The following is a 72,089-nucleotide window of genomic DNA, read 5'->3' on the forward strand; positions in this document are numbered from 1 at the left end:
AATCCTATAGAAAATTTGTGGGCAGAACTGAAAAAGCATGTGTGAGCAAGGAGGCCTACAAACCTGACTCAGTTACACCAGCTCTGTCAGGAATGGGCCAAAATTCACCCAACTTATTGTGGGAAGCTTGTAGAAGGCTACCCGAAATGCTTGACCCAAGTTAAACGCAATGCTACCAAATGCTCATTGAGTGTATGTAAACTTCTGACCCACTGGGAATGTGATGAAATAAATAATTCTCTCTCCAATTATTCTGACATTTCACATTCTTAAAATAAAGTTGCGATTCTAAGACAGGGAATTTTTACTAGGATTAAATGTCAGGAATTGTGAAAATCTGAGTTAAAAGTATTTGGCTAAGGTGTATGTAAACTTCCGACTTCAACTAATATATATATAATGTAAAAAAAAAAAAAAATACAGGAATTCACAACTGCACTAGGCATTTAAACTCTAGACACAAACCAGACTAAAATATGACAAAAGCACGCTGAATACACGTTTGGTCTTCATTTGAAATGTTATTGAACATATCCCAATCTCCTTTGGTTGGAAAACATAATTGGCAAAAGAATGTATTGGGTCATAAGACAGAAGCATTTCAAATGTACATATGTAGACAAATGATTTTTCATACAGCAACATTTGATTCAATTGTCCTCAATCATACTACCTAATAGTAACAGAGCAAATATAATGCAATTTTAATGTATACTTTTAAAGTCTGAATACTTGTAACAAAAAGTTGTTTAATACAATAGAAAAATACAATTGGTCACTGTCCTTCATTGAAAGTAATCATTCTAAAATCACTAAGAGTGCACGAGGATGGCAGACTTAAACAAGGCTCCACTACAAGCAAATTCAATATGAATTCAGTAGCAAAGAACAAATTCTTTCATCCAACAAGATATGTAATATGATGCACACACAGTTCAGCAATGGGAACGGTAATATTCTACATGTAATCAGGGTAAGATGGTCTCTCAGTGTCCATTGAACAAGCCTGAAGGTCAAAGGTCCAATCAACAGTAACAATCAAGTTATGCCTATATCACATGTTTAGAACCTCCCATAATTGCAATTTGACCTTAAATGCACTATACCACCACAAGAACTGCAATATCTTAAAGCACGATGGGAAGAGCCATTTCAAAGTGCTTCAACATGGCTGTGTATAAAAGTATATTGCACTTTACTGAGGTGAGGTCTAAGACTGGGGTCTTAAGGCGGAAGCAGGGTTATGGCCTTCCTACATCATGTTCATCGCAGCATTGGCGGCTCAACAGAAGTACATGACAGTGTCTCACTGAAGCTTACGTAACGACTATTGCAGCGACCAAACATTTAATGTCATGATCACAAGGTTTTCACAAGAAATTTGAACAGCCAATGTGAATAACTTACAATGAAGTCTGTGTCTTGAGGGCAGCCCTTAATTCTTCAATCTGCAGGAAATGCATTGAGATGGCAACATTATCAGCAGCTCGCAAATGTTTTAAGGTGTAGTATTACTTTAAGTTGAACTTAAGGTCATCTATGCATTTTATCGTGGTTGAGGCTTGGATTGGGGGTAGGGCAAGATGAGAAGTCTTGCCCTATCAGGACAACTTCTACAAGTAGCCATTCGATTTAATCAGCTCCAGGAGAAGTTTAAGTCAAGAGGAAATTTTCCTCTTGAGTTTTCCAAGAACAATGCAAGATTGTCTCACCGTCCCTATGTGGATATTATGGACAAAATAAAAATACAGATTTCAGTGAGGACACAGAACTAATAATATAGGAAAGTAGACTTGAATGTAGCTAAACTATTTCTATTTGGTAGGACATGGGGTTTACATTGCCCAAACTACCTAAACAAATAAATGGTGGTCCATGCATAGAAAACAACAATAACTTGAACCGTGACTTCTTGAGATACTACAAATCAGTCTTACTAGTCATTAAAATGTGAGAATCAGGAGGAATGAGTCTGTCTTAGAGGCCTCTTAAAGGGTAGAATAATTGATGGCAATCCCTAGAAGCAGACATGCTGATTGGCTACAAAGTGTCCCCTGGATTTACAAACTGCCTGCGAGAACAACACCCAGGGCATCACTGATTGGCTGTGAGAACTACGAGGCGACCCCCTTGGCATCACTGACTGGCTGAGAGCAGGCCCTGTCTTTGAGCATGCTCCAGGATGGCGTTGTGGCAGAAGTAGTACTGGTCGGGGGTCTGGATCGTGAAGGCCCTCTGTGTTCTCATCCACCGCACTGTCTGACACACATTGAGTGTCCCCATGTCCTGCAACTGGGACAGACAAATGTCCAGGGCACAGAAGGTACCTGGGGAGAAGGAAGGTGGGAGACATCATTATCAACAGATATATTATGAACTGGGGAAGATGCAGGAATAACATTAGTTCACTATGGACTCCATACATTATAGCCAAGGTGATAGCCATTGAAATAGAATCCCTATTAGAGAAATGGGGTGACACCTATGACTATCACATCAGAGATTCTATTTAATTGTGTGCATTACATGTTATTGAGGTGATCTGGGGGGAATTAACTTGTTATAAGCATGCATGAGCCTTTATATTGTCTTATTAGGGCCCTGTGGTTTGTGCAATCATGTGACATGCCTGGATTTTTAACCTTTTATAGCTTTTTCATCAAACTGTCCCAGCAGATGGTCCAGCTGCATCCTCAGACAATTGCTTTCCTTTTTGGTGTAATTCTAATTTCTGGATAAGGCTTAAAATACAGGATAAAATCTTGCCATGTCACATGATTGTGCAAAATACAGAGCCTAAATAATAGATTTTGTGTGTCTTTATTTTGGTCTCAAGGACTGGAGTAAAGTCTGACACGCATAGACTAAAGGAGTGGTGGTCATCAGCGAGAATGAATAGTTCACCTGTTCTGCCTATGCCCGCACTGCAGTGAACCACCATGGGGGGTCCCAGGGGGTGGCCTCTCCACTGGGGCCCCATGCCCTTCACCGCCTGTCTCTGCTGCCTCTTGACGGCCCCCAGGAAGTCGATGAGCGTCAAGGCCGAAGTGGGGACGCCGTAGTCAGGCCAGCTCAGGTATTGGAAGTGGGTCACCTGCTTCTGCTCACAATTCTGGTAGGGACGGGATAGACACAGACAGACACACCATGATAAGTGTTAAATTGTGGTAAACAAACACTGATATGCACGAGTTCTAACATGTTCAAACTTGTTGGAAGTTTTGATGTTAGCCAACACCAACACTAAGATAGTGTTGCACAGTGAAAATTTTTCCAGCTAAAGTGAACAGCCATCCCTATGCAGCTAGCCTGTGTTACAGATAATCTCAGATTTTCATCCTTAAAAAACAACAAATCAGCAATTGGAAATGTGTTCTTCCTTGTGTAAAGGGAGCAGAGGTCACTTTAGACCTGTAGCTAGCTACTGTACCTCCATGTTGTGCAGCTCCAGTGTGGTCTGGCTATAGTGGGAGTGGTTGTCCACTCTCTGGTTGACCACAGCCATGTGACTGTACACCTCCTGGCCACCTTCCTCCAGAGGCCAGTACTGACCACATTTCTTCCGACCGCCCTCGTCCGTCCTGCAACACACAGATAAAAAAACATTCCAGGAGGGTAATGACAATCTCTCTAGAATTCAAGAAGTGCCCCATTGTAACATATATGGGTCTGGTTCACAACAGTCACCACATAACAGCATTTCCAAATGTCAGTGAATCATTTAACAACAATCCTCCACTTCATGCCATGACAAAGACTTGTTATAATTTCAACTCCCACTGGGTAAAGGAAAGGTGTAAGAAAAGTAACTACCTTGTTGTCATGACAATGACTAGCACATTTTGCTCCCAGACCATTCTCCAAAAATCACCATAAGTTTTCTCCAGTGGTCCTGTGGACAGTAGAGTAGAATGAAGGGAATGATCTACTTCTTACATCAAGGCTCATACACACTTACAAAATGTTGAGGTCTTTATGTAGAAAATGTTCAATTGTTATTTAGGCTGGATCATCAGGGGGTCATACACTGAGTGTACAAAACATAATGAACACCTGCTCTTTCCATGACAGACTGACCAGATGAATACAGGTGAAAACTATGATCCTTTATTGATGTCACTTGTTAAATCCACTTCAAGTCAGTGTAGATGAAGGGGAGGAGACAGGTTAAAGATTTTTTAAGCCTTGAGACAATTGAAACTTGGATTGTGTATGTGTCATTCAGAGGGTGAATGGGCAAGACAAAAGATTTAAGTGCCTTTGAACGGGGTATGGTAGTAGGTGCCAGGCGTACCGGTTTGTGTGAGTCAAGAACTGCAACAGTGCTGGATTTTTCACGCTCAACAGTTTCCCGTGTGTATCAGGAATGGTCCACCACCCAAAGGACATCCAACCAACTTGACAACTATGAGAAGCATTGGAGTCAACATGGGCCAGCATCCCTGTGGAACACTTTCGACACTTTGTATAGTCCATGCCCCTACAAATTGAGGCTGTTCTGAGGGCAAAAGGGGTGTGCAACTCAATATTAGGAAGGTGTTCCTAATGTTTTGTACACAGTGCGCATGCTTATGACAAGTCTTTCAATGCATCAAGCACATCATAATGCATTATACCTGTCGACTTTAGTGTTACCAAAATACCAATAGTTTGAGAACCAAAGGAACCTCTTACAAATGAATGAATATCCCATCAAAATGACTAGTGCAAAGTCTCTGATGGTGAAACTAGCAGATGTAATATCATAGAGGGACATCGTTGTACCTTGAGTACCGATGTATGCATTCTTCTGTTTGTAGCCATCCATGAAGCTGGCGTTGATGTAGTCCGATCTCTGTGGGAACAAACAGGCCTTTGTCACAGCGACCGAGAGAATAACATCAGAGCTGTACAGTAGCAATCCAGATAACATTATAGAGCCCTGTTAGATGAATGCCAAATAAATTGAGCAAATAAAAAGAGGGGGCTATCAAGGCGGTTTTAAGCCGTTTATCAGAGGCCTTTGGTGAGCCAGCTGAGTGTAAAAGTAGAGGCTTTCTCACAAACACATGAACCAAAGATGTCCTTTGACATTCTATGAGGCTGAAAGAGAGCATTCACGTATGGCAATATTGCGCAGTTCTTTTGTGGGTTTTTTTGTCCTCTTAACAGCCTATTCAAGATGAATATTTAAAAAAAAATGGAATTAATATTTGAAGTTCTAGGAACCACATGTAATGTGCAGGTATATGTGCATTTACAAATACTGTATGGAGCCATATTATGCTGTTGTGAATGGTGACAGCAAGTCTTCTAATGCACATTGTGCTTGATAAAAGGCAATATGTGTTTTGTGGTTCCTAGAAAGTGTTACTGATATCTCTTATGATACACTAATTGCATGATAACATTGCCATATGACTTTTGAGAAGTACACACCTCGTTTTGTCGAGTTTTCAGACGAACTCTTGTTTGGTCAAGACACAGGACATCCCCATAGCGATTCCTCTCCTGGTTGTATGCAGTACTGGAGAGATTGACAGACATAATCAACCATTGGTAATTTAAGAATATAATGAATCAAGTTACTGCTCCAAGGGACTGATGCAAAGTTTTGCCACCCAGTTTGATGCTTTCCTTGGTAGTTTAATGGACAAACCCAAAGTCTCATCCTTTTCAACCCAGTGAGGGCTGGGGGGCCCGTATTCACAAAGGGCCAGAGTAGAATTGCTGGTATATGATCAATTTAGCCATTTAGATAATAAAGAATAAGATTATAAATCGATAGGAGGGTTCTGATCCAAGAAAAGATCTGATCAGCTTCTACTCTGAGACACCTTGTGAATACAGGACCAGAACTCTCTAGGCTTCTCCCTATGCAGCTCAAATGCCTGGAAATGTAGATCAACCCTTTAACCCTTTAAAAGTGATTGTACTCATCTACTCACAGGGCACAGTGGAAGGTCCCTGGTGGTTTCTCCTTGCGGATTTCCACATACTCCAGGTGGATGCCAGAGCGCTGGAGCCTGCCCAGGTGGGCCATGAACTCCGGCAGGCACATGGCCTCCAGTCCGGGGGTGTGGACCGACGAGTCCGCCAGTGGGATGCCTACCAGCTCGTCAACGGGGTCCACGCGGCCGTTCTGCCCAGCCAGGAGCTGCTCGTTCCAGCCGTGAGCATCCAGGGGCAGCAGCCCCCCCAGGTGCTCTGGGAGACAATCCCGGGGGAGGTGCTGGCGGAGGTCGGACATTTTGACCATCTGGACCTGGGAGAGGAGAAGGAGGTAGGAGAGTGTGAGGGCTTCAACTTCCAAAGTCAAGTGATAACATCTGATCTTAAGTCCTTGCTCTGATTTAAAAAAAAGATATATATTGAAACTGGACCACATGTCAAAAATATAGAATCCTTTTTAGGACATCCTGATTTGTAAGCTGTAGGTTTCAGTCTTGACTAAGAATTGAGGATGTCCTAAAATGGATTCCATGCATTAATAGGGGTTTAGGTTGATTTCATTCCCATTCAATGAATCACTGGGACAGTCAATGAATCAACGTCAAGGAATCAAACAGTGTGCTTTTCAATTATGTTCCCTGCCCTGTTCAATAAATGGATTTCGATTTGATATTGCATATTAGAGCCATTTTACAAACGTCATATCATCAATGAATAATGTGATTGTGGTGATAACACCAAGCATTCAATCTCATGTTCATAAAAAAGTCAGTTAAACAAGATCATTAATGACTAAATTAACTTTGTAAAAAAATTTAAATCACTCTCCTACTGCCTTCTGCTTTAAGAGATGCAAGTCCATCAGAGCCACATGAATGATCTGTTACATCTACTATTTCTTGTGAAATCAACAGTGACTTGGGCTGAGTATAAATGGCACCTTATTCCCTATGTTGTGAACTACTTTTGACCAGGGCCCATAGGGGTAGAGTGTGGATCGAAATGATTTACACCCTTGATAAAGATGAGCAATAGTTAGTGACTGTATAAAATAAGTAATTCTAATTCTGAGCAAAATTTTTATGCACAAAATTATATTCTTACAATTGCTCAGAGAAAGATTTTGTTAAACAAGTAATACTTTTTTTCTCAAAAAGATAGGGGTCAAAATTGACACCCCTGAAGATTTTTACAGATAAAGTAGTCAAGTTAAGTATTTGGTCCCATATTCCTAGCACGCAATGACTACATCGAACTTGTGACTAGGGTTGCAAGGGGTCGGAAACTTTCTGGTAAATGTCCGTAATTTTCCATGGGAAGTTAAGCCTGGGAATTTTGCTTAAATTCATCAAAACGTAGCTTTTAACAGTAAATATTTTTTTGTGGGATACGTGTGGCATATTTTGGTTAAACTATCCCCAATTCAATGGAATCGCAACCCTCTGCATGCACAGTGCATTCTTCCATCACATGTACAGCTGATTCTCAAGATCTTGCACACTAATGAGATGCTATTGAGCCCACACTACTAGACAGTCTGAGCCAAGGACTACATTCTTTCTTGTAACTTTTGATTACAATACCGGGTTGGGGGAATATATTTTATATGACATACATAATTTGTTTGTTAACTAGTAGCCTACAGCAAACTGTGTTTCAATAATTTCTAATTTTCTACCATGTGGGTTTTAGCTTGCTTGAGCCCGCTAACTGAGGACTGTTAATTCACCTGTTTGCATACATGTTTAATTTTAAAACATTTATCTTACAAAGGAGTTGTTTAATCTAACTGCTTAACTATTTAACTGTACATGAAATTGTATTTTTTTTTTTTAACTCTTTTTCTCATCTTTACATGAAAATGCAACGGGCACTATTTGATGTGTGGAGATATTTCACTGCAGCTAATGTAGAAGGAAAAGCTGTGTACATTTGCAAATACTGTGCCAAATCATGTGTGAAGAACGCAACAAAGATAGAGAATCATCTGGCCAAGAGCATAAAGTTCCCTCAGCGCACCTTTGACAAAAGTTTCTCTTTGAGGTGAAAATGATGAATCAGACAGCCCCATCAAGAGGATCCTCCTGGATGATGTATTTTGGGACAGAGTGGTAAGCAGCCTGAAACTCCTGAAACCTATAGCAGTAGCCATTGCACAGATTGAGGGAGACAATGCCATCCTGTCTGATGTTCAGACTCGGCTCGCAGATATAAGAGAAGAAATCTGTACTGCCCTGCCCACTTCACTGTTGCTCCAAGCAGAGGAAACTACAGTTCTGAAATGCATCAAAAAGCGTGAAGACTTCTGCCTGAAGTCCATACACGCCGCAGAGCACATGTTGGACCCCAAGTATGCAGGCAAGAGCATCCTGCCTGGTGCAGAGATCAACAAGGCCTATGGTGTCATCACTACCGTGTCTCACCACCTTGGCCTGGACGAGGGCAAGGTTCTTGGCAGTCTGGCAAAATTTTAGGCTTTTTGAGCCTGACAACGAGCCAACCTCAACAAGGTTGGAAAGTGACAGTGAAGATGAGGCCTCAGAGTCTGATGTTCAAGAGGTGGACATTGAGGAGGTCCAGGGAGAAGACATAGAAGCCTGAGAGGAAGACAACCAAAGCTTTCGTTTCTAGACTATCATTTTACAGATGTATGTTAAGTTTTTAGGAGATGCGATGGATCATTCAATATTCCCTTTCTTTTGTTGTTCAGTGAAATCATCCCATTTAATTAAAGTTCAATTCATAACTAAATAGTTTTTTTTATTTCTATTGGAAGGATTTAATCATTTTCAATTATGTCTACTTATGATATGGTAAAAGGTTTAAGTTTGTCTCCATATGGTAAATATATCCAATGCAAAAAAAACATCTACATTTAAATGGTATTAATAATAATTTGCATATATTCCCATATGTTTCCACCTCCTGAATATTCCCCAAAATGTGCAACCCTACTTGTGACTGACTACAAACATGTTGGATGCATTTGCAGTTTGTTTTGGTTGTGTTTCAGATTATTTTGTGCCAAATAGAAATGGGTAAATAATGTATTGTGTCGAGTGAATAATGATGAGTGAGAAAGTTAGAGGGTCAAAGATCATAACCACAAGACATGTTAACCATTACCAATAACAGGGGTGGTTAGCATGTCTTGGGGATATGATCTTTGACCCTCTAACTTTCTCACTCATCATTATTCAGGATTATCCGTAATCATGTTAGCATCCACATTAATGTAGAAGTGTTTAGAAACATATTCTATTCTTATTTACAATAAAGGTGACTCCAAAATGGCATCAAATAATGTGAAACACAACCAAAACAAGCTGCAAACTTCATCCAACAAGTTTGTAGTCACATTCTTGATGTAGTCATTGCATACTAGGAATATGGGACCAAATAGTAAACTTTTGACCTCTTTATTTATAAGAATATTTAGGGGTGTTAATAAATTTTGACCCCTACCTTTTTGAGAAAAAAAAGTATTACTTGTTAAACAAAATCTCTTTCTCTGAGCAATTGTAATAGTATTAAAGAATAATTTCACAATTTTCTGGAGCATACAAATATAGCTCAGTATTTAAATTATTTATTTTATACAGTCATTATTGCTCATCTTTATCAATGGTGTCAATCATTTTACAATTTCAAACACAGCCGATGTGATTTATGGGAGGAGTTAGTTCCTGAGTAAAGGTCACAGTGGATACGCCTTGCATCCATCCATCAATCATTTATTTATTTAACTAGGCAAGTCAGTTAAGAACAAACTCCTATTTACAATGACGGCCTACCAAAAGGCAAAAGACCTCCTATGGGGACGGAGGTTGGGATTAAAAAATTAAAATCATCTGACAGCTGAGGAAGTGCCTTGTGTATCAATTACATTGCAGGGCTGGACGGCGGTTCACCCTCCAATGTCAGGTGTTATACACTGGAAGGGAGCATAACGATCATCCCCAGGTCCCAGGAGTGTTTATCTGCTTCTAATATTGTTGATGTTCCCAAACTAGGACAGGGAGTTACTGAAGCAATGTCTGAGAGATATAGGGGGCATGTTTGGCTCTACATTGTGAGGTCCTACTTCTGCACCATGCCAGAATATCTCTATCATGCTGCATCAGAAAAAAACATTGTCTCGATGGCTAAATTGCTTGGTCCAAGCAACACCAAGGAGGTGACTTTATTCCTACATGGGCCACATACAGTGCATTCAGAAAGTATTCAGACCCCTTGACTTTTTCACATTTCGTTATGTTACAGCTTTATTCTAAAATGGATTAAATAGTTGTTTTCCCTCAATCTACACACAATACCCCATAATGACAAAGCAAAAACAGGTTTTTAGAAATGTTTGCAAATGTATTATAAATAATAAACTTATATCACATTTACACAAGTATTCACACCCTTTACTTTGTTGAAGTACCTTTGGCAGCGATTAAAGCCTTCAGTCTTCTTGGGTATGATCGGGTTCAAATCCTGGCTCTAGATGGGCTACTCAAGGTCATTCAAAGACTTGTCCCGAAGCCACGCCTGCGTTGTCTTGGCCGTGTGCTTAGGATTGTTGACCTGTTGGAAGGTGAACCTTCACCCCAGTAGGAGGTCCTGAGCGCTCTGGAGCAGGTTTTCATCAAGGATCTCTCTGTACTTTGTTCCGTTCATCTTTCACTCTATCCCAACTAGTCTCCCAGTCCCTGCTGTTGAAAAACATCCCCACAGCATGATGCTGCCACCACCATGCTTCACCGTAGGGATGGTGCCAGGTTTCCTCCAGGTGTGACACTTGGCCAAAGATTTCAATCTTGGTTTCATCAGACCAAAGAATGTTGTTTCTCATTGTCTGAGAGTCTTTAGGTGCATTTTGGCAAACTCAAAGCAGGCTGTTATGTGCCTTTTACTGAGGAGTGGCTTTCATCTGGCCACTACCACGAAGGCCTGATTTGTGGAATGCTGCAGAGATGGTTGTCCTTCTGGAAGGTTCTCCCTTCTCCACAGGGTCTGAATAACAACATGTTTTTGCTTTGTCATTTTGGGGTATTGTGTGTAGATTGAGTTTAGAATAAGGCTGTAACGTAACAAAACGTGGAAAAAGTTAAGGGGTCTGAATACTTTCCGAATGCATTGAGTAAGTCGGTTTGGATGGAAGCTAAATGATCATAACTACAGTCACATTCTTGACAGTTCTTTATAGATGGAATTAGTGCTTGTTTTTGAAGATACAAGTCTACCCATAGTGAGGATAGTACCATTGCACTCACCCTCTCCCTGAGTTTCTCCTTAAGCAGCAGGCTCAGCAGGTTGTAGGGCACGCGGAACCAGACAGGGGCGCCCACTATCAACACCTTCTTCAGCCTGGCAGGAAAAGCCCCCTGGTGTAGAACAGAGCAGACCTGCAGTTTTGGAACACCACTTCGCAATCCTGGCCTCTCATTCATACACATGGAGTGTACATTTTTGTCTGTCATCAGTCAACATATTAAGCCTGGTGAACAGATATTGATAAAAATACTACAATATGCTGCCTCAGTACTTTCTAACCTTGAGTAAGTTGAGAATCTTCTTGCTGAGGTCCAGCTCAAAGTTGGTATAGTTGGAGCCCGCCATGTCATAAATGAACACCAGGCCATTTCTTTGAGTTTCAAAGCTGGGGGGGAGAGAGAAAATGTTTAACACTTTTTATGAACATTAAATGGGTATATTTATAGAATGAATGAGTTTGGAGGGGTAAAACTATTAAATATCAAGGCATAAACCTCTCAAAACTTATGTTATACTAAAACTGTATTAACAGTACAAGTCAAAAGTTGACACACCTCCTCATTCAAGGGTTTATCTTTATTTGTACTATTTTCTACATTGTAGAATAATAGTGAAGACATCAAAACTATGAAATAACACATATGGAATCATGAAGTAACTAGTGCTGTTGCAGTGACCGTATTACTGCCACACTGGCGGTCATGAGTCATGAAGGCAGTCAAATTCCACATGACCGTTTAGTCACAGTATTTAGGCTTCTCCAAGCACTCTATTGTCCGTCTTATCAATTTGACGCAAATGTATTTGAAAATCGAATGAAATACTACATGAGCTCATGTTGCACAACATTTCTGTGCAATTGCGGGAGAAAGAGTGATGGCTGCTAATAAAAAGAGGAGGGTCCCATCATCTTTCTATAGGCTAGACCTACTATATTTATTTCTCAACTTTCCTAATAAGCACATTGCTTATATTTACAACAGGAGTATAGCCTACCTGGCTGGCATGAAAATAAACCCCTGGGAAAAGCGTAATCCATTCGCTATTTAAGTGCATAGATGACATGTATTTTTTCCTCCTGCCCCTGTTTCGATACAGGTGCATGATAATGGTCCATTCTAAATAAAAACAAATGTCACACATATAGTATATGTAAAGACAATATTAAATCAAGAAAAGTCTGAAGGGTGACAATTTTAGACTAATCACTTGTGAATGAATGCCCAACATAAGAAACAATGCCTTTTGTTTGGGACTTTTTTAAATCATAGTCGCACACCTCATATGTTGCCTAGCCCATAGTGCTATATGTTTTAATAAAGTTTACCACAACTAATTTAGCACATTAATCCATTTTACAACGGGTGTAGAGCCTAACTGGAAAATATAAGCAGCCCGTGAGTTTCAAGTTTGGGGAAGTTCATTTTCAACATAAAAATGCACCTTTATAATAAAAGCATTACATGCATTTGCGGTCACTTTTGATGATGTTTTCCACTAATGGAACATTCAAGCTTATAGCCTACTACCATGTGCGCATTGCTGCGCTTATAAATGTGAAGAAATAGCCTAATAGTTTATCAACATTGTGAGCTAAACATTCTGATCGGTTACGTCAGTCCCATTGCATAAAAAAGGCATTTTGATGCTAGTGGTTGTATTAATTTGGGATCTATCGCATCCCACAACTATACCAGACTATGTTTGGAATATTTATTTCTCACACAGAATTTTTGTACTGTGGGGGATAGTAGATTGACGTAAGCTAGTGCTTTTGCTGTTCGTTAGACCTACTCATCTTGTTGGCTGTCAAAGTAAATGTGGACAGTTCTTCCAATATGCACCTCGGAATTGGATAAGGACGTACGCAGTTGCATCCCAGATGTGTCTCTTCATTTGTAGCCTGTGAGAAAGACCAGATCACCTGACAGAGAGCCATGTGAGTGAGAGGGTTTCCGATTGTTCAGCACACTCAGGGAGAAGGGCACAACGCAGCACTCCGAGACGCAAAAGTCATGGCTCTTTTTAGGGTGCATTACGGCCACAAAGGGGATATCGCCCTGAAATTTGAGGCATTATCAAGTGCTTGTCAAATTGTGAATGAAAGGGAGACTATTGGAGTGTGTACGGCCTGCGTAAAAACTAAGCAGAGCTCATGCCTTTCAAGCAACTTTTTTCAAATCATTAGAATCTCATCATGCAGTCTTACAATGTATTAAAAAGCAAAACATATAATCAAACATTTGTAGAATAACTAATGTTAGTTTAATAACTCTAAATTAAGCATATAGGAATACCTATTTCATTGTCAACCGCTCAACACAGAATAGCCGCATGTACGCACTCCCTCAAATCGTTTGGAGACAATATTTATATTTTATTCAGCTTTGTTCAATTGTATTCTTATTACTATAAGTAATATAAACTAATGCCACGGAATTATAAGCAAGTCTTGTCTGCTAAATTAACTAGTGTAGCCCACAGCCTAAGAGGGTTTTATAAATAAGCATCAACCAGTGGGTCTTGCGGCAGTTATACAGAGATGACCAGCTTACAGAGGAGTTTAGGAGTGTGTCCTATAAGGAGCATTGGTGGCAAATCTGATGGCCGAATGGTAAAGAACATCTAGCCACTCGAGAGCAACCTTACCTGCCGATCTATAAATTATGTCTCCGTAATCTAGCATGGGTAGGATGGTCATTTGAATCAGGGTTAGTTTGGCAGCTGGGGTGAAAGAGGAGCGATTACAATAGAGGAAACCAAGTCTAGACTTAACTTCAGCCTGCAGCTTTGATATGTGCTGAGAGAAGAACAGTGCACCATCTAGCCATACTCCCAAGGACTTGTATGAGGCTTCTACCTCAAGTTCTAAACCCTCAGAGGTAGTAATAACACCTGTGGGAAGAGGGGCATTCTTCTTAAAACCTCTTGAGGATACAATCCCGATAACGGGATTGGTTGGACAACAACCAGTGAGATAGCACGGCGCGATATTCAAAACAAAATAATCTCAAAATTAAAATTCAAGTATTATACGGCATTTTAAAGATGCACTACTCGTTAATCCAATCACATTGTCCGATTTCAAAAAGGCTTTATGGTGAAAGCAAAACATTAGATTATTTTAGCATAGCACCTCAGCAAAAAAAAAAAAAAAAGAAAAGCAATTTTCCAAGCACGATAGCCATCACAAAATCAGATATACAGCTAAAATTAAGCACTAACCTTTGACAATCTTCATCAGATGACACTCCTAGGACATCATGTTACACAATACATGCATTTTTTGTTCGATCAAGTTTATATTTATATCCAAAAACCCAATTTTTACATTGGCGCCTGACGTTCACAAAATGTTTTCTCCCCATAACTTCCGGTGAATAGGCACATATAAGTTACAGAAGAACTCATAAACATTGAAAAAATTTATAACAATTATAGAATTATAGATAATCTACTCCTTTATGCAACCACTTTGTCAGATTTCAAAATAACGTTACGGAAAAAGCACATTGTTCAATATTCTGAGTACAGAACTTAGCCTTCAATGCTAAGCTATACAGTTAGCCTACAACCACGGCGTCGACAAATCTCTAACAATATTTTCGAAATATTTACTTACCTTTGCTGATCTTCGGTGGGCACCCACTTCCACAAGAAATGTTCATTTGTTCTGCAAAGTCCATCATTTATGTCCAAATACGTCCGTTTTGTTGACCCATCCAGAACACTTTACAATGCCATGTGGCGTGGACGCAAATCCATTGACGAAATGTTCAAAGTTCCATTACCGTTTGTAGAAACACGTCAAACGATGTTTACAATCAATCCTTTAGGGTATTTTTTAACTTAAAATTGCGATAATTTTACAACCGGGCAATAGCTATTCATCCCAGAAGAAAAATATAAAAACGATGAAGTCACGTGCATCATAAGACACCTCTCCTCAGACTGGCCAATGATTGACTGAGCCAAAATGATCTGCCCGGTAACAGCTGACGGTTGAAACCAGTTCCTAAAGATTGTTGACAGCCAATGGAAGAGTTAGGATTTACGTTGCACCTCCTATGTCACTGTAGTTTTTCAAGGGATTCAAAACAAAAACTACATTTCTAATTTCTCCCACTTCCTGATTCAATTTTTCTCAGGTTTTTTTGCCTGCCATATGACTTCTGTTATACTCACAGACACCATTCAAACAATTTTAGAAACTTCAGTGTTTTCTATTCAAATCTACTAATAATATGCATATACTATTTTCTGGGCCAGAGTAGTAACCTGTTTAAATTGGGTACGTTTTTCATCCGGCCGTGAAAATACTGCCCCCTAGCCCCTAGAGGTTTTAACAAACCACATGACCTTTGTTTTGGAGGTGTTCAGAACAAGGCTAAGGGTAGAGAATGCTTGTTGGACACTAAGAAAGCTTTGTTGTAGAGCATTTAACACAACATCTGGGGAGGGGTCAGCTGAGTATATGACTATCATCTGCATATAAAAACAGATGAGAGAGCTTCCTACTGCCTGAGCTATGTTGTTGATGTAAATTGAGAAGAGCGTGAGGATCGAGCCTTGGGGTACTCCCTTGGTGACAGGCAGATTTTATACACTGCACTCTTTGAGGTAGTTAGCAAACCAGGCCAAAGTCCCCTCAGAGACAGCAATACTCCTTTGTTGGCCCACAAGAATGGATTGGTCTACCGTATCAAAAGCTTTGGCCAAGTCAATAAAAATAGCAGCACAATATTGCTTAGAATCAAGGGCAATGGTGTCATCATTGAGGACCTTTAAGGTTGCTGTGACACATCCATAACCTGAGCGGAAACCAGATTGCATACCCGAGAGAATACTAGACATCAAGAAAGCCTGTCAGTTGATTATTGACAAGTTTTTCCAACACTTTTGATAAACGGCGCAAAATAGAACTAGGCCTATAACAGTGAGGATGAGCTTGATCTCCCCGTTTATTTAAATTACGAACTGTGGCTGCCTTCCAAGCAATGGGAACCTCTCCAGAAAGGAGAGACGGGTTAAAAAGGTTGGAGATAGGCATTCTCTCAACCAGATTCATCAGGTAGTCATCTGGAATGCATTTCAATTAACAGGTGTGCCTTGTTAAAAGTTAATTTGTGGAATTTCTTTCCTCTTTAATGTGTTTGAGTCAATCAGTTGTGTTGTGACAAGGTAGGGGTGGTATACAGAGGATAGCACTATTTGGTAAAAGACCAAGTCCATATTATGGCAAGAACAGTTCAAATAAGCAAAGAGAAATGACAGTCCATCATTACTTTACAACATGGTCAGTCAATCTGCAGTCGCATAAACCATCAAACGCTATGATGAAACTGGCTCTAACGAGGACTGCCACAGGAAAGGAAGACCCAGTGTTACCTCTGCTCCAGAGGATAAGTTCATTAGAGTTAACTGCACCTCAGAAATTGCAGCCCAAATAAATTCAGAGTTTAAGTAACAGACGCATCTCAACATCAACTGTTCAGAGGAGACTGCGTGAATCAGGCTTTCATAGTCGAATTGCCGCAAAGAAACCACTACTAAAGGACACCAATAAAAAGAAGAGACTTGCTTGGGCCAAGAAACACAAGCAATGGACATTAGACCGGTGGAAAATCTGTCCTTTGGTCTGATGAGTCCAAATTAGATTTTTGGTTCCAACCGCCGTGTCTTTGTGAGACGCAGAGTACGTGAACGGATGATCTCCGCACGTGTGGTTCCCACCGTCAAGCATGGAGGAGGTGTGATGGTGTGGGGTTGCTTTGCTGGTGACAGTCTGATTTATTTAGAATTCAAGGCACACTTAACAAGCATGGCTACCACAGCATTCTGCAGCAATATGCCATCCCATCTGGTTTGCGCTTAGTGGGACTATAATTTATTTTTCAACAGGACAATAACCCAAAACACACCTCCAGGATGTGTAAGAGCTATTTGACCAAGAAGGAGAGTGATGGAGTGCTGAATCAGATAACCTGTTCTCCACAATTACCCAACCTCAACCCAATTGAGATGGATTGGGATGAGTTGGATCGCAGAGTGATGGAAAAGCAGCCAACAAGTGCTCAGCATATGTGTGAACTCCTTCAAGACTGTTGGAAAAGCATTCCTCATGAAGCTGGTTGAGAGAATGCCAAGATTGTGCACAGCTGTCATAAAGGCAAAGGGTGGCTACTTTGAAGAATCTCAAACATAAAATATATTTAGATTTGTTAAAACACTTTTTTGGTTACTACATGATTCCATGTGTTATTTCATTGTTTTGATGTCTTCACTATTATTCAACAAGGTAGAAAATGGTAACAATAAAGAAAAACCCTGGAATGAGTAGCTGTCCAAACTTCTGACTGGTACTGTAAATCCAAACTGGTTTTCTAGTAGACTACTAAGAGGCACAGCCAATGTTTAAAAGGGTGCTCTTTGCTGTTATACAGATTAAAACTATCAATTTTTGGTGGATTTACAGTGAAACAATTATTAAAGTATCCATATTTTTTTAATGAAGCTATACAGAGTTGGCTACAATTCCAATGTTATCCTCCAGAAGAGACAATATATATTAGAGCAATGTGGTTAAACTCCAATGTACTGCTAGAGGATAAACCCATTTTCTTGGAGAGAATGTATAAGAAATGTATCATGTTTATGAATGGCATTGTAAACATACTCCCAACTTAATCCAGGTGTATGGAGATGTACAGTGCATTCAGAAAGTATTCAGACCCTGAGACTTTTTACACATTTTGTTACGTTACAGCATTATTCTGAAGTTGAGAAAAACAAACAATTTAATTATCAATCTGCACACAATACCCCAAAATGAAAAAGCAAAAACAGAAATTTTTGCAAATGTATTGAAAATAAAAATACTGAAATATTACATTTACATAAGTATTCAGACCCTTTACTCAGTACTTTGTTGAAGCACCTTTGGCAGCGATTACAGGCCCAAGTCTTCTTGGGTATGATGCTACAAGCTTGGCACACCTGTATTTGGGGAGTGTCTCCCATTCTTCTCTGCAGATCCTCTCAAGCTCTGTCAGGTTGGATGGGGAGCGTCGCTGCACAACTATTTTCAGGTCTCTCCAGGGATGTTCGATCGGGTTCAAGACTAGTTAGGAAACTATGCAGTATTTTGTTTTTTTTAATGTATTATTTCTTACATTGTTACCCCAGGTAATCTTAGGTTTTATTACATACAGTCGGGAGGAACTATTGGATATAAGAGCAACGTCAACTCACCAACATTACGACCAGGAATACGACTTTCCCGAAGCGGATACTCTGTTTGGCCTACCACCTAGGACAATGGATCGGATCCCAGCCAGCAACCCAAAACAACGATGCCGTAGAAGAAGAGGCAGACGGAGCAGTCTTCTGGTCAGGCTCCGTAGACGGGCACATCGCACACCGCTCCCGAGCATACTACTCACCAATGTCCAGTCTCTTGACAACAAGGTAGACGAAATCCGAGCAAGGGTAGCATTCCAGAGAGACATCCGAGGCTGTAACGTTCTTTGTTTCACGGAAACATTGCTCACTCGAGACACGCCATCTGAGTCGGTACAGCCACCTGGTTTCTTCACATATCGCGCCGACAGAAACAAGCATCTCTCTGGTAAGAAGAAGGGCGGGGGTGTATGCCTTATGATTAACGAGACGTGGTGTGATCATAACAATATACAGGAACTCAAGTCCTTTTGTTCACCTGACTTAGAATTCCTCACTATCAAATGCCGACCGCATTATCTACCAAGAGAATTCTCTTCGATCATAATCACAGTCGTGTATATCCCCCCCAAGCAGACACATCGACGGCCCGGAAAGAACTTCATTGAACTCTATGTAAACTGGAAACCACATATCCTGAGGCTGCATTTATTGTAGCCGGGGATTTTAACAAGGCTAATCTGAAAACAACGCTCCCCAAATTCTATCAGCATATCGATTGTGCTACCAGTGGTAGCAAAACCCTGGATCATTGTTATACTAACTTCCGCGACGCATATAAGGCCCTCCCCCGCCCTCCCTTCCTTCGGAAAAGCTGACCACGACTCCATTTTGTTGCTCCCAGCCTATAGACAGAAACTAAAAACAGGAAGCTCCCGCCCTCAGGTCTGTTCAACGCTGGTCCGACCAATCGGATTCCACGCTTCAAGATTGCTTCGATCACGTGGACTGGGATATGTTCCGCATTGCGTCGAACAACAACATTGACGAATACGCTGATTCGGTGTGCGAGTTCATTAACAAGTGCATCGGTGATGTTGTACCCACAGCGTCTATTAAAACATTCCCCAACCAGAAACCGTGGATTGATGGCAGCATTTGCGCAAAACTGAACGTGCGAACCACTGCTTTTAATCAGGGCAAGGTGACCAGAAACATGACCGAATACAAACAGTGTAGCTATTCCCTCCGCAAGGCAATCAAACAAGCTGAGCATCAGTACAGAGAAAAAGTGGAGTCGCAATTCAACGGCTTAGACATGTGAGGTATGTGGCAGGGTCTACAGTCAATCACGGACTACAAAAGAAAAACCAGCCCCGTTGCGCATCACGATGCCTTGCTCCCAGACAGACTGAACAACTTTTTTGCTCGCTTTGAGGACAATACAGTGCCACTGACACTGCCCGCCACCAAAACCTGCGGGCTCTCCTTCACTGTAGCTAACGTGAGTAAAACATTTAAACGTGTTAACCCTCGCAAGGCTGCAGGCCCAGACGGCATCCCCGGCCGCGTCCTCAGAGCATGCGCAGACCAGCTGGCTGGTGTGTTTACAGACATATTCAATCAATCCTTATCCCAGTCCGCTGTCCCCACATGCTTCAAGAGGGCCACCATTGTTCCTGTTCCCAAGAAAGCTAAGGTAACTGAGCTAAATGACTACCGCCCTGTAGCACTCACTTCCGTCATCATGAAGTGCTTTGAGAGACTAGTCAAGGACCATATCACCTCCACCCTACCTGACACCCTAGACCCACTCCAATTTGGTTTCCGCCACAATAGGTCCACAGATGACGCAATCACCATCACACTGCACACTGCCCTAACCGATCTGGACAAGAGGAATACCTATGTAAGAATGCTGTTCATCGATTACAGCTCAGCATTTAACACCATAGTACCCTCCAAACTCGTCATTAAGCTCGAGACCCTGGGTCTCGACCCCCGCCCTGTGCAACTGGGTCCTGGACTTCATGATGGGCCCCCCCAGGTGGTGAGGGTAGGTAACATCTCCACCCCGCTGATCCTCAACACTGGGTCCCCACAATGTATTGTATTTGCTGTATTGCGAGAGGAAATGGTAGAATTATGATTTATTGGGAAAGATGGGTTGATCTGTGGCTGTTTGAAGAGTGGAATTGACGAGTGTTGGAATAATTATATATACAAATGTATGTACAGTATAAAAGTTTGAGGTCCTCCAATCAGTGGTGAGGGTGGGGATGGGATTATTGTTTGTTTTGATGCTGTGAGCGGTGTGTGTTCTGGTCTTGGTAGTTATGGGTGTGCTCGCTTCCATGTGGCGGGCCTTGGTTTTTCCCACCCTTGGAAAATCCCTTTGGGCTGGGGGCAGTGCCTTGCTGGCGTCTCGGTGCAGGTGGGGGAGAGCGCACCCACTGACCAGAGCACCCGCTAATGGGAGTGGCCATTTGTACTGTATTGTTGTTTTAAAGAAATGGCCATATACCACACCTTATTGCTTAATTATAATGCCTTTATGTGCTATACGTAAATCATTATAATTCATGACATAGGTGCTAATAGCTGCTCATCAATAATGCAGTAAAAAAGGATTCTAAAATCGCTCATCAGGTCATACAAATTACACACACTTTCACAACAAACTGTCACCGTGCAATGCCAACATCCTGTCTCAATTTGTCTGCTGTGTTGTAAAACTAAGCCTGCCTTTACCCAATGGTCTTGATCAATTAAGACAATTGGGACAGAGACTGAGTCTCACCTACATAATTGAACAGAACACATAGGCTAATGCTAAAATATGTATCTCGTTGTTCTCACCTCTCCACAGCCCGGTCCAGGAGGTAGAAGAGAGCCTGCAGGACAACATGGTTCCCTGTCTTGTTGGGGTGGTGGAGTTTGGCTGTGTACAAGGCTATGGAGGCGCCTGATGGGTCTCGTACACTCTGGTTGAACAGAACAGAGACAGGGGTCAGAGTGAGGAGAGATTAGGGTGTGCTTCTTAGCTGCACTGTGGGGCACTGAAGTCCAACATCCTGATTCAAATAGGATTCTATATAGTACCTGTGGGTGAGAAAAAAAATAAGCAAATAAGCAGTAACGCATCACAAAAGTCATTTAAACATAGAAAAGTGTTAAAAAGTCACCACAAGTTTATCACTTGGTATACATTTCTATTTTTCTCCATTGGCATAATACCAGAGGTGTATACAGTTTACACTAAGGCTGGGAATTGCCAGTGACCTCACGATACAATATTATCACGATACTTAAGTGCTGATAAGATACGTATTGCGCTTCTCACTATTCTATATGTAATGTAATTCGATACTGTGATTATATTGCGTTGTGATGTTCCAAACACATTGCTCACCATGTCTTCTGCAGAGGGACAACAGAGTCATGAGAATACGAGTTTTGATCAGTCATGGAAATAAAAGTGCTGAAAATAAAAAAGATGGAGAACAAGCTATGAATGAAAAATACTGGCATTTTGTCGCAGGTACAGCCAACTAGCGCAAAAAGAATATTGCCAAAATGATATAATATATCATCAAAAATAATATCCTGAATTGTAACTATAGATTTTTCCCCCATCACTAGTTTACAGTAGAGGTGCATACAGAAAGGTTTGAGGCAAAACTCTAGTCTAGATTCATTGCACAATGAATCCAACATGCAATTATCAAATACATGTAAAGTCATGGCAGCCTGCATATCAAAAATGGGGTCTGGTGTTCAGTTTGACCACAGGATGGCAAAGTGGACATGACCATGAGAAGCAATGAGAGCTTTGGCCACAGGGAGGCACCTGGGTTCAAAGTCAGTAGATTTAAAATGGGCGCCACCTCACATCTCTGAAGGAGTGACTTCTATGAAACAAACTGTCAGTATGAATGGAACATCTAACTAAAGACAAAACAATTGTGAAAAACAGGGCCCCATTCAATTAAATTAAAACAGGTCACCGGTCACTGGATTAGGACATTCTTTCACTGTGAGTTACTGGGTGACCTATTAAAAATGATTGAATTTCAACTGAGTAGTATAGAATAGTTTATAGTCTGAACTGCAACACTGAAGAGCATACAATACATTTTTCCACAATTAACACTCACCCCAGCATCCAAAAAGCAGATCGAATGACTTAGTTTGATTAGGCAATAATAAAAAGTAGGGATGCACGATATATCGGCGAATATCGGAATTGGCCGATATTAGCAAAAAATGCCAACATCGGCCCAATGTCTAGTGTAACGGCGATGTGCAAAACCGATGTCTAAGATTACGTGCATACCTATATAACGTAGGTACATGACATAATGACGCCACGTAAAATTTTGCGCTACACGTGTAACACAGCATTCCTAACCTAGCCCACAATGTCTGCTGTGTGGATCGAGCAGTCAACAAGTCAAGCAGTCATTTGAAAGAATAAGAACATTTCAGCGAGACAACTCAAAATCAAAATCCATTAACGCCAAGATAATGGAATTCATTGCCCTTGACAATCAACCGTTCTCTGTCGTGGGTGATGTCGGCTTTTGCCGACTAATCGAGTACCATTACACACTACCAACTGCGCCATTTTTAAGATGTTGCCCTACCGGAGATACACAGTAATAGCGTCACTGCTATTAGCTTCACAACTGGCATTTGGACCAGCGATATCAGCCTCATGAGCATGCCGAGTCTGATCCTTCCAATATAAATAAAAAAAACAATTGAGTTACAAATTACACTTTAATAAAATGAATTGACTCTTCAAATGGGATGATTTCACTGAACAACAATAGGGAACATTGAATGATCCCCAATGATCCATCGTATCTCCCAAAAACGTTTTTAACATACATCTGTAAAATGACAACCAAAGCTTTAGTTTCTAGACTTTCTTCCTCTCAGGCTTCCATGTCTTCTCCCTGCACCTCTTCAATGTCCACCTCCTGAACATCAGACTCTGAGGCCCCATCTTTACTGTTACTTTCCAACCTTGTTGAGGATGGCTCGTGGTCAGGCTCAAAAAGCCAAAAACTTGCCTGGATGGCCACCAATTTTTCAACCCTTGTATTGGTCAGCCTGTTACATGCTTTGGTGCATGTGTTCCCAAACAAGGACCAGTTGCGCTCTGAGGTGGCTGATTTTGGTGGGATTTGGAGGATGATGGAGGCAACAAGGGAAAGAGCCTCAGAGCCACAAAGTCCCTTCCACCAGGTGGTTGATGAGATATGTTGGCACAACTGCCATATTGCACCTCCATCCCAAAGCCCTTACATCATCCAGGAGGATCCTCTTGATGGGCCTGTCCATATCGGCAGACTGTGATATGGCCATTTCATGGAGAGATTCCTTCCCCTCCAGGAAACTGTCAAACATGATGACAACACCACCCCAATGGGTGTTTCTGGGCAGCTTCAATCTGGTGCTCCTTCTCACTTTATTTTAACAAAAGAAAAAAAATACAACTTATCCGTTTCACATTTTAACAGTATCTCACGCCAAGGCTTCATGATCCTGGAGATCAAAATGTAAAACAATATTATGGGAATAAACTATCAATTTTCAGTTAATTTAAGTAGATACTTCATCAAATATCCTTGATGACGAATAAAGTGAGAAGGGAGGTAGATTTCTGCTGTAACTTGATGACCCTTCACGTACTTAACCATTTCCTTGGCGCTCTTGTAGAGTGTATCCATTGTTTTCAGTGCCATGACTTCCTTGAGGAGCAGATTCAATGCATGATCAGCACAGCCAATGGGTGTAATGTGAGGGTAGGACACCTCCACTTTAGACCAAGCAGCCTTCATGTTCACAGCGTTGTCTGTCACCAGTGCAAATACCTTCTGTGGTCCAAGGTCATTGATGACTGCCTTCAGCTCATCTGCAATGTAGAGACCGGTGTCTGTTGTGTCTGTGCTCTTGTAGAATACTGGTTGAGGGGTGGAGATGATGTTGTTAATTATTCCTTGCCCACGAACATTCAACCACCCATCAGAGATGATTGCAATACAGTCTGCTTTCTCTATGATTCGCTTGACCTTCACTTGAACTCTGCATGCAGCAAATGAGTAGATAAAGCATGTCTGGTTGGAGGGGTGTATGCTGGGCGAAGAACATTCAGAAATCACCTCCAATACACATTGCCTGTTAGCATCAGAGGTGAACCAGTCGCATACACAGCTCAAGCAAGACATGCATCAGCATTTCTCTGACTACGTTCCTCCATTGAATCAAAAAATCTTCTGATGGGGGTTGGAGGGACGCCATGTGCGACTGACGTATTTTCTGTTTGCTCCCGCAGTATTCTTAAAGTTTATGTGAATTTTGCAGCAGAACCGTATTTATTTTCAAATATTAGTACGGTGATCCCTTTTCCTAAAAACCAAGACTACTTTGCTTTCGATTGTCAGCATGTCGACCAAACATAAGGCCAAAAACATGACTTTCAGGAAACCTGGCCTACAAGACCCACTCTCATCACCGCCCTCTCCTGAGTCTGAGGGCCCGGGGACTCACACTTTACCCGGGGGTGCGGCTTGGCCTGGCGGTGCTGAAATGAACATTCAAGGCCATCAAACTACTACGCTCTGAGATAGTTGAAATGAAAACGGAGGTAGTTGCTACGATTGAGGCCCGAATACAGGAGGTTTCTGATACTTTAAAAGCAGATCTAACCATCCTGCGGAACGAGACAGTGCCAGTAATCACATCACTCAAAACAACAAGAGTTGCACACTACAACAATTGCAGCACTGGAGACCTCCGCTACCAATGTCTCCGACTGAACAACCTCTCTGGAGGCTGACGTGAAACGCCTGGCTGCGGATTTGAAAAAGGTGCAGGAGAGTTGTGTGAGTTTAGAGGGATTCTCTCGCCGCAATAACCTGAGACTGGTATCGGTACCAGAGGCAGCGGAAATGCCTCGCGCCACGGATTCCGTTTCTGGGCTGCTGAAGGATGTTCTTGCCTTGGATGAGAAGCCCCTGATTGATCGTGCCCACCAGTCGCTGCGCCCAAAGCCCCGGGATGGTGAGAGGCCCTGTGACATAATTCTTCAAGTGCACTTTTTCCATGAGAAGATGGAGATTCTCCGACGAGCCCGCAATACCACTCTGAGCTTTCAAGGACAGAGCTTCTCTATCTACCAGGACTACTCTCCCACTGTTTCCAGGCAGCGCGCAGCTTTCGGGCAGGCCAAACAACTACTACAGGACCATCCAGGTGTGAAGTATGGACTGCGATTCCCGGCTATCTCATGATGGTAAAGACTACACATTTGAGTCTCCGGATGAGGCTATGGCGCACATTCAACGTCACATCAAGAAGTCTTGAACTTGCTCATAGATCAGCAACTGTTGCTTGCGAACTGTGGATAGTAAGTAGCCCGCCTGTGGTACAATTATGTTTAGTAATAACATACGATTCTTGTATAGTTGGGGAGTTGGCGAACCCAGTCGGGCTTATTTGATGTGATCTAATGTTTTGATCATCTAGTGTGCAGCAAGCATTCAGTCATTTTAATTTCATTGTATTAAGGTTTTACTTAACTCCATTGTTCCTAGGCGCTCGTATTCACCTACTCAGTTTGTTTACATAGTGTCTCAGTGATTCAAAATATTTTTGGTTATTTGTTTACTGCATCCGTTTGTACCGACCCAGTAAACAGTAAATGTTCCGAGGCTACACGTTTTTGTGGGTCTTCACTTCAATTTTAAAGTTTTGAATGTCATTTATGCCCAGAAAACGTTCAACGTTGCGCACACGTAATTTTTTGGTCTTGGCTGTAAGGTGTCTTATCGTCAAACTAGACAATTATTATACTTTTTTGGATTGTCTTACTATGATTTGCTTACTTCAAATTAGGTTTTTGGTTGAGAGCCTTTATACATTTTATTTATTTTCTCTCTCAATGCCTGTTATAAGACTGGGAATATAATTATATACATCTACAAGTGGTGCTTTTGTAATTTCGTTTGCACAAGGGATTCACTTTTATTTCTCTCTCTTTTTGCTGCTTGATCCACTAACATAAAACGCGACTTTAAAGAGCAGGACTGTGGGTTTGGGTTTAACGCCGCACTCTCACAGACATACTGTGCGAAGAGAACATGTTCTATTTAGGCTTGTACCTCGTTTGGGGAGGTACTGTCTGGGATGGGGAGAGGTGGTTGGGGGGAGGAAGGAGGTTGAATTGTTCAGTTCTAATGTTGTCGTTCTGTCTTTTTTGGGGGGTTTTCTGTGCTTTTTCCAAATATCTTGCACCGTACATTATTACTCTGAGACAAGTTAATCTGTGGTTTTTGGGTACTGATTGCTTTTCCACTCTATGCTCTAATGATAGGGTTGTATAACGGGAGTGCTCAGGGTGGCCGAAACAATACAATCAAGTACATTTCGTGGAACAACCCTGTGAAGCGTAAGAGGGTACTGACACACTTAAAGGGTTTGAATGCAAATTTTGCATTTCTACAAGAGACTCACTTAAGGACTGGTGAGCATTTAAGGATGCGTAGGGACTGGGTTGGTCAAGTGTTCCACTCTAACTTTCATAGTAAATCAAGGGGTGCTGCCATTTTGGTTGATAAATCTACTCCCCTTGTAGCTTCTGAGGTTATTGCTGATCCTAAGGGACGATACGTCATAATAACCGGTAAACTGTTTTCCACCCCTCTTGTTTTGGCTAGTGTTTATGCTCCCAATTGGGATGACAAGTTTAATTTCTTCCTTTTTATCTGCTATACCCAATTTAGATTCCCATTTGTTGATTTTAGGGGGGGGGATTTCAACTGTACAATGTCCCCAGTTCTTGAAAAGAACTACAAAGAACTACAGGCCCATCTAAATGTGCCCTACTTATTCAATCTTTCCTTCAGAAATAATCTGTGTGTGAGGCCTGGCATTTCCTACACCCTACAGATAGACAGTATTCCTTTTATTCTCATGTTCATCAAACATACTCCCGCATTGATTACTTCTTTTTGGACAAAAACTTCCAGACAGAGTTGTCTACTCTCCCCTTGTTGTTTGCTTTGGCAATCGAGCCTCTCACACTACGCTCTAATGATGCCATTCAAGGTATAATCAGGATGGGCTTAGAGCAGGAAGTCACGCTACATGCTGAGGACCTCCTTTTGTTTATTTTTATTTATTTTACCTTTATTTAACTAGGCAGGTCAGTTAAGAACAAATTCTTATTTTCAATGATGGCCTAGGAACAGTGGGTTAACTGCCTTGTTCAGGGGCAGAACAACATATTTGTACCTTGTCCAATCAGGGATTCGAACTTGCAACCTTTCAATTACTAGTCCAACGCTCTAACCACTAGGCTACGCTGCCGCCCCAAAATGTTATCTCCAACCCTGATACCTCATTGGTGCCTTATCTGTTCTTATAAAGTTTGGATCAATCTCAGGGTACAAGCTGAATCTAGGCAAGAGTGAGCTTTTTCCTGTAAATAAACCTGCTTTAAAGTGCTCTTTTGCAAGTTTTCAGTTTAGGATTGTCCGGGATCAATTCACCTACTTGGGAGTTAAAGTGACATGGAAATATTCAAATTTGTTTCACTAAAAGTTTGTTGCTCTAGCTGACAGTTTGAAACAATATTTTACTTTTTGGAATTCGCTACCTCTTTCTCTTATTGGAAGGATTAATGTCATTAAAATGAATGTGTTGACCAAATGTTTATGTATTTCAATGTTTACCCATTTTTATTATAAAATATTTGTTTAATTCACTGGATCAAACATTCATGTATTTTATTTGGGATGGCAAGGTACCACGGATTGGTAGAAAACATTTACAGAAGCCTAAGGCATTGGGTGGTTTAGCTCTACCAAATTTTGAGACATACTATTGGGCTGCAAATTTCAGAGCCCTTTTGTACTGGCTGCAGACTGATCCTACTGGCCCTAGAGCACTCTGGGTCCAGATAGGAGTCTGAATCATGTAAACCTGCTGCACTTTCTTCTGTGTTGTGCTCGTCTCTCCCAGTGTCCCTAGGCAAAAGGTGTGTTAACCCAATTGTAAAGCAGTCTCTTAAAATTTGGAATCAGTTCCGTTTAGCCTTTAGCCTCTGAGGCTTTTCTCTACCAGGTCCAATCAATCAGAACATTTTATTTCCTCCATCTTTGAATGATGGGGCTTTTGCCATCTGGCACTCACTAGGCCTCTCCTCACTAGCCCAATTATTCTTTGATGATACATTTGTCCCTTTTGCTCAGCTACAGGAAAAGTTCAACCTCCCCCAATCCCACTTTTTCCGCTATCTCCAGACTAGGAACTTTGTCAGAGCTAACACACCTGAATTTCCCCATAGGCCTGTGAATACAGCTATAGAGAGAATCTTTGAGCTGAACAAGCTTCCTAGGGGCGCAATTTCAGATGTATATGCAATCATTAAAAGGCACCAAAGAAGGGTTCTGTAAGTCATTAAAGACTCGATGGGAAAATAATTTTGGGGAGGAACTTGGGGAAGACACCTGGGAATCTGTGCTGTACAGGGTGCATTCATCCTATTTTAGCACTAGACACAGCCTCATTCAATTCAAGGTGGTTCACCGTATCCACTGGTCCGGGGCAAAACTTGGAAGAATATTCTCTGATTTTGATCCTACCTGTGTCAGATGTAAAACGGAACCAACCACACTGTTGCATATGTTTTGGGGCTGTCAAACTGTCAGGTTTCTGGGAATTAATATTTAAAAGTTTCTCTGATATATATGACGATGTTATAGATCCGTCTCCCCTTACAGCCCTTTTTGGTGTACTGCCCATAGGTACCCCCCCTGTCAAGAATCCAGTCGGACACTGTTGCTTATACAACTCTTTTAGCTAGACGGCTAATACTTCAGAACTGCAAGATGGCATCTCCCCCATCTTGTAAATTTTGGGTGAGAGACGTGGGAACCCCAAACTGTTTTATGGGGCTTGGGCTCCATTCCGGTCTTATTTTAAACAGTCCATCCTCTGATGGCATTCATATTAAAACAAAAATAAGTCTGTATTTGACTCCCCTGTGACCCAAGGGTTGGATGAGCATTTCTTTGTGGGTTTTTTTGGGGAGGGGGGGATTAAGGTTGATGATGTGCTTATTGATTGTGACCTGCGGATGCCTTGTTCATCTTGCCCGGTCAGAGACTAAAAAGTGAGCTTGTTTTGCCCTGTTTTTTTTGTTTTTTTTACATTTTGTTCACGCTTACATAAAATGACATTTTTTTTCTTTTAAAGCATTATAAAGTTTATTTTTGGTCCAGTGGATGGTCGGTCTGTGGCCATGACTGTCTGTGAGTGGTTGCATTTCTCCACCCCTGTCCCTTGACTGTTTACAGGAACAATGGTGAGGTGTTTGCTCTGTCCCTGTACTACAGATTGCCCTTTAACCTTTGTAGCCTTCTGCCCGGTGTGTTTAACTTATCTTTTTTCTAGTTGAGTATATTATTTATATTGTTTTGTGTTGTCTTGTGTGTAAAACTGAATAAACAGAGTTTAACAACAACAAAACACTTTTGATTCCAGGAGGACCATGAGCTTTTGCTATCGATAAGGTGTCTGATTCATCATTTTCACGTCGAATAGAAGTAGAGGGACTTTTGTCAGTGGTTGCTTGTTGGTAGAGCATGGTGTTTGCAACACCAGGGTTGTGGGTTCGATTCCCACGGGGGGCCAGCACAGAAAAAAAAAAAAAAATGTATGAAATTGTATGAAATGTATGCATTCACTACTGTAAGTCGCTCTGGATAAGAGCGTCTGCTAAATGACTAAAATGTTGTGAGCGCTGAGGGAACGTTATGCTCTTGGCCAGATGATTCTGCATCTTTGTTGCATTCTTCACATATGATTTGGCACAGTATTTGCAAATGTACACAGCTTTTCCTTTTACATTAGCTGCAGTGAAATGTCTCCACACATCAGATAGTGCCTGTGGCATTTTTCTGTAAAGATTCCCCCAAAAAATTCTATCTGTAAAAAATAACAAATACAATTCCATGTACAGATAAATAGTTAAGCAGTTAGATTAAACAATTCCTTTGTAAGATAAATGTTTTGAAATTAAAGATGTATGGAAACAGGTGAATTAACACTCCTCAGTTAGCAGGCTCAAGCACGCTAAAACCCACATGGTAGCAAAAATGAACTAGCAGAAATTGTTAACGAGTTAAATTATTTAAACACACTTTGCTGTAGGCTACTATTTACTAGTTATCAAAAAAGCATGTATGTCATATAAAATATACCCCACCCAGTATTGTAATCAAAACTTACCAGAAAGCATGTAGTCCTTGGCTCAGTGTACAGTGTGGGCTCAATAGCATCTCATTAGTGTGCAAGATCTTGAGAATCAGCTGTACATGTGATGGAAAAGTGCTCTGTGCATGCAGAGGGTTGCAATTCCATTGAATTGGGGATAGTTTAACCAAAATATGCCACAACCCCCATACCCCACCTACTACTGTCTGCGTAACTACTACAGCAGAAAGCAGCCTAGTCGGCACAGCTCCATATATCTCATAGTCGTAAAAGAAAAAAACAGATGATCCCAGAGCATTTCCTGCACTGTTCCCCCCCATCCTGACGAGAGCATCCTCCTAATGGAATGGGAGTGAGAGGCGTTGAGACGGTATGTGACATGACATTACCGTCTCTGTCTGCGAGCCATGCATGGCCCATTGCACTGACTGACTAATGGCCCCGGGGAGGGGAATCGACATCCGCTACCCGCTCCAGACAGGGGATAACCAATGCAATGAGTCTGGTCCTGGAGTTGTTTTAGCGTTTATCTTTTTTCAGCATCTGGGTCGTGTTCAGTAGGAGATAGTTAAGATGGTTGTTGTAGGCTTAATGCCACAGAGGGTTGCCAAAACTGCCATACGCCTTTGCACACACAAAACACAAACACTATTAAACTCACCAGCACAGTGAACTTCCCACTGAGCAGCTCCGAATGCAGAGGTTCCTCCTGAGGCTGTAGTTTGACGATGCCCTCTTTCAGACGCGTCTCCTGGACACATGAAAAAATAAGAATTAAGGGAACATCAGGCCTGTGAAGTCTACAGGCTTTTGTTCCAGTTCAGCACTAACACACTTGATTCAAATTATCCAAATCCACCTAAACAGTCTTCAATGTAGGCCACTACTATCAGTTGAATCAGGTGTGGTAGTGCAGGACTGCATTTCCCCATCCCAGACCTAGTGTGTCTCAGAACTCTTCAGTGATTGGTCTTTCCTTCATCTGCATTGGTTAAAGGCTGGAAGGATGAAAGGGGAAAGGGGGATACCTAGTCAGTTGTCCAACTGAAATGTGTCTTCCGCATTTAACCCAACCCCTCTGAATCAGAGTGTGGGGGGCTGCCTAAATCGACATGTCTTCGGAGGCAATATATGGATGAGTCCTACCAGCAAGTGTGCTCTCAACCGTCATGTGATTAAAGGGAAGTTTAGCTGAAAGGAAAGAGAAAAGGAAAGGAAACCATTTCTGAGGAGATTTTCAGGATGTATGGTATTGCAGAGATACTGTGATAGCCAAGCAGATAAGGTATAAATAAATATAAATAAATACCCGTGGGAAGCTGTGAATTGAACCTTGTAGGCTACATGACAGTACTGTATATTTACAAAGAACTACCTGTCCAAGTGACTAGAAAGCCTTTACCTTGATCCACGTGGAGCAGAGCTTAAACTGTCCACCGTGGCAAACAATTGGATACCCGTGGACTCAAGGATTATGACGTATTACTTAACATGCTTACACACTGAACAAAAATACACTACATGACCAAACGTATGTGGACACCTGAACGTCAAACATCTCATTACAAAATCATGGCCATTAATATGGAGTTGGTCCCCCCTTTGCTGCTATAACAGCCTCCACTCTTCTGGGAAGGCTTTCCACTAGATGTTGGAACAGTGCTACGGAGACCTGCTTCCATTCAGCCACAAGAGCATTAGTGAGGTCAGGCACTGATGTTGGGTTATTAGGCCCGGCTCACAGTCGGTGTTCCAATTCATCCCAAAGTCGTTCGATGGGTTTGAGCAGGAGTACTTCCACACCGATCTCGACAAACCATTTCTGTAATGGATGGGGGCTCCTGAGTGGCGCAGCGGTCTAAGGCACTGCATCTCAGTGAAAGAGGCGTCACTCCAGTCCCTGGTTTGAATCCAGACTGCATCACATCCGGCTGTGATTGGGAGTCCCATAGGGCAGCGCACAATTGGCCCAGCGTCGTCCGGGTTTGGCCGGGGTAGGCCGTCATTGTAAATAAGAACTGACTTGCCTAGTTAAATAAACCTTGCTTTGTGCACAGGGAGATTGGACCTCGCTTTGTGCACAGGGGAATTGTCATGCTGAAACAGGAAAGGGCCTTCCCCAAACTTTTACCACAAAGTTGGAAGCACGGAATTATATATAATGTCATTGTATGCTGTAGCATTAAGATTTCCCTTCACTGGAACTAGGGTGCCAATCCAGAACCATGAAAAACAGCCCCAGACCATTACTCCTCCTCCACCAAACTTTACAGTTGGCACTATGCACTTGGGCAGGTAGCATTCGCCAAACCCAGATTTGTTCTTTGGACTGCCAGATGGTCACTCCAGAGAACGCGTTGCCACTGCTCCAGAGTCCAATGGTGGCGAGCTTTACACCACTCCAGCCAACACTTGGCATTGCATATGGTGATCTTATGCTTGTGTGCGGCTGCTCGGCCACGGAAACCCCTTTCATTAAGCTCCCGACGAACAGTACTGCTGACGTTGCTTCCAGTGGCAGTTTGGAACTCGGTAGTGAGTGTTGCAACCGAGGACAGACAATTTTTACACGCTATGCGCATCAGCACCCGCCGGTCCCGTTCTGTAAGCTTGTGTGACCTAACAATGTTGCTCCTAAACGTTTCCACTTCACAATAACAGCACTCAGGGGTGCAACTCCGGTTTTAGAAGTGGGGGGGGGTAGGACATAATAACCTATTACTTTTTTTATCCAGTCGGATAAACACTCCAAACAACCTTCCTGACTGCTCGGAGGCGTCCGCATGGTCCTAAAGCACACCGTTGCCTCGTTTTGTATCACATTCCAATGATAAAACTGGGGAGGACAAAAATGCAATTTCAGAATGTGGGGGGGACATTTCACAAACTGATTTGTTGGAAAGGTGGCATCCTATGACGGTGCCACAATGAAAGTCACTGAGCTCTTCAGAAAGGCCATTCTACTGCCAATGTTTGTCTATGGAGATTGCATGGCTGTCTGCTGGATTGTATACACCTGTCATCAACGGGTGTGGCTGAAATAGCGGATTTGGCTAAGTTTCCACATACTTTGTATACTGCTCAAAAAAATAAAGGGAACACTAAAATAACACATCCTACATCTGAATGAATGAAATAATCTTATTAAATACTTTTTTCTTTACATAGTTGAATGTGCTGACAACGCCTGGGCATGCTCCTGATGAGGTGGCGGATGGTCTCCTGAGGGATCTCCTCCCAGACCTGGACTAAAGCATCCGCCAACTCCTGGACAGTCTGTGGTGCAACGTGGCGTTGGTGGATGGAGCGAGACATGATGTCCCAGATGTGCTCAATTGGATTCAGGTCTGGGGAACGGGCGGGCCAGTCCAGAGCATCAATGCCTTCCTCTTGCAGGAACTGCTGACACACTCCAGCCACATGAGGTCTAGCATTGTCTTGCATTAGGAGGAACCCAGGGCCAACCGCACCAGCATATGGTCTCACAAGGGGTCTGAGGATCTCATCTCAGTACCTAATGGCAGTCAGGCTACCTCTGGCGAGCACATGGAGGGCTGTGCTGCCCCCCCAAAGAAATGCCACCCCACACCATGACTGACCCACCGCCAAACCGGTCATGCTGGAGGATGTTGCAGGCAGCAGAATATTCTCCACGGCGTCTCCAGACTCTGTCACATGTGCTCAGTGTGAACCTGCTTTCATCTGTGAAGAGCACAGGGCGCCAGTGGCGAATTTGCCAATCTTGGTGTTCTCTGGCAAATGCCAAACGTCCTGCACGGTGTTGGGCTGTAAGCACAACCCCCACCTGTGGACGTCGGGCCCTCATACCACCCTCATGGAGTCTGTTTCTGATCGTTTGAGCAGACACATGCACATTTGTGGCCTGCTGGATGTCATTTTGCAGGGCTCTGGCAGTGCTCCTCCTGCTCCTCCTTGCACAAAGGCGGAGGTAGCGGTCCTGCTGCTGGGTTGTTGTCCTCCTACGGCCTCCTCCACGTCTCCTGATGTACTGGCCTGTCTCCTGGTAGCGCCTCCATGCTCTGGACACTACGCTGACAGACACAGCAAACCTTCTTGCCACAGCTCGCATTGATGTGCCATCCTGGATGAGCTGCACTACCTGAGCCACTTGTGTGGGTTGTAGACTCCGTCTCATGCTACCACTAGAGTGAAAGCACCGCCAGCATTCAAAAGTGACCAAAACATCAGCCAGGAAGCATAGGAACTGAGAAGTGGTCTGTGGTCCCCACCTGCATAACCACTCCTTTATTGGGGGTGTCTTGCTAATTGCCTATAATTTCCACCTGTTGTCTATTCCATTTGCACAACAGCATGTGAAATGTATTGTCAATCAGTGTTGCTTCCTAAGTGGACAGTTTGATTTCACAGAAGTGTGATTGACTTGGAGTTACATTGTGTTGTTTAATTCCCTTTATTTTTTTGAGCAGTGTATATATAGTGCATCAACGCAACATGTAAAGTCTTGGTCCAATGTTTCATGAGCTGAAATAAAAAGATCCCAGAAATGTTCCATATGCACAAAAAGCTTATTTCTCTCAAATTTGGTGCACCAATTTGTTTATATCCATGTTAATGAGAATTATTCCTTTGCCAAGATAAGGGAGGAAGAGGAGGATTGTCCCCCTCAAAATTGAGGAAAAAAAGACATAACAAAAATATAAACAATGCTCCTAAAATGTTTATTTAAAAATAAATTAACCATCTTTCTCCCTAACTTTACAAGTTACCAGCCACCACTGACAAGCATGCATGCATGCATGCATGCATACATACATACACTTACCCTGTAGCTGTGGAAGAGCTCAATGGCTCGCAGCACGTCGAACTTGCGCGCCATGAGGAACTTGACGGCCACTTCCCAGGACAGCTGGGACACTCCATGCTGAGTGGTCCACTTGTTGATTTCCTCCAGAAACTGTTTGGTAGCCTAAAAACACACAGAGATGCGGCCACACACCATGACTGTGTCCCAAACGGCACCATATTCCCTAGCACACTGCTTTTGAATGGCACCCTTTTCCATATATAGTGCATTTCCTTTGATCAGAGTCCTATGGGCCCTGGTCAAAGGTAGTGCACTATATAGGGAATATGGTGCCATTTGGGACACAACCTATGTACTCACTCCACAGAGATAAAAGAGACTAGAAGAAGTGAAAGAAGAAGTTAAAAATGATACATCCTATGAGGAAGTGGTGTTGGTGTATGGTGTCCGTATGGCCTTTACCATGAAAGAGCATTTAATTTCATAAAGAGAGAAAGGGTGTTGGAAGACAGGTGACTTGGCTGCATGAAAAAATATGATACCAACAAAAACAGAGGTTCTAATTGTAGGCATAGCACTTTGTGCTTCCACATTTCTGTACTTCCAAGCCTTTTGTTAGCTGGGACTAGCAGTTGAGTAAAACGTGCTGGGCTATTAATCTAATCAGAACAACTTGGATTCCATAAACCCTACCTCTATCAAACCTGCCATAAAAAAATACACTGAGCTTGTATGCAGAAAACAGACTTGCAGTCCTCCAATCTTGAATAGTTATGGTTAAATTATTGAGATCCAAGATTGCACCATCAGCATCCGTTTCAAGAAATTGTGTGCGTTCTTGCACTTGATTTAAGGAATAGGGTCTTAAACAAAAATGAATGGACACTGAATAAAAATATAAAACGCAACACGTAAATTGTAGGTCCCATGTTTCATGAGCTGAAATAAAAAAATACCCAAAATGTTTGACGCACAAAAAGCGTATTTCTCTCAAATTTAATGCACAAATTTGTTTATATCCCTGTTAGCGATCATTTCTCCTTTGCCAAGATAATCCATCCACCCGACAGGTGTGGCATATCAAGAATAATAAAGCACTTTTGTGGGGAAAAACTCACTCTGATTGGCTGGGCCTGGCTCCCCAGTGGGTGGATTAGGGCCTAATGAATTAATTTAAATTGACTGATTTCCTTATATGAACTGTAACTCAGTAAAATCTTGCAATTGTTGCAGGTTGCTTTTATATTTTTGTTCAGTATAGATGTCACGCACACCCATGTGCACACACACTTTACACAAAGATGGACAGACACACACTTTGGCCACTAGGAAGGTTTAGCAAAATTACCTTTAGGTAAGTGATTACGGCAGCATCATTTTACATGAACACTGCCTGGGACTGTTTTTTCTCATATTGATTTACCCAATCAATTATATAACTATGTACACAAAATTCCCATTTCAGCACTCAGCTCAGTTACCTATGCATTCTTTATGAACTACAAGGCTGAGTTGATATTTTTTTATTTCACCTTTATTTAACCAGGTAAGCTAGTTGAGAACAAGTACTCATTTACAACTGGGACCAGGCCAAGATAAAGCAAAGCAGTGCGACACAAACAACAACACAGAGTTACATGGAATAAACAAGCGTACAAGATAAACAAGATCAACGTAATGTTTTTCAAAGAGTAAAAAGTAATGTGCATAGAGTTAATGTTTTATAGAAGAAAGCTATGAAAAATAACATTACCTAGGTGCTAGATTTCAATATTGAGTCTTTTCAGAATTTCATCCCTTTATCTGATAGCTGACTGTCAAGGTGGACCTGTCTCTCATATCACGCCATCTTCCACTCCAGACACCAGGCCTGAAGGTGCTCATTCAAAGCTTCTTCAAACTTCCCCATTATACCCATTCAATAGAATAACTAAATATTTAACCAACACATTTGGACAAAAATAGTTTAATAACACTATCAGTATTGAATAACACTATCAGTATTGAAATCTACAGTTGTGTGAAAAGGCACTAGAGAATCCCCAGCTATATTATGTTTCAGCTAGCAAAGAGACCAATCTAAGCGTGCACACCCTCTCTGTCTATGTCCTCCCAAAATGCTTCCGGAATTTTGTTGGTGGGCGAGCCCAGCCAGGCAGCACCAGCGAGCTGTCACAGAAGATAGAGGCTAATGAAAGCTCACGCTCAGAGCAAGTTCCGCTTCCCCAGCCAGCGAGAGGGGGAAGTCAACTATGGGGAGTCAGAAACTCTTCACGAATACAGAAAGCTACTGATGAGCAGAGCTGAAAAGGACAGGATGCCACTGTCCTCCTCTCACAAAGCTCTGGATTTCAAAGACAAACTGATGCACGTCAGAGGCTCCAGCACTATTCAAACCACTAAAAGCCGAGGAGGAAGCTAACTTTTAACTACATAATTGTGAAAAAAAAAAAAAATCTCACTGTGTGGCTGCATTGGCGAGTTTTCACCATGTGATTGTTTCATTCTCATTCGGATGTTTGTTGCCCTGTGTATCATTCAATTATTTTAACTGGTAAATCAAAGCAAGCGTCATATTGGCCCGGTCCTTTAAGACATCTCATGTACAAAGCATTTCCTCTGGATGCAGGTGGTTTTTAACTAAAGGAAGTGGGCCTATATGTAATATCAGATTATCAGTACATTTTAAAGTGCTCTGGTTTAACATGATACTTTATTGTTAACTCTATGTAAACAATATTGGTGGTTTAAAGGCAAATTCGATATATATCAGTCATTCTTTTTAGCTAATATCGGGCGATAATGTTGATCAACTTATATATCGATTTGACTCTACATAAAATTCAACCAGGAACCCTGGACTCCCAGAGCAGATGAAGGGATGCTAGTCTTGATGCTATTCAAAGAGCCCAACTACCGGGATTCGATTCCAGTCGATTCCAAGTAGCCACCCTTTGCCTTGATGACAGCTTTGCACACTCTTGCATTCTCTCAACCAGCTTCATGAGGTAGTCACCTGGCATGCATTTCAATTAACAGGTGTGCCTTGTTAAAAGTTCATTTGTGGAATTTCTTTCCTTAATGCGTTTGAGCCAAATCAGGCCTTCATGGTTAAATTGCTGCAAAGAAACCACTACTAAATACTCAGTCTCCGCAGATGCAAAAATATTGAATCTTAGGAGTTGATTCCTAGAGGAATCTAAGCCTGTCACCCAGAAATGGGAGTCGACATCGGGAGATGACAGGCAAAGAGTCAAGGAATCTATTATTTTGGAGTCATCTCCCCCAAAAAACATTGAACCTTCACAGTTCACACTTGAAGTCGAACCAAGAGGAGGACCCATTATTGACTTCAAGATAGTCCACCTGAATTAGAAATGTACCTAGGTGCAGGAACGGATTCCTAAAAAGTAGTCTATGGACCCCGAGTGTCCCCAACACAGATTCTGGGCCTGTTTGCTTAGCTACAGTTTATAGCAGTCATAAGAATTAGGTCTAAACAAAGAGTTCTACTTTGAAGGAAATATTCTGGCACAAATTCTGTGAATCAAGACGATACGTGCAAATATTTACATATCTTTGAGGAATTCAGTATGCACTTCCTCAAAATGGGGGTTCTGCTGGTTACACATGCTGTAATAAAAACAAACATTTGTGAGCCATTTTCTTTTCAATGCAAATCCTCCGCTCTTACGGATCTCGATCCATCGGCATAAAACCAAACTTGACTGCTTTCTCTATGAAGAGGTCACAGCCTTCCCATATACTCTGCCCAAAGTCTGTTGATTCTCCTTAAAAGCCTAAGATATCAAGGAGAGAGAGGGAGAGAGAGCAGCTATCAGACATTAGTAGTTAGGTTAATATTAGTCAGGAAGTTATCTTTGGCTCACACGGAGAGGGGAGAGTCAATCAATATCAAGTGAGTAGACAGAGACTGCACATTTCAAACAGTCTGAACGATATACGAACCGCAAGTGACAGAGTTCATATTAAAGCCCGACCAATCTGTTTTTTTTATTTGGGTTCAAAACGATAGATTTTTTTGAGGAAAAACCTTTCCAATACCTACACATCTGGCGATATATTGTTAAAAGCAGGGAAATGAAAAAAGGAACATCTTTTCCACACTGAGTTCTCATAAATTGCCATCCAAAACAGCAATTATCCAAGAAATATACTTCAAATGTTGACTTCTTACATTGTGACAATAATGACACCATAGGAATGGCTGCAAGGGTTCAGATAAGCTTGAGATTCCCTTTTTCCATCATATTTATTGAATTTCCGTTATTGGTGGAATTATTGTCCGGTATCGGTAAAAGGCCAACAGTGGCCGATAATATCGGTGAAAGGATGCATCTGTTTGGCTCTAGTTCATACATCAGTTGAGCATTCCCAGCCCAATTCTACCATCAGAGTATCCATTCAAGCAATAGGAGTACAGTTTGGTCTGTATTTGAACAGTCACCGCTGTCTATACAATGCTCAATCCAGTCCAAATCTAGTCAGCCACCAAACATTCTAAGAACTCAAGACTTAGGCCTGAATGTGTAAAAACATTTCCATGGATTTACAGTGCATTTGGAACGTATTCAGACCCCTTGACTTTTTCCACATTTGTTATGTTAAAGCCTTATACTAAAATGCATTAAATTGTTGTTTTCCCCCCTCAAACTACACACAATACCCCATAATGACAAAGTAAAAACAGGTTCTTATAAATAAATAACTGAAATATCACAACTACATAAGTATTCAGACCCTTTACTCAGTACTTCGTTAAAGCACCTTTGGCAGCGATTACAGCCTAGAGTCTTCTTGGGAATGACGCTAAAAGCTTGGCACACCTGAATTTGGGGAGTTTCTCCCATTCTCCTCTGCAGATCCTCTAGCTGTCAGGTTGGATAGGGAGCATCGCTGCACAGCGATTTTCAGGTCTCTCCAGTGATGTTCGATTAGGTTCAAGTCCGGGCTCTGGATGGACCACTCAAGGATATCCCCATTGGATGATGCTGCCCCCACCACGCTTGAAGCATGGTGGTGGCAGCATCATCCTGTGGGGATATTTTTCAGCGGCAGGGACTGGGAGACAAGACAGGATCGAGGCAAATATGAACGGAGCAAAGTACAGCGAGATCCTTGATGAAAACCTGCTCCAGAGCACTCAGGTCCTCAGACTGGGGTGAAGGTTCACCGTGCAACAGGACAACGATCCTAAGCACACAGCCAAGACAACGCTGGAGTGGCTTCGGGACAAGTCTCTAAATGTCCTTGAGACCCAACCAGAGCCCGGACTTGAACCCGATCAAACATCTCTGGAGAGACCTGAAAGCAAAAATATGAATCACCCTTGGCATGTTTCCTATTTTGTTGCATTACACCCTGTAATTTAAATTTAAATTGATTTTTATTTGGATTTCATGTAATGGACACACACAAAATAGTCCAAATTAGTGAAGTAAAAAAAACAACGTTAAAGTGGTGCGTGCATATGTATTCACCCACTTTGCTATGAAGCCCCTAAATAAGATCTGGTGCAACCAATTACCTTCAGAAGTGACATAATTAGTTAAATAAAGTCCATCTGTGTGCAATCTAAGTGTCACATGATCACAATAATTTTATAACATTTTTGACATGCGTTTTTCTGGATTTTTTTGTTGTTATTCTGTCTCTCACTGTTCAAATAAACCTACCATTAAAATGATAGACTGATCATTTCTTTGTAAGTGGGCAAACGTACAAAATCAGCAGGGGATCAAATACTTTTCCCCCCCACTGTATATATACACAGTCTGCAACACCACTAAGCAAGGGGCACCACCAAGCAAGAGGCACCATGAAGAACAAGGAGCTCTCCAAACATTTCAGGGACAAAATTGTGGAGAAGTACAGATCAGGGTTGGGTTATAAAAAAATCCAAAACTTTGAACATCCCACAGAGCACCATTAAATCCAATATTAAAAAATTGAAAGAATATGGCACCACAACAAACCTGCCAAGAGAGGGCCGCCCACCAAAACTCATGGACCAGGCAAGGAGGGCATTAATCAGAGAGGCAACAAAGAGACCAAAGATAACCCTAAAGGAGCTGCAAAACGCCACAGTCGAGATTAGAGTATCTGTCGATTGGACCACTTTAAGCCGTACACTCCACAGAGGTGGGCTTTACGGAAGAGTGGCCCAAAAATTATTCTTAAAGAACAAATAAGCAAACACATTTGGTGGTGTTCACCATAAGGCATGCAAGAGACTCCCCAAACATACAGAAGAAGGTACTCTGGTGAGATGAGATTAAATTGAACTTTTTGGCCATCAAGGAAAATGCTATGTCTGGCACAAACCCAACACCTCTCATCACCCCGAGAACATCCCCACAGTGAAGCATGGTGGTGGCAGCATCATGCTGTGGGGATGTTTTTCCATTGGCAGGGACTGGGAAACTGGTCAGAATTGAAGGAATGATGGATGGCGCTAAATACAGGGAAATTCGAGGGAAACCTGTTTGTCTTCCAGAGATTTGAGACTGGGATGGAGGTTCACCTTCCAGCAGGGCGATGGCCCTAAGCATACTGCGAAAGCAACACTCCAGTGGTTTAAGGGGAAACATTTTTAAGTCTTGGGAATGGCCTAGTCAAAGGCCAGACCTCAATCCAATTAAGAATCTGTGGTCTGACTTAAAGATTGCTGTAAACCAGCGGAACCCATCCTACTTGAAAGAGCTGGAGCAGTTTTGCCTTGAAGAATGGGCAAAAATCCCAATGACTAGATGTGACAAGCTTATACAGTCATGGACAAAAGTTTTGAGAATTAAACAAATATTAATTTACACAAACTTTGCTGCTTCAGTGTCATTAGATATTTTTGTCAGATGTAACTATGGAATACTGAAGTATAATTACAAGCATTTCATACGTGTCAAAGGCTTTTATTGACAATTACATGAAGTTGATGCCAAGAGTCAATATTTGCAGTGTTGACCCTTCTTTTTCAAGACCTCTGCAATCCGCCCTGGCATGCTGTCAATTAACTTCTGGGCCACATCCTGACTGATGGCAGCCCATTCTTGCATAATCAATGCTTGGAGTTTGACAGAATTTGTGGGTTTTTGTTTGTCCACCCGCCTCTTGAGGATTGACCACAAGTTCTCAATGGGATTAAGGTCTGGGGAGTTTCCTGGCTATGGACCCAAAATATCGAAGTTTTGTTCCCCGAGCCACTTAGTTAGCACTTTTGCCTTATGGCAAGGTGTTCAATCATGCTGGAAAAGGCATTGTTCATCACCAAACTGTTCCTGGATGGTTGGGAGAAGTTGCTCTCGGAGGATGTGTTGGTACCATTCTTTATTCATGGCTGTGTTCTTAGGCAAAATTGTAAGTGAGCCCACTCCCTTGGCTAATAAGCAACCCACACATAAATGGTCTCAGGATGCTTTACTGTTGGCATGACACAGGACTGATGGTAGCACTCACCTTGTCTTCTCCAGACAAGCTTTTTTCCGGATGCCCCAAACAAACAATCGGAAAGGGGATTCGTCAGAGAAAATGACTTTACCACAGTCCTCAGCAGTCCAATCCCTGTACGTTTTGCAGAATATCAGTCTGTCCCTGATGTTTTTCATGGAGAGAAGTGGCTTCTTTGCTGCCCTTCAAAGACACCAGGCCATCCTCCAAAAGTCATCGCCTCACTGTGCGTGCAGATGCACTCACACCTGCCTGCTGCCATTCCTGAGCAAGCTCTGTACTGGTGGTGCCCCGATCCCGCAGCTGAATCAAATTGAGGAGACGGTCCTGGCGCTTGCTGGACTTTCTTGGGCTCCCTGAAGCCTTCTTCACAACAATTGAACCGCTCTCCTTGAAGTTCTTGATGATCCAATAAATGGTTGATTTAGGTGCAATCTTACTGGCAGCAATATCCTTGCCTGTGAAGCACTTTTTGTGCAAAGCAATGATGACGGCACGTGTTTCCTTGCAGGTAACCATTTTTGACAGAGGATGAACAATGATTCCAAGCACCACCCTCCTTTTGAAGCTTCCAGTCTGTTATTCAAACTCAATCAGCATGACAGAGTGATCTCCAGCCTTGTCCTCGTCAACACTCACACCTGTGTTAACGAGAGAGTCACTGACATGATGTCAGCTGGTCCTTTTGTGGCAGGGCTAAAATGCAGTGGAAATGTTTTTGGGGGATTCAGTTCATTTGCATGGCAAAGAGGGACTTTGCAATTCATCTGATCACTCTTCATAACATTCTGGAGTATATGCAAATTGACATCATACAAACTGAGGTAACAAACTTTGTGAAAATATATATTTGTGTCATTCTCAAAACTTTTGCCCACAACTGTAGAGACATATCCCAAGAGACTTGCAGCTGTAATTACTGCAAAAGGTGGCTCTACAAAGTATTGATTTGGGGTTGTAATTCCAGGTTGTAAGGCAACAAAATAGGAAAAATGCCAAGGAGGGTGAATACTTTCACAAGCCACTGTAGCTGTGCATCAATGCTACCCATCCAACCTAACAGAGCTTGAGAGGATCTGCAGAGAATGGGAGAAACCACCCAAATACAGGTGTGCCAAGCTTGTTGCGTCATATCCAAGAAGAATCAATGCTGTAATCGTCACCAAAAGGTGCTTCAACAAAGTACTGAGTAAAGGGTCTGAATACTTATGTAAATGTAAAACATTTATTTTTATTAGCAAAATATTCTAAAAAACAGTTTTTGCTTCATCATTACAGGGTATTGTATGTAGATTGTGAGGGGATAAACCGATCTAATACATTTTAGAATAAGGCTGTAACGTAACGAAATGTGAAAAAGGTCAACGGGTCTGAATACTTTCCGAAGGCTCTGTACACACACACACACACACACACACACACACACACACCTGTATTTGGGGAGTTTCACCCATTCTCCTCCGCAGATCCTCTCAATCAAAAACAGGTTTGTAGAAAGTTTGGAAAATGTATTCAGTCAATACATGTTAGAGTCACCATTGGGAGCAATTACAGCTGTGAGTCTTCCTGTTTAAGTCTCGAAGAGCTTTCCACATCACTTATTCCAGTATGTGATGAAAAGCAGACAACCAGGTTTTCCTCTAGGATTTTGCCTGTGTTCAGCTCCATTGCGTTTATTTTTTTATCCTCAAAAACTCCCCAGTCCTGAACAATTTCAGGCATACCCATAACATGATGCAGTCATCACTATGCTTGAAAATATGAAGAGTGGTACTCAGTAATGTGTTTGTTGTATTGGATTTTTCCTAAACACAACACTTTGTATTCAGGACAAAAAGTGAATTGCTTTGCCAAATTTTTTGCTGTATTACTTTAGGGCACGTTCCAGACTTAGAAAAAGGCACCTATGCACTTCTCAGTATTTGGTATTTAGACTTACCTTTTTCAATGACATAACGTGCTCTGCAGGTGTGGCTACCTTGCACACTCTGAATAAATGTAATTCAACCGCTAAAAACCCTCCCACTTGCTGGCCAACAGATTTTCTCGTGGAGTTTTCATTCAATGGGGTTTTCAGTACATTTAGCTTAAGCCATCCCTTTAAATACAGTGTATCTTTAATTATAATTTTGTGAGACAATAGAATAGAGAGAAAACAGGCCAGAATATAGTGATCAATGAAAGAAGCAATCTATGCATATTTGTCTCAGTTTCAACACCAACTGGTAGATTTTAAAATACTTTGATCTTGTAGATTGTTTAGGCAAATCTTAGGGTTAGGAAAGTCTGTATGAATAATAAAATACAAAAAATGGGTTGGAGAGCCTTCACAGAAAATAAATTGATGAATAAAATAAATAAATGGATTGATTCATCCTGAAAATTGTCATATTCAATCCATATAATATTGGAAGGTGGGGGCAAAAAAATAAGAAGTATACAATAGGGTTTGAACAATAATCCTACCCTAATTCTCACTACTCGTGGAACTGTATAACACAGGTCCATTCATCATGAACCGTGCGCCAGGCTTCAGGTTTAACCTGCTACGTGTGATCTGAGTTCCACAATGATTCAAATAGGCTACATGTCCCAAATTATTGGGACATGTGGCCTACTATGATCCACTACTGCTAAAAAACCTCAGGAACAACTGAAAAGGACGTGACAGAGGAAAGAAAAGTAAATGGAATGCAATGATGCAAAAATAAATGTATGTGGTATTACTGACTGTGGCTCTTGATAGTGGCTAATATTTAACATAATTCAAATTGTAAAATAAAACTGATAAAGGCCCTGGCATATAATCAAAACATTCTAAAGCACATACATCAACCTCGACAGGTCCATCCCTACAGAAGCCTAGGTCTCCAAATTTTCATCCACACACGTTATGAAGGCACACAATAAAAATTCAGATTAACGGCACATCTATTTATATCCTGTTGAAAAGGGGCCGCAATACATGTCCTGTTGATATGATCTTCAGTTTGCTTCCATATGGCTGGTTTCACATCTGTCTCCAGGGATAATAAGGGAAAAATGTGTATTTACAATTCCCTTCTCCAAATGGATTACTAATTTACCTAGCTCTTAACAATTTCTAAATTACAGCACATGGAGAATGCTGTTATTTCGAATAAAAAAAATGATAAAAAAAGCTTTTTCCACTTGGAACCGGCCGGTTCGATCAACCTTATTCATAGTTTCCACATGCGTAAAGGTGGTGGAATGAGGGAATGAAGTAATGGTCAAAATACGGCGTATCTGTAGATACATTTCCACCACACCTTAATTTGTTCTAGCCCCACCTCAAATGAATAGCAGGTGAATAGCATGCTTAAGTTCAAGGTCAGAATAGGAAGAGAAAAGTGCATAAAAAGCGAATACGTTCTATTTACGTACGCTTAACTCAGGTTGGGATCGGGGCCTTCCTGCCTTGTTGCAAACAGGATGCATGTTTTGGAATATTTTTATTCTGTACAGACTTCCTTCTTTTCCCTCTATCAATTAGGTTAGTATTTTGGAATAACTACAATGTTGTTGATCCATCCTCAGTTCTCCTATCACAGCCATTAAACAAACTGTTTTAAAGTCACCATTGGCCTAGTGGTGAAATCCCCTCTGGCAACTGAGTTAGGAAAAAGCCAGTATCTTTGTAGTGACTGGGTGTATTGATACATCATCCAAAGTGTAATTATATGCTTTATATACACCATGCTTTTTAAATTCACCCCTCTACCAACAAGATCTGATCTTCATCTAAGTCACAAAAATAGACAAACACAGTCTGCTTAAACTAATAACACAAACAATTATACATTTCCATGTCTTTATTGAACACAACGTGTAAACATTCAGTGTAGGGTGGAAAAAGAATGTGAACCCTTGGATTTAACAACTGGTTGACCCACAGCATTTTAAGTTGGGTTGAGGTCAGGACTCTGACTGGTCCAGAAGGTGTATTTTCTTCTGTTGAAGCCATTCTCTTGTTGATTTACTTCCGTTTTGGGTCACTGTCCTGTTGCGTCACCCAACTTCTGTTGAGCTTCAATTGGCGGACAGGTAGCCTAACATTCTCCTGCAAAATGTCTTGATAAACTTGGGAATTCATTTTTCCTTCGATGATAGCAAGCTGTCCAAGCCCTGAGGCAGCAAAGCAGCCCCAAACCATGATGCTCCCTCCACCATACTTTACAGTTGGGATGAAGTTTTGATGTTGGTGTGCTGTGCCTTTTTTTCTCCACACATAGTGTGTGTTCCTTCCAAACAACTCCACTGTAGTTTCATCTGTCCACAGAATATTTTACAGCAGCGGCTTCTTCTGTGGTGTCCTCCCATGAACACAATTCTTGTTTAGTGTTTTACGTATTGTAGACTCGTCAACAGAGATGTTAGCATGTCCCAGAGATTTCTGTCAGTCTTTAGCTGACACTAGGATTCTTCTTAACCTCATTGAGCATTCCGCACTGTGCTCTTGCGGTCATCTTTGCAGGATGGCCACTCCTAGGGATAGTAGCAACAGTGCTGAACTTTCTCCATTTATAGACAATGTGTCTTACCGTGGCCCGATGAACATCAAGGCTTTTAGAGATACTTTTGTAACGCTTTCCAGCTTTATGCAAGTCAACAATTCTTAATCTTTGGTCTTCTGAGATCTCTTTTGTTCGAGGCATGGCTCACATCAGGTAATGCTTCTTGTGAATAGGAAACTCAAAACTTTCATATAGGGCAGAGCAGCTCTAACCAACATCTCCAATCTCATCTCATCGATTGGAGTCAAGGTTAGCAGACTCCTGACTCCAATTTGCCTAGGGGTTCACATACTTTTTCCAACCTACAATGTGAATGTTTAAATTATGTATTCAATATAGACAAGAAAAATACAATAATTTGTGTGTTATTAGTTTAAGCACACTGTGTTTGTCTATTGCTGTGACTAAGATGAAGATCAGATCACATTTTATGACTAATTTATACAGAAATCCAAGTCATTCCAAAGGGATCACATACTTATTCTTGCCACTGTAGGCATGCCATAAAGGGGTTGAATACTTGAGTCAAGACATTTCAGCTTTTCATTTGCAATTAATTTGTAAAAATTTCAAAACACATTATTTCACTTTGTGTAGGCCACTGAAAAATATATATTTTAAATTCAGGCTGTAACAACAAATTGTGGAAAAAGTCAAGGGGTGTGAATACTTTCTGAAAGCACTGTATATCACATTAAGACTTGGCCCTGATTGCAAAAAATATATGGCCATTTATATTTAGTGGGAGTGTGACTCCATTACCACGTGACCTTGACCTGCGACAAAAATAGTGTCAAAAGGCTTAGGAAGAATTCAAATCCTAAAATACTTTTTTGTACATATACATTTTCATTCTTTCTGGCGGTGACACTTTGGATGATATGATGTCACGTGCTAGCTTGATCTCAGTGGGTCAAATTTAGCTGAAAACTCCCTTCCTTCTGAGAGAGTGAAAAACATGAAACCCCAAAGCTAGCTAATTAATGCCTACACAGCCATTAAACAGTTCTGAGATCAAAAGATTAATGCAGGTAAATGATCCTGCAGAGCGCCTTCTAAACCAATTATAATGGAAATGGTTTGCAACTTAGGCGATTCCATCAAAACTGGTCACCAGTTTACAAGATGAAGCAGAAAATTATATGTAGCCCATGCCGCTGTAATTATTTGTCTCACACTGTAAAATGTATTTTTTTTTATCCAAATGCACAATCTTACTGTGGAAAACCACTTAAACCTTGTACTTATCCCAGAAACATGCTTCGAATTAGATTTAATATTTTGGCACCCTAGCTCTCTAAAGATATGCGACTCCTCTAAAGAGTTCCATTTCAAAGCAATGTGGTCTTGAGAAGACTCATATCACCCAGAAGACTGACCTGTTCATTCAATTAAAACCCCCAAGGTAGGACACGATGTGATGCAAGTATTGCACACATAACAAAAAAGTGCACAGCAATGGCCAGAATTGCATAGTACAGATATAGGCTATGAAACGAGAGCAAGGTTCTAGTCTAATGTCATTGGAAATGTTTTAAATGATTGGCTCTTAAAACATCAGCATCTTCATTTTACATTGTTTAAGAAAGTTAAAAAACAGATTACGTTGACAGCATAAGACATACAGGCCAGAATCTAAAAGAAACAATGCAGGCCTTATAGTCTTGCTAAATGTTTGAGCTGATAAGTATAACAATGTTAAGGGTGATTCGTACGTAACATGATCATGATTATTGCTGATCCACTTCTCTCGACATTAGCCACATGTGGAAAGTGCCATCCTATTATGTTCAGTCCAGTCAGTCCCATGTGGCACGAGTTGATACTAAACAGGAAGTGTCATGTTGCATTCTTTCTATCCCCCACTTTTTCTTCCTGTGACGGTTCCTGGGAGACAACTACCTGCCCCTCCCCCAACACACACAAATTAACCCCACAATGGCAGTATCACTCCAGTCCAGTCGAAATGCTTTTAACAGCTGCCTGAAAGTGAAGTTCCACCATACTAGCACAGTCCCCCAGAGGCCCCCTGCTACAACCGGAGCCAGCCAAGCTGAGGAGCTAATAACCCAGCCTACAAGCCTCCAGCCCTCCACCATGGCTGGGCCTGCAGAAGAAATGAAGTGCCCAGATAAGAGTCTCTACACACTTCACTCCGCTGATGGACGTGCGTGCGCATGGGCGGAGTCAGATGTTTTTTTTAGCACCGCGCACTTTTGTCCTATTCATCAGCGTGTTCCACCCAGAGAGGAAGTCCGCCTTGAGTAGTGTATATCCACTAGGGGGCTTGGGGTTCCCGAGTAGCTTACCAAGCAAGAGGGTCTGAAGCGCTTGATTGTAGCTAGTGATGACATTTTAAGTTCCGGATCCGGTGTGCTATATGCCCTTTGTTTACAAATACTAGCTAGCTACATGTATGGCTAGTATGGTGTTCTATGCTTTCTTATGCTACTTAAGGATTTAACTAGCTACAGAAGCAAACACATCTCTACAAATTGGAAGAGCTTGAAATGCTCTTACTACTCACGAGGCGGAATAAAAACGAGGGAGAAAATTACGTTTGTCCACTGAAAACTACATGAGAGGACAATGGAGAATACAGGTCTCTTGTCCAACCTATGTGAAGCATTGACGTGGGAAAAGACATTTTCAATACTTTTGGACGTTGGCTGCCAGATTTGACGACTTGCTTCAGTAGCTTGCCCCTCACAGGATTTTGTTGCTTATTCCTCAGCGGCAAAATGGGCTGAAATCAAACTTTGAACTTCCGATCCGGTGTAACGCCAGTTTACAAATACTAGCTAGCTACACGTCAGCCTGGTATGGTGTTACATGCTTTATGACACTAGGTTTTAGCCACAGAAGCAAACGTCTCTTTTTGAATTGCAATTGCTGTAAAATGGGCAGACATTTTGGGGCCAATGGAATGATCAGTTTTGTGCAGGAGCTGTCGGAAAACATATTCGGATATGAGCTCTGGTAAACTCGGGCAATCGAGTACTACAACGGCTTTTTCTCAATGGTCCCGATGGCAGTCTGCGACGCAAGGTACCGCTTCACCATGATTGACGTGGGCGCATTTGGTCAGGAGGGAGATGCGGGAATCTTCTTGCGAGGAAAGTTCAACTCCCAACTCATTGCAGGCCACTTGCCGCTACCTAAGTGCTTGCCGGAGACCCAGACACCGAGCCCATATATCTTCATGTGAGACAAGGCATTCCCTCAGAGGGTAATCATGATGGGACCATATCCAGGTAAGATACATTTTAGCATGTTACTATACATGTGCATGCGAATTCTGTAGTTGCCATGGCGCCCTAGTAGCAGCCTAAGCCGAGAAATATGTACATATCATTTTATTATTTTTATTATTATCAGCTTTTTTGTTTTTGATAACATTGAGTTTTATTGTATATTTATAGTGGCTTTGACCCACAGATCTGTAGATGAACTGGCAGGTCAACTCTTTTTGGCTTGGCTAGCTGGCAAAAAAAAATGTAAATGATGCATCTGCACACTGTACCAGCTTTTTTGTTTCACCTGGCTGCTGGTTCCTGATCTTTTTAAAACACCAATTGAAGAGTCACATGACGCTTGAGAGGAATGGGAGATGCAGTAGAAATGCAGTGCTTAGGCAGCGGGCTCGTAGTGAGGACGACTAGCTACTACTCTGAACTGTGGGTGGTGAGCATTCTGTCACCCAGAGCTGCTGAGGCATCACCCAAGTGGGTGCTACAAAGAGTGAAGGAGGAGAGGTCCAGTAGCTACATGACTCTGGCTGGTTCCCAGTGTAGCCCTCTACATGATCATCACCAGACTCTTCATTAACCATCTCCCAGACCACCTTCTTCTGATCATTAACTGTCCCTCTCCATCTTTGGAGGATGCATGCATTCAAAGACTTGGCCTCTATTGGTGGAACTAACTATAGCTAGCCTAATCATGATAATGTATTGCTTGTTTATTTTTTGAAGCACATTGAGATTGCCATGTTATACATATGTGAAAATTATACCAATATAGAACTTATACTGAACAAAAATATAAGCGCAACTTGTAACAATTTCAATGATTTTACTGAGTTACAGCTGATAAGGAAAATCAGTCAATTGATATAAATTCATTAGGCCTAATCTATGGATTTCACAAGTGGGCAGGGTCACAGACACTGGGGAGCCAGGCCCAGCCAATCAGAATGAGATTTTTCCTAACATAAGGGCTTTATTACAGACACAAATACTCATCAGCTGTCCGGGTGACTGAACTCAGATGATGCCGCAAGTGAAGAAGCCAGATGTGGAGGTCCTGGGCTGGTGTGGTTACACGTGGTCTGCAGTTGTGAGGCTGGTTGGAAGTACTGCCAAATTCTCTAAAATGACTGAGGCAGTTTACGGTAGAGAAATTAACATTAAATTCTCTGTCAACAGCTCTGGTGGACATATCTGCAGTCAGCATGTCAATTGCACATTCCCTCAAAACTTGAGACATCTGTGGCATTGTGTTGTGTGACAAACCTGCACATTTGAGAGTGGCCTTCTATTGTCCCCAGCACAAGGTGCACCTGTGTAATGATCATGCTGTTAAATCAGCTTCTTGATATTCCACACCTGTCACGTGGACAGATTCTTTGCAAATGTGTGCACATAATTTGAGAGAAAGTAAGCTGTGTGGATATGGAACACTTCTGGGATCTTTCAGCTCATGAAATATGGGACCAACACTTTACATGTTGCGTTTATATTTTTGTTGAGTATATATGCTAGGGATGTGACAAATGTAAAAATAATTATAATAATCTTAACATTTTAACTGATTTCATCAAATGACATGAATTCATATATGGCCCTGTGTGTGACTGCTAGGGGGCAGTGCAGTTAAATCTACCGCAGTCCTGGCTACCTACCAGATGGCACTCAACTTACTGTTGTCCCGCACCCACTCAGCAACGATGGTATGAATGCAGTTTTAGGTTCTCTGTTGTGTGCCTCTCCTCCATGTTCTCAGTACATGGGACTTCTCATCAATGTGATGGCTTGTTGGAGTGATGTATGACAGGGTGTTCATAGATGTTCAACAATCTGTACACAGTAGAGAGCTTGCGCTTTGTACTTGCAGAGCAAGGTTTGGTTTTTTGATGGCATCTTGTAGTCTGGTTCTAGATATGCCCTTATGGTATTGAAGCAGACATCCTCTACCATTAACAATGGCTGCATATCAACTGCAATCTTTTCTGTAATCAGCACTGCGATTCTCACTCCGTCCCTTATCGCACTGATCCCAGCAAAGGGTTGGGAATCACGGTGCCTCCCTTTCAGCATTGCACCTGTACCACCACTGTAGCTCAAATCCACCTTACAAAGTTTGCATTTCATCACCTTCTCATTTAACTTCTCAAAAAGTATTGCCATACAGGACTTCGCTGCAGTCGCTTCCCTGTCTCTCACTGTGCCATTTTTCCAACTGTTAACAACGATGACGTGCAGAGCGCTTTATATACATGGCAAATAATTTAAAAAATGCATCTCTCCTACTTACAACATTGTTGAGTTAGGTATTTGTTTAAAAAAATAGATATATTTTAGGGGGCAGATCAGCTTTAATATTGCAGATAGATTGTGGCTTCCATCAATGTAATTGTCTGCATCCCCCATATATATTTTGCGTAAATATACAGTACCAGTCAAAAGTTTGGATACACCTACTCATTCAAGGGTTTTTCTTTATTTTTACTATTTTGTACATTGTAGAATAATAGTGAAGACATCAAAACTATGAAATAACACATATGGAATCATGTAGTAACCAAAAAGTGTTAAACAATTCAAAATAAAATGGTATATTTGATATTCTTCAAAGTAGTCACTGTTTGCCTTGATGATAGCTTTGCACACTCTTGGCATTCTCTCAACAAGCTTCATGAGGTAATCACCTGGAATGCATTTCAATTAACAGGTGTGCCTTGTTAAAAAGGTAATTTGTTGAATTTCTTTCGTTGTTATAATGGGTTTGAGCCAATCAGTTGTGTTGTGACAAGGTAGAGGTGTTATACATTTACATTACATTTAAGTCATTTAGCAGACGCTCTTATCCAGAGCGACTTACAAAATGGTGCATTCACCTTATGATATCCAGTGGAACAACCACTTTACAATAGCGCATCTAAATCTTTTAAGGGGGGGGTAGAAGGATTACTTTATCCTATCCTAGGTATTCCTTAAAGAGGTGGGGTTTCAGGTGTCTCCGGAAGGTGGTGATTGACTCCGCTGTCCTGGCGTCGTGAGGGAGTTTGTTCCACCATTGGGGTGCCAGAGCAGCGAACAGTTTTGACTGGGCTGAGCGGGAACTGTGCTTCCTCAGAGGTAGGAAGTATACAGAAGATAATTATACAGAAGACAGCCCTATTTGGTAAAAGACCAAGTCCATATTATGGCAAGAACAGCTCAAATAAGCAAAGAGAAATGACAGTCCATCATTACTTTAAGACATGAAGGTCAGTCAATCCGGTTTCTTCAAGTGCAGTCGCAAAAACCATAATGTACTATGATGAAACTGGTTCTCATGAGGTCCGCCACAGAAGATAAGTTCATTAGAGATTCTGGAGGCGAAATAAACTGTACTAGCCCTTGACCTGTTTAGAAGAGGTGCTGACTAGCGGAGTAGAGACAGTTTGCACTGTACGAGATCTTCAGTTTCTTGGCAATTTCTCACATGGAATAGCCTTCATTTCACAGAACAAGAATAGACTGACGAGTTTCAGAAGTACTTTGTTTCTGGACATTTTGAGCCTGTAATCGAACCGACAAATGCTGATGCTCCAGATACTAAACTAGTCTAAAGAAGGCCAGATTTATTGCTTCTTAAATCAGACCAGTTTTCAGCTGGCTAACAATTGCAAAAGGGTTTTCTAACGATCAATCAGCCTTTTAAAATGATCAACTTGGATTAGCTAACACAACGTGCCATTGGAACACAGGAGTGATGGTTGCTGATAATGGGCCTCTGTACGCCTATATAGATATTCCATAAAAATCTGGCGTTTCCAGCTACAATAGTCATTTACAACATTAATGTCTACACTGTATTTCTGATACATTTTATGTTATTTTAATGGACCCCCCAAAATTATAATCTTTCCAAAACAAGGACATTTCTAAGTGACCCCAAACATTTGAACGGTAGTGTATGTAAATAAGTTTCTGTTTTAAATTTTTTTAGACATTTGCACACATTTCTAAAAACCTGTTTTTTGCTTTGTCATTATGGGCCATTGTGTGTAGATGGAGGAATTTTATTTAATCCATTTTAGAATAAGGCTGTAACACAACAAAATGTGGAAAAAGTCAAGGGATCTGAATACTTTCCGAATGCACTGTAGGTGTCTGTCTGACGATGTTTCACGTAAACACGAAGCCAAGTCAGTTGTCAGACAATTTACGGGACACACAAACAGCAGCAGCCACACTCCTCATCTCTTTCAGATTGCGAACATACCGGTCCCAAATCTTTCTCCAATTTTCTTTGATATCGGTGATATCTACTTAGCTGTTATCTTTTGTGTTCTTGTCCAAATACAACTGCATCGAAGGATTGTAGATGTATAATTGCACGTAGCAAATATTTAAATAAAAGCACAAAAAAAGCTTGCAAGTAGATTAACGTCCATTGCTTCCATGTTTATACTAGAAGGGATGATGTAGACACAAGGCGGGATTTACGTTGCAAAACTCACTCATTACTGCCCCTCAAGTCTTCACAAGGAATGATACAGAGCATCTCAATTTTCAGGTATCACAAAAGTATGTTGCATGAGGGAGCGTATTACCCCTTTTGTGAAGTAAAACGAACATTCCGTCTCCATAGTGATAAAATCTGCCCTAAGACTCACTGCCTGCTGTCCAGATGAGCCATGGGGAAAGGGTATTAGGGCCTGGAAAGTGTTAAGAACATCATTACCACCAGGCTGGAAAAAAATCAGTCAGGGAGACAGAGAAAGAATAAACAATCTGATCTCTCTCAAACTCATGTGAAAGAGGTACTACTCTTCACCCCCCTCATAAATATCCACAGTTCTTGATACTGGACTTGTTTATGTGTTTGGAACCATCTATCTAGTGTATTGAGTAACCCACATGTTCATGCATGTTGGGGATAGCATGAATAGACCTACAATAGGCCGACCAACTCATTTTTAGGCTGTGGAAACATTGTCATCATATGGACAATACGCACCCTAGCAATAGATTATTATATAATATCAGTTTCCTGCCTTTTAGGACCTGGTTGGAAAAACACAAGTGCCAGTGAGAGCAGCTTGGCATGTGATTAACAACTGTACTAGCCCTTGATCATGACTCTCAGTTCCATTACATTACACACAAGAGTTATTGGATGAAGGCATCTTCTGTAAAGGAGTTAAGAGCCCCCCTACACTCAATCTGAACATTAACATGTTTCACTTGCGGTATTGTTTTGGAAGCATAAGAACCTTATCTTTCATATATCAGCGAGAAGTAATATTCAAAAAAAACAAAACGGCTAAATTGATACACACCTTGATTGGGTATAAATCAGAGGAGGCTGCTGAGGGGAGAACGGCTCATAATGGCTGATAACGTTCCACTAATCCCGCTCCAGCCATTACCACAAGCCTGTTCCGACAACCTCGTGTGATAGGGTTAGAGTCAGTGTTCCCACACGGCCATATCTCCATGTGACAGCGCTTGTTTACAGAAAACAGACTGAAGCTATCCAGTGTACGCCAAACATCTGTGTGTAAGCATAGCTGTATGGATCTGTGCAAAGATGCTACACTGTATATTTATTTTCTTTTATTTGAAGGATTATTTGTATCTGATGAAAGATTATGGGCCAAATGTTTCGAAAGCCGTATCGCAAGCAATGATTATTGACGTTTTAAAACACAAAAATAGCGTCGGGATTGTAGTTCCCTTCAGCGAGTCATGGGCAAAGCGAATGGCTGTAAACTGTAGGGTGAAGGCAGAATGCCGCCTAGAGTTTGAGAGCTACATCTGTACTCGCCATATTGTTGTAATGTGTGGTATGTAAAAGGAGATGTGGACTAAGTTCATCAATACAAATGGAAAAAAAATCATAGCTTTTTAGATTCTTGCCCTAATACTGATAATTTATTATTCTATATCATTTGATAGACACTTGGTCTACATTCGCGGAAATGATTCAATCAAATTACCATTGCATGGTGTGTTTTTCATAAGTCAAAACATTACATGTGATCATTTTTAATTCTTTACCAAAACAAGTCACCAATGTAATATTTTGACATTTCATGTTAGAAGCATCTTCAAGGTAGGCTACAATGTTGACAATGTAGATGGATACAATGTTTGTGTTCGTTAAGCCTGTCTGTGACGATGTTTTCGCAACAATTTAACTATTTAAAGAGCATAACTTGCAGTGGTGTAGGCTAACTGCAATACAACAACTTGACACATATCATGCATTCTTCCTACGGAATGATCAAATATTTAATATTCTATTCAAAATTACCTGTTCTTCCTCCGCTGACAAACTGGCTGCCATTCTTCACTCTCGTTCTTGAGATTTTGACACCTTAATCCTTCAATTTGGTCGCCTTTCTCCTTTTTCTTCTTTTCGTAAAGGTAAACAGGTAACGTTTTTGCTAGGTTTACTGGTATTTTACCAAACTTAAATTTGTCTCGTATATAAATGGAAAGCTTTATACTGTTTCTTCGTTTGACTGGCCTGTTTTAGTAGTCGAATAAGAAATTATTTGTAATCTTCCATCAAAATACTCATGCATGAGAGAAAATCGCTGATGTGTCAAATCTTATCGAGAGCTGAAGAAGAGTCCTCAACAGCTTGCCGTTTGTCTGTGACGAATCGCTGCTGATAGAATTAACCGATTTGTCCAGTAAAGCCACCCACCTTTGCTTTAGAATCAAGACTAAAGACATTCCTGTTCTCTGGTTTGCAATCATTTAACTCCGTGTAGTCTTGACGAGACCTGTGTGAAGCTGCCCACAATAAGGTTTGGCCACAATAGTGGCGTTTGCGGTTGGCCTTCAAAATAATAGTCCCCCATTGAAACTGATCTAAACTGATACAAATGGTGTTTCTATTTAACTTCAAAATAAATACAATAATTAATTAATTTGACAATAAACAGTAAAACATGTCAAATCCAACTGTGGATGTATGACTGCATAATTGCATTGGGGTAATACATACAGTATATGCACTGTACAGCCTTGGTGCCTGGAAATACACTGAACAAAAATATAAATGCAACATGTAAAGTGTTGGTCACATGTTTCATGAGCTGAAATAAAAGATCCCAGAAATGTTCCATATGCACAGAAACCTTTTATCTCTCAAATGTTGTGCACAAATTTGTTTACATCCCTCTTGGTGAGCATTTCTCATTTGCCAAGATAATCCATCCACCTGACAGGTGTGGCATATCAAGAAGCTGATTAAACGGCATGATCATTACATAGGTGCACCTTGTGCTAAGGATTTTTTGGGGGGGCCACTTTAAAATGTGCAGTTTTGTCACACAACACAATGCCACAGATGTCTCAAGTTTTGAGGGAGTGTGCAATTGGCATGCTGACTGCAGGAATGTCCACCAGAGCTGTTGACAGAGAATTGAATGTTGATGAAACTGGGGGTTTGCACAACCAAAGAATTTCTGCACAAACTCTCAGAAACCGTCCCAGGGAAACTCATCTGCGTGCTTGTCGTCCTCACCAGGGTCTTGACCTGACTGCAGTTCGGTGTTGTAACCGAATTCAGTGGGCAAATGCTCACCTTCGATGGCCACTGGCATGCTGGAGAAGTGTGCTCTTGACGGATGAATCCCGGTTTCAACTATACCAGCCAGATGGCAGACAGCGTGTATGGCGTTGTGTGGGCGAGCGGTTTGCTGATGTCAACGTTGTGAACAGAGTGCCACATGGTGGCAATGGGGTCATGGTATAGGCAGACATAAGCTACGGACAACGAACACAATTGCATTTTATCATTGACAATTTGAATGCACAAGATCCCTGAGGCCCATTGTCGTGCCATTCATCCGCCGCCATCACCTCATGTTTCAGCATGATAATGCATGGCCCCATATCGTAAGGACATGTACACAATTCCTGGAAGCTGAAAATGTCTTCCATGGCCTGAATACTCAGACATGTCACCTATTTAGCATTTCTGGGATGCTCTGGATCGATGTGTACGACAGCATGTTCCAGTTCCTGCCAATATCCATCAACTTCACACAGAGAATTCCTGGAAAGGCCACAATCAACAACGGTCGACCTCAATCTCACCCAAATGATCATGGAATTTACCAGGTACAACCCCAAATCCGTAAACACGGGCACCCTCATAGATATCATCCTGACCAACCTGCCCTCTAAATACACCTCTGCTGTCTTCAACCAGGATCTCAGCGATCATTGCCTCATTGCCTGCGTCCGTAATGGGTCTGTAGTCAAACGACCACCCCTCATCACTGTCAAACACTCCCTAAAACACTTCAGCGAGCAGGCCTTTCTAATCGACCTGGCCCGGGTATCCTGGAAGGATAATGACCTCAATCCGTCAGTACAGGATGCCAGATTATTCTTTAAAAGTGCTGTCTTCACCATCTTAAATAAGCATGCCCCATTCCAAAAAAAATTCACTCCAGACCTGACGGACCTTGACCAGCACAAAAACATCCTGTGGCCTACTGCATTAGCATCAAATAGCCCCCGCGATATGCAACTTTTCAGGGAAGTTAGGAACAAATATATGCAGGCAGTTAGGAAAGCAAAGGCTAGCTTTTTCAAACAGAAACTCCAAAAAGTTCTGGTACACTGTAAAGTCCTTGGAGAATAAGAGCACCTCATTCCAGCTGCCCACTGCACTGAGGCTAGGAAACACTGTTACCACCGATAAATCCACCATAATTGAACATTTCAATAAGCATTTTTCTACGGCTGGCCATGCTTTCCACCTGGCTACCCCTACCCAGGGCAACAGCTCTGCACCCCCCACAGAAACTTGCCTAAGCCTCCCCCACTTCTCCTTCACCCAAATCCAGATAGCTGATGTTCTGAAAGAGCTGCAAAACCTGGACCCCTACAAATCAGCTGGGCTAGACAATCTGGACCCTCTCTTTTTTAAATTATCTGCCGCAACCCCTATTACTAGACTGTTCAAACTCTCTTTCGTATCATCTGAGATTCCCAAAGATTGGAAAGCTTCCGCAGTCATCCCCCTCTTCAAAGGGGGAGACACTCTAGACCCAAACTTTTACAGACCTATGTCTATCCTACCCTGCCTTTCTAAGGTCTTCGAAAGCCAAGTTAACAAACAGATCAATGACCATTTCGAATCTCACCGTACCTTCTCCGCTATGCAATCTGGTTTCCGAGCTGGTCATGGGTGCACCTCAGCAACGCTCAAGGTCCTAAACGATATCATAACCGCCATCGATAAAAGACAATACTGTGCAGCCGTATTCATCGACCTGGCCAAGGCTTTCGACTCCGTCAATCACCGTATTCTTATCGGAAGACTCAATAGCCTTGGTTTCTCAAATGACTGCCTCGCCTGGCTGATCAACTACTTCTCAGACAGAGTTCAGTGTGTAAATGCGGAGGGACTGTTGTCCGGACCTCTGGCAGTCTCTATGGGGGTGCCACAGGGTTCAATTCTCGGGCCGACTCTTTTCTCTGTATACATCAATGACGTCGCCCTTGCTATTGGTGATTCTCTGATCCACCTCTACGCAGACGACACCATTCTGTATACTTTTGGCCCTTCTTTGGACACTGTGTTAACTAACCTCCAGACGAGCTTCAATACCATACAACTCTCCTTCCGTGGCTTCCAACTGCTCTTAAATGCAAGTAAAACTAAATGCATGCTCTTCAACCGATCGCTGCCCGCACCTGCCCACCCACCTAGCATCACTATTCTGGACGGTTCTGACTTAGAATATGTGGACAACTACAAATACCTAGGTGTCTGGTTAGACTGTAAACTCTCCTTGCAGACTCACATTAAGCATCTCCAATCCAAAATTAAATCTAGAATTGGCTTCCTATTTCGCAACAAAGCATCCTTCACTCATGCTGCCAAACATACCTTCGTAAAACAGACTTTCTTACCGATCCTTGAGTTCAGCGATGTCATTTACAAATAGCCTCCAACAATCTACTCAGGAAATTGCATGCAGTCCATCACAGTGCCATACGTTTTGTCACCAAAGCCCCATATACTACCCACCACTGCAATCTGTATGCTCTCGTTGGCTGGCCCTCGCTCATATTTGTCACCCAACCCACTGACTCCAGGCCATCTATAAGTCTCTGCTAGGTAAAGCCCTGCCTTATCTCAGCTCACTGGTCACCATAGCAGCACCCACCCGTAGCACATGCTCCAGCAGGTATATTTCACTGGTCACCCCCAAAGCCAATTCCTTCTTTGGCCGCCTTTCCTTCCAGTTCTCTGCTGCCAATGACTGGAACAAATTGCAAAAATCACTGAAGCTGGAGATTCATATCTCCCTCACTAACTTTAAGCATCAGCTGTAAGAGCAGCTTACAGACCATTGCACCTGTACATAGCCCATCTGTAAATAGCCCATCCAACTATCTTATCCCCATATAATTATTTATTTTTGCTCCTTTGCACCCCAGTATCTCTACTTGCACATTCATCTTCTGCACATCTATCACTCCAGTGTTTAATTGCTAAATTTTAATTATTTCCCCACTATGGCCTATTTATTGCCTTACCTCCCTAATCTTACCTCATTTGCATACATTGTATATAGACTTTTCTATTGTGTTATTGACTATATGTTTGTTTATTCCATGTGTAACTCTGTGTTGTTGTTTGTGTCGCACTGCTTTGCTTTATCTTGGCCAGGTCGCAGTTGTAAATGAGAACTTGTTCTCAACTGGCCTACCTGGTTAAATAAAGGTGAAATAAAACCTCTATGCAAAGGAGATATGTCGCACTGCATGAGGCAAATGGTGGTCACACCAGATACTGACTGGTATTCTGATCCACGCACCTACCTTTTTTTAAGGTATCAGTGACCAACAGATGCATATCTGTATTCCCAGTCATGTGAAATCCATAGAGTAGAATTTATTTAAATTGACTGATTTCCTTATATGAACTGTAACTCAGTAAAGTCTTTGAAATTGTGCATGTTCCATTTATATTTTTGTTCAGTGTAGTGCACACGGTTTGTTTCACAAAAAGACAAAACGTCTCCACACTTTTAGCTCTTGGCTACTTTTGGTTTGCTTCCTTTCATCTTAAGATAGCTAGGTGGGACAACCACATATCACAGGCATAGAAAGTACATTTTCCCTCAGTAACGTAGCTATCAGTAGAGTCAGAGCTACAGGGAGGGGGGGGGTGTCAAGGCGAGGAGGAGGATTATTTAAGGTATTGTTTGAAGAGGTAGGGTTTCATATGTTTTCCTAAGATGGGCAGGGATTCTGCTGTCCTAGGTTCAGGGGGGAGCTGGTTCCACCATTGGGGTGCCAGGACAGAGAAGAGGTTGGACTGGGCTGAGCAGGAGCTGCCCGTAGGGGTGGGAGGGCCAAGAGACCTGAGGTGGCAGATTGGAGTGTTCGGGTTGGGGTGTAGGGTTTGAGCACAGCCTGAAGGTTAGGGAGGGGCAGTTCCTCTTGCTGCTCCGTAGGTAAGCACCATGGTCTTGCAGTGGATGCGATCTTCGACTGGAAGCCAGTGGTGTGTGTGGAGGAGTGGGGTAACATGAGAGAACTTGGGAAGTTTGAAAAGCAGATGGGCAGCAGCATTCTGGATAAATTGCAGGGGTTTGATGGCACAAGCAAGGAGCCCAGCCAACAGCGAGTTTCAGTAGTCCAGACGGGAGAGGACAAGTGCAGTAGGGTCATATTCTGCGGATGTTGTAGAGCATGAACCTGCAGGGTCGGGTCACTGCTTTGATGTTTGCATTGAACGACAGGGTGTTGTTTAGGGTCACGCTCGGGTTCTTTGCACTCTGGAAGGGCGACACAGTGGAGTTGTCAACGTGATGGAGAGGTCTTTGAGTGGGCAGGCCTTCTCCAGGAGGAAGAGCAGTTCTAGCTGGCAGCCTGGCTACATGCGTGTGTGCATGTGGGTGGAGTGGTATTTTTAGAGCAGCGAACACCTTTTGGTAACATGATATCCTCACCGGTCCCACTCCCATTCACAACGGGGCGATAGCAACCTTTATTTTTGTAATTTCATTTTGTGAAAGTAAGGAAGAGTTGGCTTCCCTTGCTAATAGTACCTAGCTCGCAGAATGGCTAGATGGCTTTATCCTGGCTAAAAACATAGCAAGCCAGCTAGCCTTTTGAGCTTACCACATCTCTATGTGAAATTAACAGATTTATAATAAAAATATGTCTTGGCAAGTATATTCATATACTTGCCGGTTTAACCTAAAACATTATCCCAGTTTCATTCATTCCGAGTATGATGGGATGGCGGCATGGTGCCAGGGTTTCCTGCTACAGCTGGACCTATACCTGGGCACCGTTTACCCGGCTCCCTCGGAAAGGGAGAGGGTGTCCACCTTCGTCTCGTGCCTCTCAGGGAGAGCTCTGGAGTGGGCTAACGCCGTGTTCGCCCTGGAATTTTGTACCCTGGCTGCAGGAGCGGGATGGAACGACAGGGCCCTTATCGACCACTACCATTGCATCCTGCGCGAGGATGTCCGTCGGGACTTGGCCTGCAGGGATACCACCCTCACCTTCGACCAGCTGGTGGACCTGTCCATTCAGTTGGATAACCTGCTGGTCACCCGCGGACATCCAGAGAGGGCTTTGTCGATTCCCTCTCCCAGCACCCCCGCTCTGGCCTATGGAGCTGGGAGGTGCTGCGCTCAGGGAGGCCAGAGGAGGGGCTTTCACGTGTACCACCTGTGGCCGGTGAGGTCACACTGCTGGTCGGTGCCGGGTTGGTTCCTCTAGGGTTCGAGGCAGCAGGCAGGGCACTCTAGCGTCACCCCAGGTGAGCATGCACCACTCTCATCCAGAGCCCTCTGTTGTGCACTTGTTTGTGCATGTTTACTTTCCTGAGTTTTCCCCGCATTCCCAGCATAAGGTGCTCGTCGATTCAGGCGCGGCTGGGAATTTTATCGACAGAGCATTAGCCCATAGGTTAGGGATCCATATTGTTCCAGTGGTTAGGCATTTCCCAGTTCACGCACTGGACAGTCGACCATTAGGGCCAGGGGTAATTAGGGAAGCTACCATCCCCTTGGACATGGTGACGCAGGGCGGGGTCACGAGGAGAGAATCAGTCTCTTCCTCATTGACTCTCCTGCGTTTCCCGTAGTACTAGGCCTTCCCTGGTAAGCTCGTCATGACCCCACCATTTCATGGCAACAGAGTGCTCTCACGGGGTGGTCGCGAGAGTGCTCATGGAGGTGTTTAGGGGTTTCTGTTGGTGCTACTACGGTGGAAAGTCCAGACCAGGTCTCCACCGTGCGCTTTCCCCCTAACTATGCCGATTTGGCTCTCGCCTTCTCCAAAAAGAAGGCGACTGAATTACCACCCCATCGACGGGGGGATTGTGCGATAAATCTCCTGGTAGATGCTGCACTTCCCAGGAGTCATGTGTATCCCCTGTCACAGGAGAAGACGGCGGCTATGGAACATATGTTTCTGAATCCCTGCGTCAGGGGTACATTCGGTCCTCCACTTCACCCGCCTCCTCAAGGTAATTTTTTGTGAAGAAGAAGGAGGGAGGTCTGCGCCCGTGTATTGACTATCGAGGCCTAAATCAGATCATGGTGAGGTACAGGTACCCGCTACCTCTTATCGCCACGGCGATTGAGTCAATGCACGGGGTGCGCTTCTTCACCAAAGTAGATCTCAGGAGTGCTTACAACCTGGTGCGTATCAGGGAGGGAGACGAGTGGAAGACGGCGTTCAGTACGACCTCAGGGCATTATGAGTACCTCGTCATGCTGTACGGGTTGATGAATGCTCCATCAGTCTTCCAAGCCTTTGTAGAGAAGATTTTCAGGGACCTGCACGGGCAGGGGGTAGTGGTGTATATTGATGACATTCTGATATACTCCGCTGCACGTGCCGAGCATGTGTGCCTGGTGCGCAGGGTGCTTGGTCGACTGTTGGAGCATGACCTGTACGTCAAGGCTGAGAAATGCCTGTTCGTTCAACAGTCCGTCTCCTTCCTAGGGTACCGCATTTCCACCTCAGGGGTGGAGATGGAGAGTGACTGCATTTCAGCCGTGTGTAATTGGCCAACTCCCACAACAGTAAAGGAGGTGCAGCGGTTCCTAGGGTTTGCCAACTACTACCGGAGGTTTATCCGGGGTTTTGGTCAGGTAGCGGCTCCCATTACCTCACTGCTGAAGGGGGGACCGGTACGTTTGCAGTGGTCGGCTGAGGCGGACAGGGCTTTTGGTCACCTGAGGGCTCTGTTTATCTTGGCTCCCGTGCTGGCCCATCCAGCTCCCTCTTTGGCGTTCATAGTAGAGGTGGACGCGTCCGAGACTGGGATAGGAGCCGTGCTCTCTCAGCGCTCGGGTACGCCACTGAAGCTTCGCCCCTGTACCTTCTTCTCGAGGAAGCTCAGCGCGGCGGAGCGAAACTATGACGTGGGGGACCGGGAGCTGCTGGCTGTTGTCAAGGCTCTGAAGGCATGGAGAAATTGGCTTGAAGGGACTAAACACCCTTTTCTCATCTGGACTGGCCACCGCAATCTGGAATACATTTACATTTACATTTAAGTCATTTAGCAGACGCTCTTATCCAGAGCGACTTACAAATTGGTGCATTCACCTTATGATATCCAGTGGAACAACCACTTTACAACAGTGCATCTAAATCTTTTAAGGGGGGGGGTTAGAAGGATTACTTTATCCTATCCTAGGTATTCCTTAAAGAGGTGGGGTTTCAGGTGTCTCCGGAAGGTGGTGATTGACTCCGCATTCCTGGCGTCGTGAGGGAGCTTGTTCCACCATTGGGGTGCCAGAGCAGCGAACAGTTTTGACTGGGCTGAGCGGGAACTGTGCTTCCTCAGAGGTAGGGGGGCCAGCAGGCCAGAGGTGGATGAACGCAGTGCCCTTGTTTGGGTGTAGGGCCTGATCAGAGCCTGAAGGTATGGAGGTGCTGTTCCCTTCACAGCTCCGTAGGCAATCACCATGGTCTTGTAGCGGATGCGAGCTTCAACTGGAAGCCAGTGGAGAGAGCGGAGGAGCGGGGTGTCGTGAGAGAACTTGGGAAGGTTGAACACCAGACGGGCTGCGGCGTTCTGGATGAGTTGTAGGGGTTTCATGGCACAGGCAGGGAGCCCAGCCAACAGCGAGTTGCAGTAATCCAGACGGGAGATGACAAGTGCCTGGATTAGGACCTGCGCCGCTTCCTGTGTGAGGCAGGGTCGTACTCTGCGAATGTTGTAGAGCATGAACCTACAGGATCGGGTCACCGCCTTGATGTTAGTGGAGAACGACAGGGTGTTGTCCAGGATCACGCCAAGGTTCTTAGCCCTCTGGGAGGAGGACACAAGGGAGTTGTCAACCGTGATGGCAAGATCATGGAACGGGCAGTCCTTCCCCGGGAGGAAGAGCAGCTCCGTCTTGCCGAGGTTCAGCTTGAGCTGGTGATCCGTCATCCACACTGATATGTCTGACAGACATGCAGACATGCGATTCGCCGCCTGGTTATCAGAAGGGGGAAAGGAGAAGATTAATTGTGTGTCGTCTGCATAGCAATGATAGGAGAGACCATGTGAGGATATGACAGAGCCAAGTGACTTGGTGTATAGCGAGAATAGGAGAGGTCCTAGAATCTACATCTACACCTACATCTGGGCAGCGAGGAGACTGAACCCTCGCCAGGCAAGGTGGGCAATGTTTTTCACCCGTTTTGTTTTCACACTTTCTTACAGACCAGGTTCCCAGAACGTGAAGGCAGATGCACTGTCCCGGCTGTATGACACAGAGGAGCGGCCCATGGATCCCACTCCCATACTCCCGGCCTCCTGCCTGGTGGAACCGGTAGTGTGAGAGCTGAACGCGGACATTGAGCAGGCGTTACGTGCAGAGCCCGCTCCCCTCCAGTGTCCCACTGGGCGTCTGTACGTTCCGTCTTCTGTCCGTGACCGGCTGATCTATTGGGCCCACACGTCACCTTCCTCTGGTCATCCAGGCATCGGCCGGACGGTGCGCTGTCTGAGTGGGAAGTACTGGTGGCCCACTTTGGCTAAGGACGTGAGGGTTTATGTTTCCTCTTGCTCTGTGTGCGCGCAGTGTAAGGCTCCTAGGAACCTGCCCAGAGGTAAGTTACACCCCTTACCCGTTCCACAATGGCCATGGTCGCACCTGTCTATCGATTTCCTGACCGATCTCCCCCATCACAGGGAAACACCACAATCCTGGATGTTGTGGATCGTTTCTGTAAGTCCTGCCGTCTCCTTCCTCTGCCCAGTCTCCCTACGGCCCTACAGGCTGCGGAGGCCCTGTTTACACATGTCTTCCGGCACTACGGGATGCCTGAGGATATAGTGTCTGATCGGGGTCCCCAGTTCACATCGAGGGTCTGGAGGGCATTCATGGAACGTCTGGGGGTCTCAATCAGCCTTACATCGGGTTTTCACCCCGAGAGTAACGGGTAGGTGGAGAGAGTTAACCAGGATGTGGGTAGGTTTCTGAGGTCTTATTGCCAGGACCGGCCGGGGGAGTGGGTGGCGTTTATGCCCTGGGCAGAGATGGCCCAGAACTCGCTCCGCCACTCCTCCACTAACCTCTCCCCTTTCCAGTGTGTACTGGGGTATCAGCCGGTTCTGGCTCCTTCGCATTAGAGTCAGACCGAGGCTCCTGCGGTGGACAACTGGTTCCGGCGTGCAGAGGAGACATGGGACGCCACTCATGTTCACCTTCAGCGCGCCGTGCTGCGCCAGAAAGCCAGCATAGACCGTCACCGCAGTGAGGCCCCGGTGTTCGCACCGGGGGACCGGGTCTGGCTCTCGACCCGAAACCTGCCCCTCCGCCTTCCCTGCCGGAAGCTGGGTCCGCAGTTTGTGGGGCCATTTAAAGTCCCGAGGAGACTGAACGAGGTGAGTTACAGGTTACAGCTTCCCCCCGATTACCGTATTAACCCCTCGTACCATGTGTCTCTCCTCAGGCCGGTGGTGGCTGGCCCCAGCATACTCCATTCGATCCATACTGGATTCGTGACATTGGGCGAGGGGCCTTCAGTACCTCGTGGACTGGGAGGGGTACGATCCGGAGGAGAGATGCTGGGTTCCGGTGGAGGACGAGTTGGACCCTTCAATGCTGCGGGAGTTCCACCGTCTCCGTCCAGATCGCCCTGCACCTCGTCCTCCGGGTTGTCCTCGAGGCCGGTGTCGGCGTACTGTCACGACTTCCGCCGAAGTCGGTTCCTCTCCTTGTTCGGGCGGCGTTCGGCGTCACCGGTCTTCTAGCCATCGTCGATCCACTTTTCATTTTCCATTTGTTTTGTCTTATTTTCCTACACACCTGGTTTTCATTTCCCTCATTAAGTGTTGTATATTGAACCCTCTGTCCCCCCATGTCTTTGTGCGGAATTGTTCGTTGTAAGTGCTTGTGCACTTGTTTACTGGTGCGCATCGGGTTTTGTACCCATATTGGTTATGACTTTATGCTGTTGGTTTTGATATTAAACTGCTCCGGCTATTACCTAGTTCTGCTCTCCTGCGTCTGACTTCACTGCCACCAGTTACGCACCCCTTTACACTGACATTCCTGTCTAATTAACCAGTTTGCCCTATTGATGCTTTTAAAGGTTGGGCCTTTACACATGTAAATCAGCAATGGAAACAACAAAAAACTAAATGATTTAGCCTTTATGACACAGTAGCCTAGTAGTTTAGGCTTCAATCAAATCCATGATATATAATGTTGTACATAGCCCGTAGCATACAACCAATGACTTCATTAATTGGTTCGAATCTCTGCGCAAATAACCAAGTTTTAGGACTGACAATCGCATGGATCCTTGTTCAAGCTCGTGTTTAATTGTTATTTTTCTCTTCCTAAATAATATATGCTCATTCATTATAAGCCAGTGTTGGCTAACACTGCTCTCAGAACCACAGGATGATCAGGTTTTTGTTCAATCACCATTCTTCCACACCATTTTAACTTATCAACTGCTCAACATGAGTAGTAGAATCAGGTGTGATAGGACTGGTCTTGAACAACATTTTATTTTAAATAGTTAATGGATGTATGTTGACGCTTTGTGTATTTTCCAGGAACTCGATTGTCTTATAAAAACATTTATCAGTTTCTCCCATATTGGCTCAAATGGGTTTCTGTTTTTTGTTTCCCTCTGTAATATATATATTTTTAATAAATACTGATTTATAACATTATTTATATTATAATTTCTGAATATTGTGTATTTTAAAAGCAGATGGGTTAAACATTAAAGGCTATTTACATGTGGGAAAATGATTTTCCATTACATGGGTGCACAATGGGTTGACTGGTGAGCTAATGTCTTATTTCACAGTGAGTCCTGCAATAAGAGCTATAACACTAATATTGGTGTAGACTACATAGTTGTGTTCTGTTGGTGTCACTGAGTTGACTGATATCCCATTTCATGGGTGCACACTCCATAGGTAAGGCTGTACAGTCCGATATGAATGTCCAATACAGCCAATAGACTGACTGGGGAGGTGATTTTCCACAGTCAAAGTCGACAGTGGGATGTTTTTTTTTACTGTTTGTCAAATTAATTAAGTATTATATTTTTATTTTTAAGTTATATAACAACATTCTAAACTTGTTTAGCATTATCTACCCCAAATATGGCATTATTCCACTATTTGTAAACCTTTGGATCAGTTTCAATGGGGTAATTTTATTTTGAAGGCAAACCACAAATTCGACTATTGTGGCTAATCCTTATTGTGGCTAGTTTCACACAGGTCCTGGTGAGGCACGTTCTCTGAGCTATAGTAACTCCTCCCTCTGGTGGCCACAATGAAGAAACACAATGAAATTCACACGAACTGCCTTCCTTCATTCATTAAAATGGCACACAGGAAACTCACCATTTTGTTTATCACACACACCTTGATGTGAATGGAATGAATAATTAAAAACAGTTTGACCAATTATATGAAACCAGCTGATAATGATTTAAACATTGCAATTATTTGGCATTTTCAGCGGTGTTTAATAAAAAAGTGAGTCACCAAATCAAATTGTATTTGTCACATGCTTTGTAAACAACAAGTGTAGACTAACAGTGAAATGCTTACTTATGGGCGCTTCCCAACAATGCAGAGAAAAAAAAACTGTTCCTTTCGGTGCTCAGTTTCTTTGTGACCATCACCGCCAGTCAGTAGGAAAATGCTGTTGTCTACATGTAATATGCTTAAATTGAGCAATCCATTGCCTTTAGAAGTCAAGAGTCAGAGGCACCACTTGCTCACATGTAGTGCATACCAACAAACTTTGGGAAACTGCAATAAAGGTTCTCAAATTGTCCAGCTTATCAGATTGAACAGACCTTTCCACATGAAAGCCTTCATAATGATAAAATCTGTGTTCCAGTTATTAAATATAGGGACTGACAGTGCAATGGCTTGTGTGAGCACCTGTACATTTACCATGAAATTATCATTCACACAGATTGTCTTCTAGCATTTTTAGAGGAATAATTGGATAACAACCCTACTACTGCCAATGTGTGTATTGGCAGGTACAATAATGATTTTACACGTTATTCATGGTTTAAATGATAACAGCTCAGAATAGCTGTAAATAATGAAGCCTGAGAAAGCCTATGTTGGAAACCAAGGGAACAGGGACTGGACAACAATAGATTTCCTGTCAATGGGCTTACATGTCATTTGGGACAACTTGATTGGCAGGCCCTAGAACCACCTACCGCCCACGTCAGGAATGGGTGGATTTGATTATTCTGAGCTACGGGGCACTGGTCCATGGCCTGTGACCTGAACGGGCAAAAGAGGTGAGGGAGGAGCGCCCTTCTCAAATCAAACAGTAATCTGCGTCGCTTAGTCATGTTGTAAACAAGGCATCATTGTGCATTGTCCAGAAACATACAGTATCTCTTTTCCATAAAGTATATGTTAAACTAGTTTTCATTGGGAAGGCAGATAACGCGTTGTCATGACGTTGCCCTGTTGGGGGAGGTTTATGACCCCCCATAAATACCTTTCCCCCTTTTTCTCCTTACTCTACAGACTGGACACTTGGAAAACCCTTTTGTTAACATAGGGAGAGTATTGTAACATCAAAAGGTTGGGGAAAATAACAACCTTTAGCTAATCCAACCAGTTGAAAGTATCTGCTGGTACTTAAAGAATATGTCAAATCAGTTGTCATCTGAGATATTATTACTGATGATAGGACGACATAAACTGTATCTCGGAAAGTCTACACATTCTAGTTATCAGATTCACATGGAATTGCTGTGCAATTGAAATGTTTAAATATGAAACTATTTGTGAAAAGATGAAATGTAATTTTATCTTGTAAATGAAAGAATTCTTTTCATAACTGAACTATGCTCAATCAGTGGCCCCGCCCAAGTGAACAGGCATTGGTTGTGAACTATGAAACATACCCTTCTCTCCCCCACTACAAAAGCCCATTGATGAAGGTCAACCTCTTGTGTTCCCGATGACGTGAGGACTGCTGTCCATACGTTTAAAAGGGCTAATTTCAACTACAGAACTGAGCCAACCTCAGCGTGAGCTCTGGTTGCGAATGGTTGAAAGACTACAACCTAACAAAATTAACATTGTGATCCCGATTTCGTGAGGACTGCTGTCCATACGTTTAGAAGGGCGAATGTCAACGAGGAGGTGACGATCGCCACGCTGGAAGGATGATTTCGACTGTACCAGACAGAATATGGCATGAGCTTATAATATGGAACTTTAAACTCTTATTCACTAAAGAAGTGATACATCCTGGGCGTCGAGTTATCAGCAGCAGCTGTGGACGTGTGTGGCCTGGGAAGGGATGAACAATCTCTTCAGAAAGACAGGGTACTACAACGTATCCGTTCTACCACATGACGACGGTACTACAACGTATCCGTTCTACCATATTCTTCAAAGGACAAGGGAGATCTCTGCTGGGCAACCCAGCCTTCCATCTTCGACCAATCTATCAAAGCGCAGCTCAGAGTAAATATATTTCTTGCATTTTCCTTTTCCGAATGGGCGGTTATTTAGAATGCATAAGATTCTGTATTTACGATAGAATAGAGACATATCTCTTCAGTAGGTCCTATGATTAAGTGTAGTCTGGCCCAGGGGTGTGAAGGTGAACAGAAAGGCTGGAGCAACGAACCGCCCTTGCTGTCTCTGCCTGGCCGGTTCCCCTCTTTCCACTGGGATTCTCTGCCTCTACCCCTATTACGGGGGCTGAGTCACTGGCTTACTGGTGTTCTTCCATGCCGTCCCTGGGAGGGGTGCGTCACTTGAGTGGGTTGAGTCACTGACGTGGTCTTCCTGTCTGGGTTGGTGCCCCCCCCTTGGGCTGTGCCGTCTGGAGATCTTTGTGGGCTATACTCGGCCTTGTCCCGGGATGGTATGTTGGTGGTTGGAGATATCCCTCCAGTGGT

The 72,089-nt window shown here is 42.8% G+C and overlaps 1 protein-coding gene across 1 annotated transcript; it reads right to left on the reverse strand.

Moving 5' to 3' along the window:
• Positions 1-501: 501 nt before the first annotated feature.
• LOC106573036 (tyrosine-protein phosphatase non-receptor type 9) lies at positions 502-57,469 on the reverse strand. Its single transcript, XM_014147655.2, has 13 exons — positions 56,974-57,469; positions 35,465-35,608; positions 31,322-31,411; positions 21,232-21,356; positions 11,473-11,578; positions 11,193-11,303; positions 5,928-6,244; positions 5,419-5,506; positions 4,765-4,834; positions 3,814-3,892; positions 3,431-3,581; positions 2,905-3,112; positions 502-2,327 (listed from the first exon to the last, which is right to left on the reverse strand). Exons 1-13 carry the CDS (start codon positions 57,004-57,006, stop codon positions 2,137-2,139), a joined length of 1,713 nt encoding a protein of 570 aa, XP_014003130.1. The 5' UTR covers positions 57,007-57,469; the 3' UTR covers positions 502-2,136.
• Between the last annotated feature and the right edge of the window lie 14,620 nt (positions 57,470-72,089).

The sequence above is a fragment of the Salmo salar genome, chromosome ssa16 (assembly GCF_905237065.1).
Source record: "Salmo salar chromosome ssa16, Ssal_v3.1, whole genome shotgun sequence".
In the NCBI taxonomy this organism is placed as follows: Eukaryota; Metazoa; Chordata; class Actinopteri; order Salmoniformes; family Salmonidae; genus Salmo; species Salmo salar.

Coding starts and splice junctions, on each gene's coding strand:
- LOC106573036 (XM_014147655.2), bottom strand. CDS start 57,006: ATGGCAGCCAGTTTGTCAGCGGAGGAAGAACAG. Junction 3,893..4,764: donor TGCATACATCGGTACTCAAG/GTACAACGATGT, acceptor TACTGTCCACAG/GACCACTGGAGAAAACTTAT. Junction 3,113..3,430: donor TGGAGCTGCACAACATGGAG/GTACAGTAGCTA, acceptor CGTCCCTACCAG/AATTGTGAGCAGAAGCAGGT.